Source organism: Rutilus rutilus (assembly GCF_951802725.1).
Source record: "Rutilus rutilus genome assembly, chromosome: 2".
Lineage (NCBI taxonomy): Eukaryota > Metazoa > Chordata > Actinopteri > Cypriniformes > Leuciscidae > Rutilus > Rutilus rutilus.
Window position 1 is genome coordinate 12936404 of NC_140210.1, and position 72089 is coordinate 13008492.

Genomic DNA, 72089 nt, shown 5'->3' on the forward strand with positions numbered 1-72089 from the left:
GCTCGCAGCTGCCTGGGAAAGTATGGCAGTCAATTCTGGATCAGACTCGGGCAGTGCTGGTGTAACCCCTCTCACCGGGTCCTTCACACCCCGCTCCGTGCGGGTCTCGAACCCGGGTCTCCGGCATGAGAGTTAGGCACTCTAACAAGGAGGCTAAAGACTGCAGCCTCTAGCATCTGTCGCTAGAGCGTCTATTGAGATCAGAGGAGTGAGGTTTACTCGCACAGCAACTACTAGCTGGCCTCCGTTACACTGGCACACCCGAAGGAGGCAGCACAGCCGAGTCTTCATCTCCATCTCCATAGACAGGGTGTCATCTTCTGGAGTGCCGAATAAAACGTGATGGAAGATGAAGACGGCCCGCGACCTCATTCGACAACCTCACGGGTTGCAATGTGCAAGAGGGGGGTGTGGTCCGTGGAAGATTCGTCTGGGCTTTGTTCCACACTGTGACCCTCAGATCACTATGGCCACCAGCCAAAGTATCCCCTCTCGTGGAGGAAATAGATTGGGGCCTCTACCTCTACGGAGGTCATTGAGTCTCGATCGCAACATTGCGATGGTCATGTTCCTGCAATGAGAACATGACTCATCCGCAAACGCTGCCTGAGCGTGATTAATGCCCAAACATGCCAGGCAGCAATTGTGCCCATCAAAATACAACACCTGTCTACCGCACCCAGAAATACACGGGCGAGATATCTTTAAAAAGACGTGCCACGTGCAGATCTTTTAGAGAGGAGAGAAAAAAAGCATGACAGTGTGTTGAAGCGCCCAGGGAGAAACACACTCACTGTTGGCAGATCACTGCACAGACCAGCAGCGGGTAATGTGATCTCACTGGAACACGCCGTAACACGCCGTAATGCTCCGTAACACCAACAGCACTGAGGAGTTGCTCGTCTCTAGGGCTGTCAAAATTGCTAAAAAATAACGTTCGAATATTCCCTCTAAAAAACACACGAATATTCGAACTATTCGAACATCTGGTTGCGCATTTTGTCAAGGAATGCATTACGTCAATAACAGGACAAATGAATACAAAGAGACATAACTACTTGTATAGGTAGTTTATTTAAATTTAAACATATTTGACAACGTATTACCTACACAAAAACAAGTAAATCACCTAATGGCCAAGACCGCAGACCTCACTCTCGCTCGCTCGCTCACTCCCACTCGCAGGCACTCTCTCTCTCTCTCGCCCTCACGCTCATGCTGCGTTCACACCAAACGCGAATAGAGCGTCTGGCGCGAGTGATTTCAATGTTAAGTCAATGTAAAGACGCGTTTACGCGCGTCTGGGGGTCTTGCGGCGCGAATGAAGCCTTGTTTATACTTTCGCCCGGCTCCGCAGCGCGAGTCTCCGCAGACTGCGCGCGCACCTCCCCAAACGGACGAGGCGTTTATACTCGACGCGCTCGCCGTTGTACTATTCTTTGAAACGATAGGGGGCGACTCCAGTAATTATCCTCTAACCATCAGGAATCAGCGATGAGAAGAAGAAAGCTATACACACGTGACAATGTTTATTTTAGTACACGGCCACCAATACCACACTACAAAAAGAATCGTGTAAAACCCAGTAAACCCTGAGATTATTGCTAGTGACAATAAAACAAAATATATGGATATGAGAATGTGTATACAACATAACTAAATTAACGATCTCTTACATATTTTCTAATTTCACTAAACATTTCATTAAGTTTCGTGAACATTTTTATTAAACATGGACCTTTATGTTCTTTAAAAATACTTTTTATGCTATTGTATGCTCATTTTTAAAATGTAAGCAACTCATTTAGACGTGCAAACTGGGTGCCAGTGTGGTGAGAAGTTCGAGCTCGGCCAGATTCGGTTCGAAGTCGTTCATGTTCGGATGCGGCGCGGCGCGCGTTGTTACAAAATCTGCCGTGCACACCGCCAGGCGAAATGGGCCCTTGCGCACCCAACGCGCGCGACCGCCCACTCCGCGATGACGTCATTTTTGCCGCGCGCACCTTCGCGCTCGTGCGGACGCGTCGAGTATAAACCAGGCTTGAGGCGTCACGCTCTCCGCGCGCCAATTTCGCTTCAAACTTTTGCTTTTGACGCGCGAATGGATTCAAAATGTTCAAGAGTCCAACTAGATGCGGTAGACGCGAATCCAACATTGAACGCTCCGAGCGAGCTGTGCTGTGGTAAACATAGAACTTTTCCTTGACATGAAACATTTACATTTACATTTAGTCATTTAGCAGACGCTTTTATCCAAAGCGACTTACAAATCAGGACTAAATTAAGCGAGTCATCATGAAGAGGCAAAAGACAACAACAACGCAAGAAGTGTTCAGAATACGAAGTTCATGCATTATTCAGAGTAGCATAAGCATGATAAGTGGGATTTTAAGGGAAAGGTTTTTTTTTGTTGTTGTTTTTTATGAGTTTAGGTGCTCATGGAAGAGATGGGTTTTCAGCTGTTTTTTGAATGTTGTCAGGGATTCTGCATTCCGGATGAGGGTGGGGAGAGTGTTCCACCAGCATGGAACTGTGAATGAGAATGATCTGGAAAGTGATTTTGTGGCTTTCTGTGATGGAACCACGAGACGTCGCTCGTTGATTGATCGTAGGCGTCTGGTGGGGATGTAGGCTCGTAGGAGTGAGTGAAGGTAGGAGGGAGCTGAGCGTGTGATAGATCTGTAAGCAAGCGTCAATGCCTTGAACTTGATGCGAGCAGCGAGAGGTAGCCAGTGCAGAGAGATTAACAGAGGGGTGACGTGGGCCCTCTTGGGCTCGTTGAAGACAAGACGAGCTGCAGCATTCTGGATCATCTGAAGAGGTTTGGTAGCACATGCTGGAAGTCCGGCCAGAAGAGCATTGCAGTAGTCAAGCCTAGAAATGACCAGGGCCTGGACGAGGAGTTGTGTTGCGTGCTCAGTTAGGAAAGGCCTGATCTTCCTGATGTTGTGCAGCGCAAACCTGCATGATCGAGCTGTCTTTGAAATGTGATCTGTGAAGGTCAGCTGGTCATCAAACGTTACTCCCAGATTTCTGACCGACCTTGATGGGGTGATTGATGATGAATCAAGCTGGATGGTGAAGTCGTGCTGTAGAGACGGATTGGCAGGGAGGACGAGCAGCTCAGTCTTTGCCAGGTTGAGCTGCAGGTGATGTTCCTTCATCCATGTGGAGATGTCTGCCAGACAGCTCGAGACCCGTGCAGCTACTGTGGGATCATCTGGTCGAAATGAGAGGAAGAGTTGTGTGTCATCAGCATAGCAGTGGTAGGAAAAACCGTGTGCCTGTATGATGTGTCCCAGTGATGTAGTGTAGATGGAGAAGAGGAGGGGACCAAGAACTGAACCCTGGGGAACCCCTGTGGTCAGTTGATGTGCTCTGGATACCTCGCCTCTCCATGCGACTTTGAAGGACCTACCTGTGAGATAGGATTCAAACCAGTCGAGTGAAGTTCCTGTGATGCCCAGTGATGAGAGGCTGGACATAAGGATCTGATGGTTCACGGTGTCGAAGGCAGCAGACAGATCAAGGAGAATGAGGAGTGAAGATTTGGAAGCAGCTTTTGCAATCCGTAGGGCTTCTGTGACCGACAGTAATGCAGTCTCAGTTGAATGCCCTTTCTTGAAGCCAGATTGGTTGACATCCAGCTGGTTGTTTAGAGACAAGAAGGATGTTACTTGGTTGAAAACAGCTCTTTCAAGTGTTTTTGCAATGAATGGTAGGAGAGAGATGGGTCTGTAATTCTCTACAAAAGATGTGTTTAGCGTTGGTTTTTTAAGCAGTGGAGTGACCCGAGCCTGCTTGAATGCTGTAGGGAAGGTGCCAGTATGGAGGGATAAGTTGATGATGTGTGTGAGTGCTGGTAGAAGTGTGGGAGAGATGGCTTGTAGAAGGTGTGAGGGGATGGGGTCTAGAGGGCAGGTGGTAGGGTGACTGGAGAGGAGAAGTGTAGATACTTCTTCCTCTGTTAGCGGCGAAAAGGAGGACAGAGGGGTATTGGCTGTGGAAGGGGTCGGTCTGGGTTCCTGTGTGTGTGGAGCTGAGAATTGACTGCTGATAGTTGTTGTTTTGTTGGTGAAGAAGTTTGCAAAGTCATCGGCAGTTAAGGAGGAGGAGGGTGGTGGTGGAGGTGGACAGAGGAGTGAGTTGAATGTCTTGAAGAGTAGTCGTGCGTTGGAGGAGCTGTTGATCTTGTTGTGGAAATATGAAGATTTTGCAGCATGAACATCAGCAGAAAAGGACGAGAGGAGAGATTTATACATACTCAGGTCAGATGAGTCTTTTGATTTGCGCCATTTCCTCTCCGCTGCCCTGAGTTCGGTCCGGTGTTCACGAAGAACCTCAGATAGCCAGGGGTTAGAAGGAGTAGCGCGTGCTGGCCTGGAGGAGAGAGGGCAGATTTTGTCTAGAGTAGAGGTTAGTGTGGAGCATAGGGTATCCGTTGCAGTATTCACATCCAGAGATGAGAATTGTGAGGGTGGGGGAAGAGAAGATGACACGGCAGAGGAGAGATGGGAGGGGGAAAGTGAGCGTAGGTTTCGCCTGAGGGTGACTGGTGGTGGGGTTGGTGGCGCAGGGGTAGCGAGTTGTAGACTGAAGGTGATGAGGAAATGATCTGAAACATGGAGAGGCCTCACCAAAATGTTGTCTGTGATGCAGTTGCGTGTGTAAACCAGGTCCAGTTGGTTGCCTGATTTGAAACGGTGACCTAATTTATACAGCCTAATAATCATTTAACTGATATGAATAATAGGAATGTATAACTTTCTATGTGTATGCCAGCCAGGTTAAAGAGATGTGTTTTTAGTCTAGATTTAAACGGAAAGAGTGCAGATTACAGATTATATTTATTGAATGTCCCCATAAAATATGGAAATCCAACATGTGTGTATGTGTGTACTTGTACAACTGTCTTTGTGAGGACCAGTTTGAGTTTTAGACCAGAGGAGTGAGAATTATTTTATTTTTTTTGTAAAGTGAGAACATTTTGACTGGTCCTCACTTTCTGAAACCCATTTAAATGCTTGTTTGAGGGTCAAAACTTGGTTTTAAGGATAAGATTATAAGTATTTTAAGGGTAGGTTTAGGTTTAGGGTACTTTTTTTCACTGTTATGCTGATAATACTCAGCTCTATATTTCTTCACGCCTTGATGAAACTTACCAATTCATAAAATGAACGGAATGCATAGCTGATATAACAAAAACTGGATGACTAGTAATTTCCTACAGCTTAATTCTGAAAAAAAAAAAAGGCGGAACAATTAGTTCATGCGTTCATGACATCAAGGCTAGATTATTGTAATGCTATAATGGGTGGTTGCCCTGTACGCTTAATAAACAAACTACAGCTGGTCCAAAACGCAGCAGCTAAAGTTCTTACCAGAACCAGGAAGTATGACCATATTAGCCCGGTTCTGTCAACACTGCATTGACTCCCTATTAAAGCTCCAGTCCTTAACTTTTTTGGGTTAAAAATTTTCCAAAATACATTTTTGAGCAAGTACATAACCAGCCAGTGTTCAAAACTATCTGCTTGCCTTAGCTCGATTCAAAACGGTAAGCTTGTAATAATGTTTTTAATTCCAGTGGTACTGGTGGATTTCCGCAGGAAATTCGAGCATGTCTTTGCGTCATTACGTCACATCTGTACACGGGTCATTGACGAATAAGGTTTTTAAAAGTGGAAAAAAAATGAATGGAGATATAACTATATTTGAAACCATTTTTTAGTTTACCTAGGTGTTAACAATAAGATTTTGTGGTTTGTACAATCAATTAACACTGTTTTTTGTCATTTTTTACAAGATGGAAAAAATTTGTCACCAAAAAAGTCATTCGGTTTAACCACTGATTTGAAAGTTAAAAACTGATTTGACATTGATGTTGAGATAGTATATAGTGTGTACCACAGAAGAAATATTAAATAAAATTATCACTGATCTCATAAATGTAATCATTTATTGGACTACTCTAAACACTCCAACATATTCAAGTAAAACATTGCACAGGGAAAGGAGAAAAGGGGAAATGTAAAAAAAAGAGCCTTATCTGCTTTATATTTGTATTATTGTAGTTCCTTTAGTTATTAAAAACAATATTATTCCATTTAAATATTTACTATATCGGTTTTACCGAATGACCTTTTGACACTTCAAAATATTTAAAATACCTTTATATGTAGTAAAATATAATTAAAACCTTTTGGATTCAGTAAAAGAGATCAAGTTGTACTACCTTACATACTTTGGATGTTATATATTTGTTTTTTTTATTATTATTAAGGCCTTTGGACAAAAAAATGACCCGTCACGCCATTGACCCACACATAAAGAAGGTGTCTCGGCTTGTAGGCTATGAGAGTGAGGATGTTGGAGGTGGAGATTTATAGCCTTTTCTCACAGCACTTGATATAATGAAACTTATTAATTTGATGGCGGATCCAGAAAGGTTCAAACGACAATCACCAGTGACAACTGGAGATTGACCCGTTGTAAAATGCAAAAGACTTTGGACTTCGGTGTGGCTACAGAAAAAAAGAGACTGCAACCGGGCCCATACGAAAACAAGGATAAATATCGGAAGGGCATTGAATGTTAGCCTGGTAATACCAGACTCTGCTACTTCACTTTGCTTCGTAGACAGAGTCTGGAATAGCATAATAGAGAAGTGTTTTCTCTCTCGCGGGGGGCGCTTGTCTGAAGTTTAAAATCATTGGTTACCCGTAAGCCAATCACATAACGTTTGGTTATGGCGTGTGTTATGCGCATGCTCAGCCGCATCTAACTTCCACTGTAAATGCATGTATGATGCAAAAACTAAACCATTGAGCGAAATACCGGAGTGAACATGGCTGTGAACGACTTTTGCAGATTATGTGAAGTAAATCTACGCATCCACGGTACAATCAGCGTCTACGTCACGGCTCTCAGCCCGCCCTCTGTTCGTTGATTGGCCCGGCTGTTTTCAGGCCGGTGGAAAACTGAAAGATAGGCTGCAATCTCAGACTGACTACAGGAGCGAAATGAAATTAGCGGAAGTAGGAAGTCTGACGTAGTCAGGCTATTGAATGTAGTCACGCAATGCTGATGTTTTTAAAGGAACACTCCACCGTTTTTTTAAATAGGGCTTATTCACATTCTTTCATACATTTAGATAGGTGGGTAAATGCATTTTTGTCTCAGTGCATGCATTGTTTTAGTTTGACAGGGTCGGCGCTAGCTTAGCTTAGCACAATGAATGGAATCCTTTGTTGCCAGCTAGCATGTCCTGAGTAAAAGTTATAAAAAAAAAAAAAAACCCACGTAATTACTTCTTGTGGCCTGCGTATTCACAACGAGTAGAAATAGCGATGCAGATTAACACTAGGTGATTTCTTAGGCAGATATTGACTTGGGACTATATTATGGGGAAGCACAGGCGAAGCACGGCTACTTAGGCGAAGCACTGCTACTTGGACGCAGAGATATCACGCAACACATGAAATCCCACGACTTCCGTCAACATACCGGTGTGAATAGTAGCTGCCTGGCTATTTTCCCAACAGTACATGAATGGCGATGAACATGGCTGATTTTGTGTGAGCCAGAACCATACCTATATACAAGAGTTTACAGAAAATGAGTGGAAATAGAACGACAGGAGGAGGTTGCGATCGCTCAACAGCCCGAGGACGTGAGGATGAGAGCCAACACGAACTGGTGGTGTGAATGTGGGGGAATATGCCGACTGAAATAGAGTGTCTGTACTGTGGCGAGTGGGACAAGTTTCTGCCATCGATAACCAGGCTCAACGTGTCAGATCAAGATGAGCGTGCCCGCAGTTGTGTCACAGCTACCGCGGATTTCACGGCGTTGATTCATCCGGCAGTACTCGATTTTTTTTTCCGGTGTGATAAAGTGAACTGGAAAAAAACGCCCCACGCCGAATAGACCAAATGGACAGCTGTCCACAGAGTAAGTGATTATTTTAAACATGACACATGTATAGTAAACTGCTTGTAGCCTTCTCCTCTCTAGTAGTTATACTAAAACTCCTGAGTCAAAAGAACCAGGCTAACTCGGTGAGAGAAATATAGCTAAATTAGCCCTCAGTCATTTCATTTTACAGGTAACGATAACAGCGATTTTTATTTTAGTTTGGTTGTTCATGCTAAACAGGTTGAATTCAACATGAGGTTATACTAGAGGAGGCTAACGTTATTTGAACCGTAGTCTATATACAGCTTCTCAGCATCTATCTTATAACCGAATAAAGACACAGATTAACATAAGGAGGAGTAATAAAAGACAACTTACATGTGCACTTTGTTCTGCCTGTGCTTTGAAAATAGATGGGATGGGACAGCCGTATGTTTCAGACGTAGTACCGTCTTTCTGGGCCCATATTAAATTTTTTCAAAGTAACTTAGTCCTCCGGTGCAAAATGCTCTTTGCAAACACGATACTGTTTGATTTTGTAGAGAGGCGTTGAAGTACAGATCTCCAGAGCAGCTAGCCATTTATTTCTCAGTTCCACATTCGATGGAATTCTGTGAAACATTACATTCGTGTATGTCCTTTGCTTGTTCTCACAACCTTTTGCTACGCAGATAATTACCATGTTTGCTGTAACTGTAGCTGTAACTTCTCAAAATAAACAATCCAAAAGCGAAGACACTCGGTGCAGGTCACGCGTGTTGTTCTTCTGTGTTTTGACTCGTTGCACACCGGTATGTTGACAGAAGTCGTGGGATTTCATGTGTTGCGTGATATCTCTGCGCCCAAGTAGCAGTGCTTCGCCTAAGTAGCCGTGCTTCGCCTGTGCTTCCCCCTAATATAGTCCCAAGTCAATATCTGCCTAAGAAATCACCTAGTGTTAATCTGCATCGCTATTTCTACTCGTTGTGAATACGCAGGCCACAAGAAGTAATTACGTGGGTTTTTTAAAAACTTTTTTTAGCACTTTTACTTAGGACATGCTAGCTGGCAACAAAGGATTCCATTCATTGTGCTAAGCTAAGCTAGCGCCGACCCTGTCAAACTAAAACAATGCATGCACTGAGACAAAAATGCATTTACCCACCTATCTAAATTTATGAAAGAATATGAATAAGCCCTATTTCAAAAAACGGTGGAGTGTTCCTTTAAAAGCACGATATAAATGAAGGTGACTTGACTTGACTTGACTTAGTTTTGATGGGTAGGGTTAGGGTAAGGAGCTAGAGATAGCTTTGTGTCAATGAATGTCCTCACAAAGATAGATGTACAAGAATATGTGTGTGTGTGTGTTTTCTTGTGTTTTAGGTACTTGAATGGTTAATTTCCTATATTGTAAATGAAATCCTTATTTTGAAAAAAACATTTTTTATTTATTTATTAAATATGGTCGCAAATGTATTCATCATTTTTTTAAATGAATATCTGGAATATCAATGGAGAAAATGAATGGGAAATGAATAGGACACATATGCTACTGGGAGTACACTGTTCCTGCTCGAATATCTATGGTAATAACAGGACTTCTCTGATTGGTGGATTGTGCTTCAGGATTTTAGGAAGTGTAGTTTGTCACCAGGAATTCACCAAGAGCTTTTAAATTGTTTTCCTTTTAAATTAATAATTGTAATGAATTGCATTCTTTCTTGTGGACCTACTTTTAAGCTTTTAGTACAGGCATGTTAATACACATTCAGTAATGTGAGTGTAGTTATATACAATGTATGCACAAAATTCATATTAAACTAGCACAAATATTAAATTAGCATTTGTTTTGGTTAACATTGCAAAATAAAGATGTACAAATCCACAGCCAATGCAAAATTAAGTCCACTCCAGTCTTTTTGTTTTAAACACACATTAATCAATGACAATAAAATTATATTTGACAAATTCAAAACCCCAGGTGAATAGGGTAAAAAACTAATAAATATCACTATACTTCACCAGTTGATTGATTGCATTAATAATTGCAAACATTTGTTGTATTACAAGTTTTCTAAAATGCTATGTTTAAATATACAAATTAGGCGTTATCTAATCTGAACATTGGAAGAAGTCAGATTTAAAATTCTTGTTTCATTTTTTGGAGTGAATATTAATACATATTAGTGCATATTAGAGTCAAAGGTTTTTACAGAGGGGATTTTGGATATCTCTTTTTAACACTACACAAATCAGAAAATACTATCAAACAGCCAAAAATAAAATAAAAAATTCGCCTTTTTTGGGGAATAAAATGTTGTGTAAAAACCTTCAGAATATAGATAAGAATAAAACTGTAAAGTTTGGAGTATGTAAGTGTTACTGAAGTGGATATTTCTGGCTCAAGAGGAAAAACTCATTTTGAGAAAACGGCTTTTAAAGATATATACTGTAATTGAAATCTACAGACGCAAATAGATAAAGTGCTCTATACAGTTAAAAGTGTATTTGGGATGTTTTCTGTCCACTAGTCTAAAATACACTATGAAAAGCCAAAAAGCCCGAAATCTCAAAATTGATAGATGCATGAAAATCACTGTTTTTGCCTGTAGTGTCTCACCGTGCCCCCAATTTTATTTCAGTTGTCTACATGTTATCATAGATGTCTTCAGATAGAAGGCACTTTGACACCTCATCAAGAAACTAAATAGAAAAGACTACACTGTCTATTGTAATTACTCTAGAAATTACTAAGTACAAAATAACCTAGCATGTAAAGTACACAATTAGCGATAGTGTGCATTTGTTACCTTAAAGAGATAGTTTACCCATGTTGTTTCCAAACCTGCATTATTTATTCGGTGGAACATAAAATATATTCATAAAATATTCACCTTCATTTTTTAGGACCCTGATTTTCTTCATAATAGCTTCTGTGAATGTTCCCTTGTATGGTACTGTTTCTAATCTTACATTTAAAATGACTTTTGTTAGTGTAAATAAATGTAGCTTATTTCATTGAAGTCAAGAAAATTTAATTATAATTTTGACTTGAATAAAACCAGTTTGTTTATGTTTTTGTCACATGAAGCTCATTAGTGTACCAGACATATCGTTTTAACCAGTGTACTTTGGCTAATTGTTGTGTCACACAACCTAGTGAGCTGACTGCCTTTTTGACAGTGTTATGAACCAGGGTGTCTATGAAAATATTTTGTGTAACTGCTTTTAAATACACTTAATATTGTAATTCATTAATATCTGATACTGTAATGTAAAGAGTTACCAAACAGATAGCGAGAGAAAGCACGCTGTTTCCCGGTGGCGATTGATGAGCATCCCCCTCCCCAGAGCTCCTGGTGTTTCTATAGTAATTTCCAGCCAATGATCAGTTGGTGTCCACATCCCCATCCTCCTCACCTCAGCACCAATCAGCCACACACAGCGACAGGAGACACCTCACCTCCAGTCATCGCTCCACGGACAACAGCCTCAACCCGGACGCCATCACGAACATATACCTTTCCTTCTACTTTTCTTCGCATGAACAATGGCGTTTTGTGCGTAAAGATGGTGTTTGTGTAGTGATCACTCGGCGCGTGTTGTGTATTGTGTATTCATCGCAGTAATGTGCTGCTCTAGTGTCTGGATTGTCTGGTAGGTGATGCTCTTTCATTTTTTTTCTGGCTTAGCGATAGTGGCGCATGCTTTCTGAATGTCCACTTTTTTATTATTTATTTCGGGTGGTTTTGTTGGCACCAGAGTGATTAAATCCCATTATGCAATTTGATATGTGTCTCGGGCTGTAATCGAAGGCACAGTTGTCTACTCTCGACCTCTTTCTGTCTCCTCTGAGTATCGGATATTTCGTATTCTCTGAACTTTGTTTACAGCTTGAACATCGACGTTTTAAAAGCAACTTTTACTTAAAACAAGCGATGATAACAATAGTAAACAAATAATTTGCATCATCAATACAGTGTGGATTGTTTCTCAGAACAGATAAAACTTATTGCGCTTGCTAGTGTAAAGTCATATTTGTTACTCAGTTTTGTTCTTTTTGCCTTTAATAAGGAAGTTATAAAAGAGCATGAGCCTCTTTAACAAACTTAATAAAGAAACATTACTTGCTTCATGTGAGGTCTCAAATGATTAATGACAGGGTCTTAGATGGGTTTCCAGTATTGTCTCTCAGGTGGAAATGTACGATTAAATTTAGATTCAGATGTTCACAGTGCTTTGAATTGCTGTTGTCTTCTTGCTGTGTAGTATAGACAGTCAGTGAGAGATTCTGTAGTAAGGTAATGCAAGAAGAGGAAGATGTGTCTAATGGGCTTTTATCTGTGGCAACAAAACCCAGCCAGACTGGGAGATCGGAAATGGATCCCCCTACACACTACAGTTGTCAAGGTCTGAGACTTGGTTGGAGAGAGCCCAACAAAGCATCTTTGTATCATTGGGTGAATCTTGACAATGTGATTCATTTTTCTACATATTTTCATAAGAACTTGCTTGATGCATGATTACATATATGATTTTGTACGAGACTTCTATAGGTTGAGGCTGCTTATATTTAAGATATTATCGAAAAAAACTTTTTTTTTACGTAAAATGTGCATGAATGTTTTTTTTTTCTCTATTATGATGCTACTTATTTGTAGTGGTCCTATCCTAAAATTACTGTAATTTTACTGTACTAATCTTATGATTTTCACATATGCAAATGTCTGTTTTCTGTTGTTATGCAACATTAAAGTTTCATAGCTACTCTGGTAAGTCACAAGATTAGAATCCCAATTTTATGACTAAAGCAATCAGTAATTCACAATTTTGACGTGTGAATTAAAAAGCTTTCACTAGATTTGAGTGATTTGGAAGTGCCAGATGATGACCAGTAAATGTTTGTCACTTGTATCCGTAATTGTTGTTCTCTTGTTTTAGTGGAGAGGATAAACCAGGATGGTAACGTCTTGTGTCTAACAAGCTTCACCTTGACAAAAACCAACTGCTATCCTCCCCCAAATATTTCTTGTGAGCGCTTGAAACTTAGCAGTCATGTCTAATCTTAACAACGCACTTTGCATTGAAAGTGGCCAAAGCACAGACGTGTCACTCTTGCAAAAGGATAATCTTCAGGACGGTGGATTAAGCCAGCTGTTGGATTACAATGCCGAAATGGAAAGGTACAGGTCGTTTGCAAACTTTTACAAAACTAATGGGGCATTTCCACAGACTGCTAAGATTGCCCGCATAACGACACCAATTTTTCCCAGTGCCAGAATCGGTGTGTCCCCTTGGAACTGTGATAACAGCATGCTCTGGGGAAGGAAATCAGCAGCAATAAACCCTAATAGGACCAGCATGCATAGAAATGACTCCCAAAGGCCGGGGAAACCTGGCGTGCCGCCAGAGACGCTGCAAATGGCAAATAATAATTTCCTCTCTAGCTTATCCCCTGAACACTGCAGACCTTTAGCAGGAGAATGCATGAACAAGCTGAAATGCGGTGCTGCTGAAGCAGAGATAATGAATCTCCCGGAACGTGTTGGAACTTTTTCCGCTATTCCGGCTTTAGGGGGCATCTCATTACCTCCCGGGGTCATCGTCATGACAGCCCTTCACTCCCCCGCAGCCTCAGCAGCCGTTACAGACAGTGCGTTTCAAATTGCCAATCTGGCAGACTGCCCACAGAATAATTCCTCTGCATCCAGCGGAAACCCAGCAAAAAAGAAAAGGAAAAGGTGTGGGGTCTGCGCGCCCTGCAGGAGGCTAATCAACTGTGGAGTGTGCAGCAGTTGTCGGAACCGTAAGACGGGCCACCAGATCTGCAAGTTTCGGAAATGCGAGGAGCTAAAAAAGAAGCCTGGCTCATCACTAGAGGTGAGACGACGGCTCAGACACCACACTCCCCCTCCCTCCCTCCCTCCTTCCCTCCCTCCCTCCCTCCCTCCGTGCACTCAAAAGCATTAACCTTTCCTTCTAGTCACGTTTCTAAGCCCTTGAAAATTGTTTCCATGCCCACCCATGCCTGAACATCCCCCCGGCTTCTCAAATCTGCCTACCCGCCTAGCCTAATTGGCAGTAATTAGGGGTGTTTGTGCGGAGCGCAAGCTGAGCTTGGCTCAGACACCCCTAATTGCTGCCAGTCAGGCTGGGGCTGGAACGCATCCGAACAACCCAGGGCTTGGCTCTGCTCCAAGCTGAGCTGGGAAATGGTTTACAGCAGAGAGCCATCCTTCTCTGCTCTTGGTCATTTTAACCAATTATAGAAACTGTCTCCTGACGAGGCTAGTCGATCTCCCCCACAATGAGAGCAATAGGAAAATTCCTGCTACTGTTCTTCTTTCACACTTGGGATGTGGAAAGTCTAGATTCTCTTCCTGATGTCCTTACACACTGAAAAGAAAATAGCAAAAACAATCAAACGGATTAACCACTTTTTATTATTTCTGACATGAAAGTTCTATAAAATGCACAGGCAGTGATTTATCCATAATTTTGGTCCAAGTAAAATACAAATATAACAGTCCAACAAATACCTTAAACAAAGGCTCTGTTTACACAGGGCATGACCATTTCGTCTTGTGTGAGGTGATGTGGACAGTGCAAAACACAAGTGTAAACAGGTTGCAATGCACCATTATCTGATCTTACACAATTACACATTGGGACACATATGGCCTCGTTTACACTGTCAGTGAAATGTGACCCAATTCCGATTTTTTGCTCATATTTGACACAGATCGGATGTGTTCTATGACAGTGTAATCAGGAAAAAAAAAACGCATGCATTCGGATATTTCGAGATCGGTTTCAGGCCTCATTCATATGTGGAAATAAATCAGATATAAATCGGATATGTGCCAATGCGACTGTCATGTAAACAGGCAGATCGGATTTTCTGAGGCTATCTCCGTGGTTTAATGACGAGAGAAACCCAGACGCGCTTCTGCAAAGGGACGGATGGCCCGACGAAACGTTGTGTCGTCGTAGGAGAGGAATGTAGACAAACATTGACACAACATATCAAAGGTTGACTTGCTCATCCCAAAATTTCGGACCCACTGCTTCTCGTTAAAGCCCGCCACAATAAGCTCCCACCAGTCCTGAGATCTCTCACACACAATAACTGAAGCATATGCACAGGCTGCAATGATGGCACTTTTCGTCCTCCGCCTAATAATCATGGTGATGTTTGGCGAACTTCGCATATATCGCAGAGCTAGCATCAATCATATTTTGCGTTTGTCCATCTGTGCCAGATAATTTAACCCTTTAAGCATGCGCAATGTTTCAGATAGTATGGCAAGTGTAAACACATGAATCGGATATGGGTCACAATTGAAAGAACGTGTAAACGGACTGTCAACAAAATCGGATATAGGCAACAAATCAGAATTGGGCATCAAGACCTGCAGTGTAAACGAGGCCTAAAGGCACATACATTTGTAGTGTAAACGCTAATCATCATCGAATGACTGCCTACTCACCTAATATGCAATCAATGCACAAAAACAAAGGATTAAAAATTGCACATTGACTTGTATGTCTGATGCCAACATTCAGTTTCTTTCCATTCAATAAAATACAATCACAAGTGATACCTAAAGTAATTCTCCACCTGCTAATTAAGTGCATGGAAAGATTTTTTAATAAAGGTTTCTTAAAGTGGTCATATAATTCCATTTTTGTACAAGCTAATATGATTCTTTAGGGTCTAAATTAAAAGTTTGTAATATACTTTAATTAAAAATTCTCATTAGTATTGTAAGAAAACACTAATTTTACCTGGTCAAAAACAGCTCTGTTTTCAGCACGCCGTTTAAGTGCATGTGTCTTTAAATGATAATGAGCTTTGCTCACCCCGCCCCTCTGTTCTGTGCGTACACCGTTTGTAATAACCATAACACAATAACCATAACGCGTTGTTCATTATAAATGTGGGATTATGAATTATATTGAGAACGTCGTACATAGAAAACATGCCGTAATGTACCCTGAGTGTAAACAGCCGCATTCATCGTGAAGCGTGCAAGCGATTTGCAAAGATTAATATAAATATGAATATAAAGGTTAATAAAACGTTACACTCACTTCAGTTATTCTGGAGGTGCAGCAGGAACACGAATAGTTGGTACTGATCCTTTTTTCAGGAGCAGCTTCTTAGCAAAACCAGCTTTATAACGTTACTGACCCTCGTTCGTAAAGCAGTCTGGTGTGTGAAATGATTCGCGCAAACATGAAAGCATTGACGTTGATCGTGGGGAATATTCCCTTCGAAAACAAACTCAGCCACTGCGTCTTCAGCGGTTCGGATTTAGGAACATCAAAATGACTGATGTGTTCGTTATTGCACCCATGAACAGAACACCAAAATCGCTTAGACGCCATTCTGCTCATAGACAGTGCTCCAGTGTATCAACAATGACCGCGCTGGTCCGCGCGGTCTGTGTTGAAACGCTGCTGTCAATCAACAATCATGGGAGGGGCTTAATTTGAGATGGGGGAAAACATATAAGAAGATTAAAAAAAAAACACTGGATGGATTTGTATCATTTTATGATGGTTGTGTACAGGCACTGCCAACACACATTTCAGTACAATCAACTTGTAAAAGTGCATGTACCATTATATGACCCCTTTAAATGTGACCCTGGATCACAAAACCAGTCACAAGTCGCACGGGTAAATTTTTGGCAATGACCAACAATACATTGTATGGGTAAAACTTATCGAATATCCAAAAATCATTAGGATATCAAGTAAAGATCATGTTCCGTGAAGATATTTAGTAAATTTCCTACCATAAATATATAAAACATTTATTTTTGTGAGTGAATGCAGCACAATCACGAGCATAAATGGACAACTTTAAAGGCGATTTTCTCAATGTTTAGATTTTTTTGCACCCTCAGATTCCAGATTTTCAAATAGTTGTATCTCGACCAAACATTGTCCTGTCCTAACAAACCATACATCAACGGAAAGCTTATTTATTCAGCTTTCAGATGATGTATACATCTTTAACTTAATTAAAAAAAATATTTACCCAAGTGACTGGTTTTGTGGTCCAGGATCACAAATGTGTTGACTTGTGTGCAGGTTAAGGTTGCATGTGAATACAGTTTGTTACATGTGTTTGGTGTTGTAACAGCAAGGATAATGTTGTTCTACTTTCTTCTCATTACTTTACCATGAATGTACAGGCCAAGTTGCTAATATTTCCAATTAAAATTTAAGCAGTGCTCCTCTATGGCACTTTTCAAAATATTCAGTCTTTAAATATCCTGTCAGTTTGGCTGACCATGCAGTGGCAGACGTGTTCTGGTATGAAAACCTGATTGAAAACTTTTTTTGCTTTTCCATTTGGTGCCTCTTATGGAACAGAGGTTACAGACTTCACCTTAAGTGTATTCATATGTCTTAAATGAAGAAATTATGGCAGTTTTAATTTTTTTTGTATGGGATTCTGGGTTGTGGAATACTGTTCTGTCCTGTAGAATACAGTTTTGAGTTCTGTAGCACAAACGTCCTTGGTGGAAGTTTTAATGACCATGTTACTTTAGGTGTAGATGGACTGATACAGAGATGAATCTATCTAGATCTAGAAGGGTACAAAGGTGTAGATATCATGTTCAGTGACCATTATTAGAAATATAGATTGGGGAGCTGTGGAAGACAAAGACAAAAAACTATAATAACTGTATATATGTTCATATTTTAAGTAAATCCTTCAAATGCTAATCATTTGATCAAAAATGATAGTCAAGACTTTTACATTCTTATAAAGAAATATTTTTTTTAAATTAAGGACAACTGTTTTCAAAATTGACAATAAGCATATTTGAATGAGTTCTGAAGAATCATGTGACACTGAAGACAAGTAATGACTGTTGAAAATTTTGCTTTGCCATCACAGGAATAAATTACATAATATGTTCAAATAAAAAACAGTTATTTTAAATTGTAATAACACTTCATATTATTACTGTTTTTACTGTATTTTTGATCAATTAAATATAGGAGAAACCTGATCACATTTATTTATAATGCTGAGGTTATGTTTTTTTTTTCTCCGTCCGTGATAGGTCTTTATAGACTCTTTGTTGTTGTATTCAATGTGTGAGGTATGATCAGAGTTTGCTGTAAGACTGATTTGCATCCTCTGCCCACACACAGTTCCTTCATTAATTTATATTGAGCCAACATGTGTAATGACCAGTATAGGAGAACCATGTGTCTTTACACAAGCATCTGCAGACACATTCAAACTAAGATACACTCTTTTTTTTATTTATAATTGACTTGCTCCCAATAAGCCTATACGAACAGATACATAACCCACAAACACACATATGTAGAACCAGCTGATTGGACCTTTTGCTGCTAACAAATGATAAACTCACAGTAAGCAGCTGGATGTTGCTGTCAGTGTTTTGCACCTGGGAATCACCCTGAACTAATTATATCTTAAGCGGCAGTGGAAAATGCAAATTAGAATTTTACTTACACCCCTGAAATCGGAGAGCCAATTTAATCTAATACCGCCTTTAATTTAGCACGCTAATGCAAGACCCCGGAGGATTACCCTGTGTCACTGCTCTGCTGTTTCTCTCTCTCTCTCTCTCTCTCTCTCTCTCTCTCTCTCTCTGCCACCAGAATGGATTAGTCTAGCAGAGTCATCTTATCTTTTCTAACATTTCCTGAGCTTCCTTTGGGTCCAGTAATGCTCCAGGTTAGTCAGACAGTTTGAGCATAGGTTTTGTGTTGGAATTTTTTTTAAAGATGTTGATCAAGAGGCTGTGTGCTTACATAAACCAGGATCTATATTGGAAATTGATTGGTTTTACTTTTATTTACAGTAATATGTCACATGTAATGTCTGTTTAGGACATGAAGCAACTGATAATTTTCTGTCATCGTGAAAACATGAACACTTCTGTATAGTGTGTAAGGCAAGCAAAAATTGCTGCTTTTTATGGTAATGCGTGAGGAGAGATTTAGTAATACAACAGGGCTTTTCATCTTAGTGATTATGAGAGGTACCACAGCTTAAATGCTGCATAAATTATAGATTATTTTTGCTTGAGGAAATTAAAGAATTTTGTTTGTTCTATGAATTGGACCATTTTTGTATCATTTATTCACAAACATGTCATTAAAAACCAAACATATAGTATGCACAGTACATAACACGTTCAAAATATCACAAAAAACAGAAACAGACTAAAATTGAAAGTGATGGTTCACCCAAAAATCGGGGTCGCTATAATCGCTATAAACCTGAATGATTCTTTCTTCTGTGGAAAATAATAGAAGATATTTTGAGAAAGGCCTCAGTGTTTTTTAAATGATCACCAAACCAATATTCTTGTGTTCTGCAGAAGTATGAATAAGAATGCATACAGGTTTGGAATGACATGAAGATGAGTAAATTATGACACTGAAATATGTACTATATTCAAACCAATGTGATTGATCTAGAGTACCAATGGCGTTTAGCATCACTGACAATACTTCCTGGCATGGTACTTTTGAAGCAGTAGATTTGGAAGATAGCGCAAAATGAAGTAAAATGTAAAGCTGGAAATGTTCCCCTCCACCACAATTTTCAAATCTTACAAATACAAATTGTAATTTGTGGAGAGGTTTGCAGTGGTGGATACAAATCAAGTAGGCCCTACATGAAAAGGGTAAAAGTACAGATACCCCAATAAAATTGCCAGTCTCTTGCTCAAAATCCTTAGTTCATCTCTCAAAAGTAAATATATGTGTCAATGAACATGTCAGTGCCATCAGAATGACAAGTCCTTGTGTCATTGTGTACGGATAAGACAGTCAAATCGCTCAGTCATGTTGTCAATAAAACACTGCACTCTGTTAGTATTACCTGATGTAAACTATGGCAACAGTTTGGATGACAGTTACTGTATTGAAATGTACAAAGCTGCATTTCTTCTGTATGCCATATATCCATTTCAAAAGTACAAATTTACATACTACTGTATGTGAGTTATTGATTGAAAGAGACTGGATAGGATTCACACTTACACTTTTACTAGTGGTCTAATAAAAAAATTCTCATTGGTTGATCTATATTCTCTTCATTAGTGAAAGTATACGATGAACTAATGACTAGATGTTTTGAGGGGTAAGACTATTGCACAGAGAACTATTTAATACATTTTGAGCAACATGGCATTAGCAACTGATAATGTAGGAAACCGCAGACAATTGTACATAATCAACTGCAATAATGTACCAAAGCAATCACAGCTTGTTCAAAAGAATGAGAAACTGCTTTTATGATGTCCACAAGTGACTAGATGATGTGGAGGTTGAACAAGTAGTTTTGAGAATTTCATTTCTGATCTGAGAAATGCACCAAAGCGACTGAGAAAAACTGTAATTTGGATTTTTTGGATGGGCATAAAATTCGGCATTAGTAACTTGCTTTTCACGCCATCACTCAAGCCAAATGTTCAGTGCGATTTGTGAACCGATTCAACAGATTAACTGAAAAGAATCAGGTCATTCAAGAATCGGACACCACTATCAAGTCGCAGAGCGGGTGGCGATTTCTTCAGTTTCAAATAAATGTTATTATTAAATTTAGTGGAGTAAAAAGTACGATATTATGCACTGGAATGAAGTGAAGTAAAGGTTTATAAAAAAAAAAATACTTTGGTACTGTCTACCACTGGGTTTCTGTTTTTATTTTCGGCAAATATTTTCCACCAGTTCTGTCGCCCAAAATCCCAGCGCTCTACACAATGTGCTACAACATTGTTGCTGAATGTATTGTTTTTGCTTGTGCTACCAATTAAGACCGAAACGTAATCGGACATGCCTGGCCTGTGCCCTTACCGTGACGCCTGCCATCTCCTCTGACCTGGCTTGATTTAACATCTCCAGTTCACTGGCGAAAGCAACTCATTATCATTGGCCGTTTCTAGGATGGGGAGGGGTGGCGGATCATTGGAGGATGGTCAGGGTGAAAGTGTAGGTGCTGGGAACGTTAATGTGTGGCACTTTAAATTTTAAACAGGTGACTGTAAATAATTGATAGCTAGCTCTGGCTGAGAAGTTAAATGGTTCCCCCATCATTGCAGTGACCTGTTTGTGAGGAAAGTCAACGCATTTACATTAAGGGCATAGATAATATGCCAACATTTCATATATTTTGTTCCACATTTCAGTAACATTTACTGATTCAGTTATTGGTACACTTAAAAAACCCTAATGACAGAAAAAATACTTTTGACAAATTTGAAAAATTGTGTCACGTGAGATCAAGGCTCATAATACCCTTGTGAAAAAAAAAAGTACACTTTAGAACACTTTAAAAAAGAGTACTTGAGACAGAAATTATATACTTTAAAAGTATATACTTAAATGCAAACTGAATGTTATGTTTTTGGACATATTAATCGCAATTAAATGAAAATTTATTATAGTTTAAATTGATCTTAAATGCAATTCGTATTTAAGAATGTTAGAAGATTAGAATGTTTTTTTGAACAATTAAAGTAGGACGTAAGTATATATTTATGTAATTTCATTATTACTTCTTTTGTCTTTGAAACATGGTTAAAGTGTACTGCTGAATGTACTGATAAGCATTTATGGTAAACTAAAATGACATAAAATGCCAGTTTTAGACAGTCTCATTCTGAGCTGAAATCTTTTGCATTACTTGATGCTGAATCCAACACTACTGTTGCTCAATAACCATTTACTCATTTTATCATTTTAATCACACTATATCTCAGCACACTATACAGCATGGAAGACTGTGATATGGTCAAATACTTGAGTCTCCTCTGAATTTCCGTATTACATATTTGGGTATGAACAATGCACTTAAAAATAGGATGTGCAGGATTTACTTTGAAACAGTTTTCACTCAGAAAATACTAGTAACTTTCACAAATAATTACAAAGAAATGGCAAGTAAGACATTTTTAAGTAGAAAGACTGAAATAGTATTTTCTTTTTAAACGTACAAAATTTTTTACATTATGGGGACAAATTAAAAGAATATTGCTTTGGGGTATTTCCGATTGAAACAAGAAGTCTGGGCAAGGCATATTGAAGAGCTCGTCCCTTTTTTTAAATAGCCAGTCGCATTTCGTTTGCATTACAGACCAGCAAATATGCATTTGACAGCTTGTAACAGCCACAATTGTATTAAAAATTAAGTTGTATTTAATATGAAACTGATATTTAGTAATAGTTATGATGTGCAGTTTGAAAATCTTAAAATTCAGGCTGGTGGGTGGCACCAGTGTTGTTTAATCTGCTCATTAGCGCTGTTTGTAATGGCTGTCTAACCATTTCTCCTTATATTCACCTCCATAACTTAATAAAATACAGCACTCTGTGTAGAATTCAAATGGGTCCGATAAGTTTTGTGGTCTGCACCAACTCTTGCATATGACCTGTTTTGAGTTATCATGTCTCTGGACCGGAACACACTGTGTGTGCACTGTGCACATTCACTAGTACATATACATAGTAAATGTGACAGATTTCATAAGCAGCTTTAGTGTCTTGTGTAATGCAGGGGGCTGGAGGCTTCAGATTCTAGAGACCATTTGATTGGACAAAAAATCCGATGACAAGTTGAAGTGCAGAATGATGTCATTAAAATTGTCGATCTGTACTGCTGTTTGAGAGAAACTGTACATTTTTAGTTCATATATCTTGTAAATGATAGTGTTGTCATTGTTTTGGAGCAAACCAGTTTATGGTTAATCTTAAGGCTAACATACTAATAATAAAAGCACCAAAACATCCATTTCATGGTGTCTTTAACTGATTTTTTGGTTGTCTTTTATTTGTCCTAGTGGTCTATCCTCCTGAGACCCAGACATTTTTTTTGTTTTTTTTCACGTCATCACATCAGAAACAAATGGTAAAAAAAACATTCTTTGAAAGATTATATTTTATTCATATGTTATGCTATGTCCTCTGTAATGGACACCAGGACTCAGTTGTTTAAAAAATAAAATGACATGAAATTATATGTATAGGCAAAACCAATGGGATTTTTTTTTATTTTTTTTTTATCACCAATACATTTTGGGGTTTCAGGATTTATCTGAACTAAAATTTGTATAAAGATGATTCTCAACTATGTCATGAAAGATATAATGGAATGAATTGATACACCATTTGTGGGTAAAATGGCCATAAACTAATATTCCCATTCAATGCAATGTATCACTGTATAATGTGCACATTAATGTGTTCTTGGAGCAACATTTAATGAAAAAATAAGTGTAATAATTGGAGTAATAATTAGCAACATTTTAATAATAATATCTAATATTTCATAGGAATATTGATGTATAATTTATTTCCATATTCACTTGTTGTGTCTCCCAAAATACCTGATAAACATGATTTACGTCCTGATGTCCTCTTCAGTGGACATGTATGAAATCAATGCCCTGTTCTGTAACAGAGAGTCATTTTTTTAGTTGAAACCCCATAACGTTTTCCTGAGATGTTGGTTTATGAAATACAATTTGAAAAGTAGTCCGATTTAAATTATGATTACAATATATTATCATATTTCCATAAGAAGGCTACATTGGATCACTAAATTAATGTCAGACATTTTTAAAGACCAAGGAGAAGTTGTTTTCACGGTGAAACCACCAAACATTTGGTGTCTCTGAAAAGCCCTGAATGTGCTCTTTACAGGACACCCAGGTTGTGACATGTGACATGTTTGGTGTCAGAGAAATTCTCTAAAATATAATGTCTACTACAGTGGACAAAAGTCTATTCCTGGGTCCCAGGAGGCTATACTGAAATATACTGGTGTATATATATTTTTTGTTCCTTTTTGTCAAATGAGTGGAAAAAAGTGTAATTCTACTTGTGTTGTTGTGTCATGTCTTATCTTTATTTCTGAGTGTCTGTTAAATACAGTATAAGGTTATGATTGCATGTGCTGATTCTGTAAAACTTCATTGAATGGGACAGTGATGGGACTATACAAAGGATGTTTGGGTCTTTAATGTTTATGTATTGTGTTTTTGTTGATATTGCTTAGACTACTGTATGTAAGGAATCCCCTATTTGTATTCTTAGTCTTCTTGATTCTGTAAGAGGTCAAATAAATAAATGTCAATTTTTTGTGGCTTTTTAGCGCATCATTGTCTATGTTTTTTTCCTGGTCTCTAAAAACATACATAAATTAAAATGACATTCTTGGATTCAATCCCAACAAACCCTTGAATGATGTTAGTGGTTCATGCTGGACTGTTACTGGCTGGCTCAAGAAATGTATCTTCTTCCGTGTATGGTTGCTCTGTCTTTAACAGAAACATTTAGTGGTGTGATGTCTGTGGTTGTTATGTATATATATATATATATATATATATATATATATATATATATATATATATATATATGAAGAGTTCAGATGCAAAAGCCTCTAAGTGCCATCTAAAAAATGTATTATAGAATGATAATTTTTATCAAGCTCGTATATTTAAGTTCAATAATTTCACTTAAATGGCAATGCAAATTACCTATTAATTGTCATTTAAGTGAAATTACTTAAAGGGATACTCCACTTTTTTGGGAAATAGGCTCATTTTACAACTCCCCCAGAGTTAAACAGTTGAGTTTTACCGTTTTCGAATCCATTCAGCCGATCTCCGGGTCTGGCGGTACCACTTTTAGCATAGCTTAGCATAGATCATTGAATCGGACAGGGCCATTAGCATCTCTCTCAGAAAAATGACCAAAGAGTTTCAATATTTTTCCTATTTAAAACTTGACTCTTCTGTAGTTACATCGTGTACTAAGACCTAAGACCGACGGAAAATGTAAAGTTGCGATTTTCTAGGCTGATATGGCTAGGAACTATACTCTCATTCCTGCGTAATAATCAAGAAACGTTTCTGCCGTACCATGAGTCCAGCAGGCGTAATGATATGACGCAGCGCCTGAAAATAGGTCTAATAGGTTAGACAAACTTAGTCCCAGTCACGTTGGAAGTTACCGAGCTGGGGATTATTTTCAGGCGCTGCGTATCCCTTTAACTTAAATATACAAGCTTTATAAAAATGATCATTCAAGAAAAAAAATTCAGATGGCACTTAGAGGCTTTTGCATCTGAACTCTTCATATATATATATATATATATATATATATATATATATATATATAGGATAGGATAGGATAGGATAGTATAGGATAGATTTTATTGTCCCGAAGGAAATTTGTCTTGAGCCCTATTCGGACGGGATTAACTTTACAAGGGTAGATGGAGTAATGTAATTTTACCACAGGACGTCTGTAATATTAATGGCCAATTCACAGGGGATAATATATCTCAGTAAAACTAGCAGAAGTGGGAGGGCTAACTCGATTTGCGCATCGCCGTCACCCTCCTGTCGTCATGTGCGTATTACGTTGCTTCCTGATATCACGTGCGCAAACACATATAACCTATATTTATATATATAAAACAGTTAAGTTTCGGTCGAACAATGTATTAATTAACTTCAGATTGGATTGTGTTGATAATAGGCACTTACCTAACGCTAAAAGATGTTTCGTGCCTCTAACAAGTGCTTTAGATCTTCTTTCTAATCTGAATGGTATGTGGAAAACACTTGAGTTTTGCCACAGACTTGTCCCAGCGTCTAGAACGCAACTGAATACTTTTTCAAGCATCTCCATACTTGATAAACTGCGGAAAACTCCTTTTAAACGGGAAATGACAAAATATTTACGTACAAATTTACAGCGGTCTATTCGCACGGGATTAGTTTACCTGAGGTAATTTTTACGGACCTTTTTACTGAAGGTAAAAGTCGCCGTAATCTTTACTGACATTGTCCGTAATGATTACTGAGATGACACATCACAGGACTAAAATCACAGAGAAGCTCTGGTAATTATTACTTTACCCCACCTCTCACCCTCTTGTCCCATCCGAATAGGGCTCTAGACACATACAATACAGTGTCTGCTTTTGTACAAGTAATATAATACATACACACAGTACATACACAGGCTGTCACCTATACACACACATGTACACACACACACAATACTTACAGTACATACACAGACTACCATCAACCAACCAATTGCACACTGCCCGTCGTAAAACACACCTGTAATCATCATAATGGTCAAAATTAAAGTTCCCGGGGAAAGGAGACTGCACCCTGAGGTGGTGGAGTCGATCTGGAGGGAATTCGGAGAACACACACTGTCCGTTCTGGTTTTCACTCACGCATCCAGCTCCTCTAGGGCTGGGTGCCATGGTACAGGCGTGGCCGAGGCGGCGTCTGTACGCATTTCCCCCGATCGCTCTGCTCCCAGGGGTTCTAGAGAGGTTCCGTACTGGCCGGCCGAGTTTGGTTTTCAGACATAACATTGCTTCTAGCAGGCCCTCCATGGCAGATTCCAATCAGGAGAGACCTTCTATCTCAGGCCGAGGGCTAAATACATCACCCTCGGCCGGAGCTGTGGAAGCTATGGGTCTGGCCCCTGAGGGGGACCAACTTGTTAGTGCTGGTCTCTCAACTGAGGTTGTTGAGACCATCTTAAACTCTAGAGCTCCATCCACATGGAAACTTTACGCTTTAAAGTGGAATGTGTTCACTTTATGGTGCAGAGAACATCAGCTGGACCCAGTTAACTGCCCAGTGGCTTCAGTGCTGGAGTTCCTCCAAGGTCGTTCCTCCAAGGTCGTTTCTCTGATGGGCTCTCCCCATTCACACTTAAGGTCTATGTGGCGGCCATAGCTGCCTTCCACACGCCTTTAAGTGAGGGCCCTATGGGGAGGCACCAACTAATCATTTGTTTCCTTCGTGGTGCTCAGAGGATGAGGCCTGTCGTCCTGTTTGGGACCTGGTAGTGGTTCTCAAAGGGTTATCCCTGGCACCCTTCGAACCCATTGACGAGGTGTCAGAAAGTGGCCTTCCTGCTAGCTATCACATCCCTCAAAATAGTTGGGGACTTGCAGGCGCTATCTGTTGCTCCCTCTTGCCTTGAGTTCACTCCTGGAAGAGTAAAGGCCATTCTCCACCTTAGGCTGGGCTACATGCCTAAGGTGCCATCTAATGTGGCATGGTCTGTGATTCTGCAGGCTTTTCATCCTCCACCACATGTGTCGACTGATCAAGAGAGGCTACATTTACTATGCCCTGTCTGAGCCTTGGAGGCCTATGTACATAGGTCCTCGGGCTGGAGGAAGTTGGAACAGCTGCTTGTGTGGTTTCACATAAAAAGGGTTCCCCTGCCTCTAAACATACCATTAGCAGGTGGATTATGGAGGTTATTTCTTAAGCGCATGAGATGCACGATTTTCCTTCGCAGATTGGCATCTTCTAAAGCCCTGCTATCAGGGGTTTCCCTTCAAGAGGTCTGCAATGCTGCTGGCTGTGCCTCCCCACACACTTTTATATTATAGCCTGTATCTGCCCTCCACGCCATGTTCTCATGTATTTCGTTCCTCAACGCAGCGTGAGAAGGGAACGAGATGTTCCGTCCCTTTGCCACACCTCCTGAGTGCCTGAGAACGACTTGCTTTGACCAATCAGAAGCTGACGCTGTTATGAGCCGGCGTCCCTTTATAGCTTCCGCTCCGACGTCACATGTAACGTCATGAGCAACACCAATCGAGATTGGACTAGTTCCATACGTGCTTCAGACGCTATCATGTTGGAGGCGTTCCCCAAAGTGTCGTCTTCGCTGCAGCGTCTCGTTCCCTTCTCAGGGACCGAGGGTTACAGTAACCCAAGACCTTTTTTGACCTTTTTTTTTTTAATAGGTGTTTTTCACATAACACCTAAACACCTAAACTTCACATAACACCAAAAACCCTGAAAAATCACGAATGAAAGAAACTAACACTTTAAAGTTGAAAAATTACCTATAATACATATATACAAGTCTTTTTTTGTGACATGGGGTTGCAAAGTTTTCATTTAGGACACTTTTTTTCATACACACACTCACATACAAATGCATGCATACATAGGCATGCAAACATACACATGCACACACCACATGCTAAGATACGTGAAAGAGTAACGGCCAATCGCCTCCCAAGTTTCATTAAAAATCATCCCAATCCCCTCTTCTGCTGTATACCACTTTTTGCCATGTATTTGTTTGTTTCTTTTATTATTTTATGCAATCCAAAACACTCTAACCTGCCTCGCTTCGTATCTTTCTGTTCAAATCCTTCCTTCCCGCTCTACCAGAAAGCTGCTGTCATTTGCTGACGGAAAGCATGAAATTACCGTAATAAGCCATATATTGCCGAAAAGCGCATGTTGTCTACTGTCAGGGGCAATTTGAATGGTTTTGATAATGCAAACGGTTAAAGAGTTACGGTAAAATGAATACAGCTTGCTGGTATGTGTGGGCGACACATCCGGTTGAAAAGGGTTAAGTATTCACTTTGTTACAATAAATACAAGTCTTGCTCAAACAGGTTTGCAGTGTCAAATATACTTTCCCACATGTAAGTGGCTACAAACGAAAGGAAGCCACCACAATATAGTATATGTGACCTGTGGTGGGAAAATTAGTCAGAATGCGCACAGACTAATTACGAGCTACAGGCAAAACAAGTGAAATATGTCAGTTTTGGTCGAATTTAAAATTTTCACAAAAATTTGTTCATTAAGCCCTATATTAGCGATCCCAATGTTCCAAATAGTAATTAAACATCTTTTTATCTTTATTTGTATGTTTTTTGAGAGTTGTACCTTTCTAAATCTTTATAATCCATGAAAAATTGCAGTTTTCTCTGCTACTGGTGCTTCTCCTCAGCACAAGTTTGGCATCATTGTACAGCGCAGCATTCCAACTTTGTGAATATTCGTAGCGAATTCTCGATAGCATGAGAACCAATGAATTGTGATTTTCAAATCCATGCTTATGTAAACAGCTTGTTCCAATAACACCTTCAAAACCCCCTGTGCGGTAGCGCATTGTGGTATCATGGAAGTGCGAAACACAAAAAGTAAACACGGCAGAAATGTAAAATTTTCAAGCTTTAAATTTAATATTTCGTCGATATATGCCTGTTTTGTGGAGTAAGAGTCAGTGGCTAATGCTTTAAATGGACTGTGGTTTGCGAATCTTGTTTGCAATTGACATGGCACATTTTGCACAACTTATTAATGACTAGTCAAGTCAAGTCACCTTCATTTATATAGCGTTTTTAACAAAATGAATTGTTTCAAATCAGCTTTACAGTGATAATAGGAAATAACAGTAACAGAGATTGTTTTGGCTTTAGTTAGTTTTGATTGATTGATTCACTTCCGTTGCGAAGATCATTAGTTATTAACTTTGGGGCCGCTAACACAACACCGTTTTAACAGAAAACCTTCAATGCGCTCCAGCCGCCCATCCGCACAAAACAGTGCCTGGTGGCTCGAGAACTTGGAATAGGTTCCAAGGTGCAAACAATTATCAGTTATCTCTGCGCAAACCTACGCAACCTCAGCGCAAACCTCTATCACGTGTTCAGTCCATATCAACCCTCAACAAACTACTTGTCTGGCCTTAAAAATGTATAATACAGAATTATTTATCGTGTCCGCGTAGCCACGTGGTGACTCTGTACAGATAAAATGACAGCATTACTTTCTGGTATGTCTGAGTTTTTTGGGTTACTATTGTGCTGAAGAGTAGAGCCTATGGTTAGGTTGACAATTGGTCGAACACCATTAAGACTATAATTACTTTATTTAAAAAGTAATGGATATGCCCTCTTCAGCACAGTGATAGTTTCTTTGCTAAATTCTACTATTGTTAACTAGCTATATATCTATTTGTTATGAAGTGTATTACTGAATATGAAATTATATACACTTAGATATATAAGTATAATATATGAAATAATATGAAAGCAAATATATGAAAGCGGCAATTCACAATTTACACAATATATTATTCTGTATATTTTCTAGTATACAGTAAAATCATTTAATATATTGATTATTCATATACAGTGGTGGTCAGAATTAATGGCACCCCTGTACGGTGTACATTTTAGGACATCCTCAGACCTCAGACATATGAAGACAGGGCATCATGCCTCAGACTAAAAGGCCTTTTAGTCTGAGTCCATTTCGTCTGATGCCTTTTAGTCTGAGTCCGTTTCGTCTGATGCCTTTTAGTCTGAGTCCGTTTCGTCTGATGCCTTTTAGTCTGAGTCCGTTTCGTCCGATGCCTTTTAGTCTGATGCCTTTTTGTCTGAGGCTGTTTCATCTGATGCCTAATTGTACGAGACCTGACACCTGACATTGTTTTTCCTGAGACCTGAAGCTTTTCAGTCTGAGGCGCGATGCCGTTTTGTCCAATGACTGAAGCCTTTTAGTCTGAGGCATGATGCCTTGTCTTCATACTGTATGTCTGAGGTCTGAGGATGTCCTAAAATGTACACCGTACCCCTGGTAAATATGATAAAAAATAAGTCTCCGCCATGGCTGCCCGAAGGGTCATCTCCGCCCTGGCTGCCTGCTCAGCCTGATCCGCCATGACCTTCTGTCCGGCCGGTTCCGTCCCTCCCTCCCTGTCATCGTCATCGTCATCGTCATCATCGTTCATCAGTGTCTGTATTTAGTTCCCTATGTTCAGTCAGTCTTGGTCCGTTCTCGTCTGAGTCATGTAGTCATCGTCTAGATTACGTCGTGTTTGGTGTATTTAAACCTTCTGCCTGTATGTGCCTATCAGAGTGAGTTAGTAAAACGTATGTATTGGAGCCATTGGCCTCTTTGTCTTCAACCTACACCACACCCTGACAGTAAAAAAATTAATCTGCATTGTTTATCCTTTGATCTTTCATTCAAAAAAATAGCAAAAATCTAACCTTTCATTGAAGTAAAAGAATGGAAAGTGGGGGTTAAATCACATTATAAAATAAATGCTTTTCTCCAAAACACGCTGGTCACAATTATTGGCTCCCTGTTATTAAATACTTTTTGCAACCTCCTTTTGCCAAGATAACATATCTGAGTTTTCTTGTATAATGCCTGATGAGTTTGGAGAATAACTGATGAGATCAGAGACCATTCCTCCATACAGAATCTCTCCAGATCCTTCAGATTCACAAGTTCATGTTGGTGCTTCTTCTGTTCAGTTCACCCCTCTCATTTTCTATAGGGTTCAGTTTAGGGGACTGGGACGGTCATGGCAGAAGCTTCATTTTTGTGTTGATTTTGATGTTTGTTTTGGACCGTTGTCCTGATGGAAGATCCAACCATGGCCCATTATAAGATTTCTAGCAGAAGGCGTCAGGTTTTGATTTTTGATCTGTTGGTATTTGCTAGAATCCATAATACCATGTATCTGAACAAGATGTCCAGGACCTCCAGCAAAAAAATAGGCCCACAACATATAAGATCCAGCAGTATATTTAACTGTAGGCATGGGGTACTTTTTATCCCTGTTTGCATCAAACACATCTGGTGGGTTTGCTGCCAAAAAGCCCTTTTTTGTTTCATCTGACCATAGAATCCAGTCCCTTTTGAAGTTCCAGTCGTGTCTGACCACTGAATATGCTGAAGTTTATTTTTGGAGGAGCAGGGAGGATTTTTCTTGAAACATGTGGTAGACTCCCCAAGACTCAAGAAATCTCTGCAATCTCTGCAATTCTCCATCTGTGATCCTTGGAGAGTCTTTGGCCACTCAAACTTTCCTCCTCACCGTGCATTAAGACAGTATAGACACACGTCACCTTCCTGGCAGATTCGTAACATCTTTAGTTGATTGGAACTTCTTAATTATTGCCCTGATGGTCAAAATGGGGATTTTCAATTCTTTAGCTATTTTCTTACAGCCACTTTCTATTTTGTGATGCCCAAAAATCTTTTGATGCACATCAGAACTATATTCCTTGGTTTTACTCATTGTGATGGATGATTAAAATTTGGCCTTTGTGTATTCGTCATATTTAAACTCCTGTGAAACAAGAAGTCATAGCTAGACAATTTCATGTTCTTAGTCACCCTGGTGTGCTAAATAAAGGTAAATATTAATGGGAATATACTTCAGAGATATTTTACTTGTAAAAAATTCTAGGGGTGCCAATAATTGTGGCCGACGTGTTTTGGAGAAAAACATTTATTTCGTAATGTGATTTCCTTCCCACTTTCAATTCTTTTACTTCAATGAAAGGTTAGATTTTTGCGAATTTTTTGAATGAAAGATCAGAAGGATGAACAATGTAGATTTATATTTTTACAGCCATTTTTGATCATATTTACCAGGGGTGCCATTAATTCTGACCACCACTGTATTAGGAAATATATTTTCTTACATTACATTATTCATCCTAGATGAGTACGTTTGGTCAAAATGTATTTAAGGCCGTAATTTCACAAGTACAGTACAAAAGGTTTAGATCACTCAAATATGGAAATTCTTGAAAATTTCATTTTCACACCCTCATGTCGTTCCCAACATGTACTGTATAACTTTTGTATAAACTTTTTGATTATCTCAAAAAAGGATTTTCCCATGTGTATGTTTAAACTTTTGGGCTTTTACCCAAGGTCATTTTGTACAGTCTGACAAACACCAATCGTAAACAGAAGAAAATCACAGTGTATACACCTGGTGTTACAGACAGTGTGAATTTCAAAATACATAGATATTTCTGCTAAATTAGATTATCTCTATCAACCAAATTAGTTTTTTTCAGAATATATCTTATAATCAAAATTATGGTTAAGATAGAGAAGAACTTAAATACAGAATTGGCTTGACTTAGAGATAATTATTATACTAAGTACAAAATAGCACAGACCTATTCTTCTGTCCTGAAGATGGCTAAAATAACATTGCAAACAGAGAAGACTGAGGGCTTCTCATGCAGTTGGAGGTTCAGCTTAATTACCTTAAATATTAGTGATCCACAAGAAGCTGTCCACACATATGCTGGTGAATCTGTTAAGAGAGGAAGACCGGTCAACTCCTGTTTTGCATTTTGATTTAACATTTCAGAGAACAGGCAATCTGTTCAGATCGCTTAGCCCTCGTACTGATACACCCACATGACTCATCGCTATGCTGCACTCACTCACTCTCCTGTGCTGATGCCAGTGACTGACGTCCCGCTGCCATTCTTTAAAAGCCTGCGGGCCGCCACAGGGAGGGAAGCCACAAAATGTCCCCTGAGAGCCCTTAGAAAGCACCCTGCTGCCACTGTGTTCCTCTCACTCTTTCACCATCCTCTTTTGAACCTTCTCTACTTGTGTCACTTCTCCTTCTAAAAATCTTAATTTTCTTGATGTAGATCAACAGCTTACAGTGACATCAACCCCATTTCCCAGTTTCTCGCTTGCCTATCCCTGTATTATCTCTTTTTATGGGGTTGTGGTCTGTAAGAAATGATAATATCTTAGAAATATCTTAGAAGTGCTCTTACAGAAAGCTTGCTTACATGGAGGATGGCCTTCTTCAGGGAAGACTGTGTTTAGAGACACTGAATGCTGTGCAACTTAAAATTATAATAGAGATGTATTCATCAGAAAACTGAAATTTTGGTTGGAAGATATTGAAAATATTAATGGGTTTTTATAAAATGTGGTGCCACTTTGGAATGCAGTGTTTATTATTTTTTATATTAATTAAATTCTATTTTATCTTATTTCCACTTTTAATAGAGAGGATGAGATGGACGGGAATGCTTAAGAGATGACATAAACCAGAATTGATATTGTGTCACTAGCATGATAGCAAGCACTTAACACTTGGCCAACACTTTTTTTTTCTGGACGCATTTATTGTAAGAAACAATTTGATTGTGCCCCTTTAGGCACATGTGCAGTGTGCATTCATTGCAAATAAAGATCAACAAATAAATACATTAAAACTAAAACTAAAAAGTTTTTGTTATTATGTATTTGCTTTGTGCTAATTGCATAGGTCATGTACCTACCCAGTCTGTGTAAAATTAAACTGGTAAACGCATTTAATGAATTCTCCAGTTTGATTGTAACAGTTCTCCTTGATTTCTATCTTTGTAGAGTATTGTGTGAGGGAAACATGGTCCATGACCTCCAGATGTACTTTATTTTCCTTACAAGGTCAAATATGTACTCAGAAGACGGCATGGATATTGAATTTCCTAACTGCTCTCTTCAACATTTCTTTCTCTGTCCTTGTCTGAAGACATGTTTTCTTGCAGTAAATAAGTAATTCCAATTTTCTTTCATTGCTCTGTGGTCTGATAACTGTGGTAAACTCCTAAAGCTATCAACCATTATGTATTATAAGTAAATATTCCTACTACTTGACAGTTATCACTGACATAGGTGTGCTGTCTCTGTGACAAGCCCAGGCTCTGTAAACAGAAGATGATAGATAGATAGATAGATAGATAGATAGATAGATAGATAGATAGATAGATAGATAGATAGATAGATAGATAGATAGATAGATAGATAGATAGATAGATAGATAGATAGAGTGTTTCTTTTGCTTCCTCTGCTGAAAGTATAACTGTATATTCTATAATCAAATTATATAAAAAGTATAATTTTTTAATTGTTTAGCTATGATTACATTATTAATCTATGTCACTGGTAAACTGTGGAAAAACATTTCAAAGCATCAAATGAATTGTCTCCTGTTTCAAAAGATCTGTACACAAATCAGTTAAGATCAGTTTAAAAGAGTTTGTGTAATTGCAAAACATATGAAAACCAAGACAAATGCTTAATAAAAGCATAATCATAAGCAGTTTGTTCACACTAAGAAAAGTGATATTTAACACATAAGCAAGTTTTGTTGTGGTCTTGCTGAGATCATACCAGCACCCAAAAGACAACATATGCTGGTCCACCAGCATCCAAACCTGGTCCCAGCATGCAAAACACACCTTATGCTGATCCACTAGCACACCAGCATCCGATGCTGGGGACCCGCAACCCAGCAACCAGCATCCCATGCTGGTCCCAGCATGCAAAACATACCTTATGCTGGTGACCAGCAATGTTGGATTTTTCAGCAGGGATGAGATAAAAAAAGAAGAAGTTATTTTAGTACAATCAATGTTTTCGAATACGATTGCCTTTATTTTTAATCATTCATTCTGTTTGTATGAAGCCGTTGCAATGTAAGGCTAAAGCAATCAACTGCAGAATGTGGAAGGTATAGATGAGCGGTGTTTGAAACAGCCTTGAACCGGGTCCCTATTATGTGGCATTCAAGCGGCTGGGATATTGGCTACCAAGACTGAGATGAGATCTCCTCCTGTGAATGTTGGTGATGGATTGCTGTACCTTCCAGGTTTGAGCTAGGCAACGCCCCAATATTCCTGTAGAATAGAGTGACAGGCAATATATAACACATCAGTTTGGGCTGACTGCACCAGAAAAACTTTATTTTTCTCTGTCTGGAGAGCAGCCCTGAACTGCTTGAATCTGTTGAATTTTTCCTCTCTTTCTGTGATTATGTCATCCTCTGTTCTTTTTTGCCTGCAATAAAGAATCAGGGTTACTTGCTGGGAGTGTTTAATTTGAACACAGATATCTTGAAGAGATTGATGAATCTTTCTGCAGTTTTGACTAACAGTAAGACAACAATGCGACGTTAGAGTGTGATTGAGTAGCGATATTTAGAGAGCAGGGTGGTTGATGGACAGCTTAATAATGATAAAAATACAGTTTGAAAAATAAAATACATTATAAATACATACTAATATAATACAGTTTAATGATAGGCTGGGCAGTATGACATATATGACATATACATACCTTTGCATAGTACTGTATATACGATCATACTGGAGATTTTGCAACTTTTTATCCCATAATAGATAGTAATGCAGATCTGCATATCAGAGAGAAGGACTGCTTTACGTTATTAATACATGGATTAGTATGAAAATACAGAGCATTTAACATTTAACAACCCGTTGATACACTAATTGTTATATGTAAGATCTGTGTTTCCCCCTTCATTGTGTTTTTGGTTCAGTCCTGTGACCTAGTGTCCCATGATTGTTCTAATTAGTCATGTCTTTCACCTGTGCATTGTCAATCACCTCATTAGTTATCTTGTTAGTCCCTGTGTATTTATACCTTGTGTTCTCCTTCAGTCTTTGTCCGTTATGGTCAATGTAAGTGTGAGTGTTTGGTGTTTCCCCTGAGAATTTGATTATTAAAGGAACACTTTGACTTTTTGGCACTTTAGCTTATTCACCGTATCCCCCAGAGTTAGATAAGTCCATACATACCTTTTTCATCTCCGTGCGTGCTGTAAGTCTGTAAGTCCACCGCTAGCCTAGCTTAGCACAAAGACTGGATGTAAATGGCTACAGCTAGCATACTGATCCCAATAAGTGACAAAATAACGCCAACATTTTCCTATTTACATGTTGTGATTTGTATAGTCACAGTGTGTACAAATAACAAGGTCATATGAGACGCAGCCATTTTTTAAACGTTTAAATACTGGGAACTACAGTGAGGAAAATAAGTATTTGAACACCCTGCTATTTTGCAAGTTCTCCCACTTGGAAATCATGGAGGGGTCTGAAATTGTCATCGTAGGTGCATGTCTACTGTGAGAGACATAATCTAAAAAAAAAAATCCAGAAATCACAATATATGATTTTTTAACTATTTGTGATGCGATCTGGGAAAACCCACCACATGGTGAAATTTTACCTATTACAGGTTTTGATATCATATGGAAGCTGGTATCAAGCCCTTTCCAAATCTGTTTTTATTTTTATCATAGCTTGTTGGTAGCAAAAGTTATGTTTATCTGAATTCGGCCGATCGCTATGATTTTCTGGAACGGAATTTTGAGAAAAACAGGTTTAAATAACTGTCACCGTCGGGACGCGATTGTTATAAAACTGCGTGACGTTATAGTTTAAACAGGCTTGGCGCGAAATGCGCACTAATACACATTCACTGTACATGTTATGTGGTTTATTTTATAGGTAAACTATCTTTGTAGTGTTAAGAGACGGAGGTGTATGGGATATACGGCGATTGTTTTTTTTTTTCACCTCTGCGTTAGAGAAAATGGTCGCATAGAATGCATTAGAGAAAGAGAGTATTTTCAGCTTGACACTATAAATCGCTGTTTTTCTGCACTAAACAAGGGAATTTTGCCACGATATTTTCAGAGATAAGAGAAAAGATGTTATAGAATAATAATTTAATGAAAAAAAAAATTTGACAAAAAAACTGACATTCAAACTATTTTTGAATTTACTGAAAACGGCCCAGCGCGACATCCGACGGGTTTTCCTAGATCGCATCACATTTATTTGTATGATACAGCTGCAAATAAGTATTTGAACACCTGTCTATCAGCTAGAATTCTGACCCTCAAAGACCTGTTAGTCTGCCTTTAAAATGTCCACCTCCACTCCATTTATTATCCTAAATTAGATGCACCTGTTTGAGGTCGTTAGCTGCATAAAGACACCTGTCCACCCCATACAATCAGTAAGAATCCAACTACTAACATGGCCAAGACCAAAGAGCTGTCCAAAGACACTAGAGTCCACTGTTGGAGCAATCATTAGAAAATGGAAGAAGCTAAACATGACTGTCAATCTCCCTCAGACTGGGGCTCCATGCAAGATCTCACCTCGTGGGGTCTCAATGATCCTAAGAAAGGTGAGAAATCAGCCCAGAACTACATGAGAGGAGCTGGTCAATGACCTGAAAAGAGCTGGGACCACCGTTTCCAAGGCTACTGTTGGTAATACACTAAGACGTCATGGTTTGAAATCATGCATGGCACAGAAGATTCCCCTGCTTAAACCAGCACATGTCAAGGCCCGTCTTAAGTTTGCCAATGACCATTTGGATGATCCAGAGGAGTCATGGGAGAAAGTCATGTGGTCAGATGAGACCAAAATAGAACTTTGAGGTCATAATTCCACTAAACGTGTTTGGAGGAAGAAGAGTGATGAGTACCATCCCAAGAACACCATCCCTACTGTGAAGCATGGGGGTGGTAGCATCATGCTTTGGGGGTGTTTTTCTGCACATGGGACAGGGCGACTGCACTGTATTAAGGAGAGGATGACCGGGGCCATGTATTGCGAGATTTTGGGGAACAACCTCCTTCCCTCAGTTAGAGCATTGAAGATGGGTCGAGGCTGGGTCTTCCAACATGACAATGACCCGAAGCACACAGCCAGGATAACCAAGGAGTGGCTCTGTAAGAAGCATATCAAGGTTCTGGCGTGGCCTAGCCAGTCTCCAGACCTAAACCCAATAGAGAATCTTTGGAGGGAGCTCAAACTCCGTGTTTCTCAGCGATAGCCCAGAAACCTGACTGATCTAGAGAAGATCTGTGTGGAGGAGTGGGCCAAAATCCATCCTGCAGTGTGTGCAAACCTGGTGAAAAACTACAGGAAACGTTTGACCTCTGTAACTGCAAACAAAGGCTACTGTACCAAATATTAACATTGATTTTCTCAGGTGTTCAAATACTTATTTGCAGCTGTATCATACAAATAAATAGTTAAAAAATCATACATTGTGATTTCTGGATTTTTTTTTTTTGATTATGTCTCTCACAGTGGACATGCACCTACAATGACAATTTCAGACCCCTCCATGATTTCTAAGTGGGAGAACTTGCAAAATAGCAGGGTGTTCAAATACTTATTTTCCTCACTGTATTTTCTCAGAAGGTGAAGCACTGCTACTTGGGCGGAGTGATTAGCGCAGCACCCGAGAAGTGCCGTTCCGTCAACAAAACCAACGTGACTAACTAGCTAGTAGCGAACGTGATTCGTGATCATGGCTGACTTTGAGGAATTGTCAGAGGATTTTTATTTGGTATCAAACCAAGATCCAGAACCATATCGTTTTGAGCCAGAATACACAGACGAGGAGTTACAAACTTTGGAAGCTGATAGACAAGATGCCGAACAGACTGAGGTCGAGGGGAGAATCAGAACGGGAGTAGCCTACTATTTCACAAACAAGGTCACTGTTTCTCAAAAATGAAAACGTTGGAAAATGTTGGCGTTATTTTGTCACTTATTGGGATTAGTATGCTAGCTGTAGCCATTTACATCCAGTCTTTGTGCTAAGCTAGGCTAGCGGTGGGTGCGTCAAACAGACTTACAGCACGCACGGAGATGAAAAAGGTATGTATGGACTTATCTAACTCAGGGGGATACGTGAATAAGCTAAAGTCCCAAAAAGTCGGAGTGTTCCTTTAAATGTTATTTCTACGTATTCCTCGTCTCCATGAGCTTTGTCCTACGCGTAATGTGACACTAATATGTGACCCTGGATCAATCACATGTTGCACAGGTATATTTGTGGCAATAGCCAACAATACATTGTATTGGACAAAATTATCGATTTTTCTTTAATGCCAAAAATCATTATAGTCCAGTCATTTTAAGCCAAAATGGGGGTCAACCTTGAACAAATTGCAACAGAAGCAAACTCAACTGATTTTGTATTCTCAATATGTCCTGAGTAAGGAAAAAAAGCCCAGAAGAATCCCATTAGGGGAAAGTTTTGAAAAAGACCCAAATATAGCCTATTCATTCTTTTTCTCACGTGAATAGGGTAAAAATTTTAACCTTTAGATATCACCATGAAAATTACAAGTTTTTTTAAATTGTTTGTTAACATGGACAAACGGAGCATAATCTAATTATGTATGTGCTAATTTGCATAAATACCACAGCAGATCTAAACATTGGGTATAGCCAGGTGAAAATGTCTTGTTGAATCTTGTTGACATATAACAGTAAAATACTTAATGTTAAGGTCTGAATGGAACCCATTTTGGCTACCCATGAGCATTAATAGCATTAAGCATTAGCCTTTATTAATTATTATTGCAGAGATGGGGTTTGGGGCTTGGTCCGTTGGACTGTTTCTGGGGATTCACTTTTTATTTTACCTACCTTTTGTCTTCTGCATTCTCCTTACCCTTGTCTCCTGTTCTTCGCACATAAACAGTCCCACAGACCCAGACCCAAACCCCAGCTCTACAATAATAATTAATAAAGGCTGGTTTAAAGTACTTCTTCCTGCCTCTATGTATTAATGCTCATGTTGCTGTTATGGTAGCTATGCACAAAATGTATCATGATTATATGATTAGTTGCATCTTATTATTTGCATTTTACATCGTTTGTAATCCTAGTGTCAGAACACACCTGCAATATTTTTTTGGGTCACAACCCACCATTTGAGAATGAATAGTATATATTTTTTTCAACTATTTTCTAGAATTTACAGTATAAATAACTGTAGCATCGTAAATATAGTTACCATAATAAAATACTGAAGCGTAAAAAATACTTACCATGCTTTGTTTAATAATTGCATGTGAGATGTACACAAATCTGCTGAAATAAACAACATTTATTATGCATGATATTTATTCAAAATATGAGTTGGATTAATCGGCCTGGACAGTATAACGGTCTGTCACAATTCTAGGGTTTTTATGTTGAGCAGTGAATGCATGTGAAATATGTTTACAGGTTCCGTGGCAGAAACAGTCTGAGCATATGAGCTATTCTTGTGTTGGGCACATAAGCCATGAAGGAAGGAAGAAGTGAAGGATTATTTATTTATTTCTGAAAGAACCTGTCAGAATTGCCTCCAAAGGATTGCAGTCATGAATGGTGGCCTGGTTCCCTAGTCCATACGTTAATAAATAATGGATATGTCAGGGCAACGTATGGGCTGTGCGTTATAATGAGCGTTCTGGAGCACATCAGCACACTGCCTGGACTGGTATTCATCTCGTGAAGAGACAAGGGTCTCAGCCACTGTCAGTGAACCCCCAACCCCCATTGTTTCCCCGTCAGCCTTCTGTTTCTTAAACTTTACCCTCTTTTTTTAACCCACAGAAAACTTTTTAGCAATGTAGAGGACATTCCTGCATATTTTTTGAAAATATACAAAGAAAAAAGAGAAAATATACAGCACTGGTCAAATGTTTGGAAACATTGTGTTTTTGAAATTAGTTTTTAATTTCACCTTGGCATTTTTTGCATTTATTTGCAAAAAAATACAGTAAAAACAGTAATACTGTGAAATATTATAAAATTAACTGGTTTCTGTTGTAATATATTTTAAAATGTAATTTATTCCTCTGATGGCAAAGCTGAATTTTAAGCAGCCATTATTCCAGTCTTCAGTGTCACATGATCTTTCAGAAATAATTCTAATATGCTGATTTTGTGCTAAAGAAACATTTCTTATTATTATTAATGTTAAACACAGTTGTGCTGCTTATTTTTGTGGAAAATTTTGTATTTTTTGATCAATGCTAAATAAACGTTTATATATATATATATATATATATAAAAAAAATTTTAATGGCAGGGTGTCATGATTAGGCAAACTGTCCCTTTCATCCAAGGCTGTTTTTGTTTTACTTCAGCTGATGTGTCTTTAATGTATGTCAGCGAGCGTGTTTCACTCTTAAACTCATCAACGTTGACAGCCCACTGCTGATTGAATTTGAGTCTAAGCATCATCTGCCATTATCATCCTCATGGTCTTGAGTAGTTTATCTGCGGCCTCCACGAATCACCATATCAGGGCTGCTGGGGGTGGGGGAGAAGGGATGGGATTGGATAGGATGCGTGTATGTCTGTTTGTGTGCGTGAGACAGAGAAAAAATCTGTGTGCATGTTTTTGCGAGAAAAATTTGCATGTGTTTCAGTGCATATATATGTCTGTGTGTGTTTTTTTGCCATTTGATTAGGGTTTGATTATGAGTCAGCACTCATCTCTCCTCTCTTTCCTTCTACTCTCTCTCTACCTCAATCAGAGCAGGACATACTTGTTGTCCATGTCATTAACTGCACCTGCCATCCCCAATCAGTGTCAATGGCTGTTAGGACCCCCACTGCATCCAGAACTCTCTTTCATTCAGCCTGCCTGATTTTGGCTCTGATGTGTCTTCCTTTTGTGAGCAGGACATAGGACTGTGTTCTTTATTCAGTACATCTCAATCACATAAATACATCCATGCTGATTATTGAAGGCTTTAGGTAAGAATAGAGGATTAATAAAATTAAAGTGATTTTACAGTGTAACTTTCGGTAATTATAGTGTACCTATAAAGTACTTACATGTAAGTATAAGGGAACAATATGCTAAATTTGGGGAATAAAGGGGTAACAACCAGGATAATAAAAAATTATCTATACTGTTAGTATTATAGAAGGGGTACTTATTCTACTATTATGATACAACAATCTGACATTTGGGAGCAATTTAGCAAGAACATAAACTGCGTACCTTTTTGTAATAATGATGTACCAATACATACTATATTGGCTTTTTAAAAAGTACAGGTTACATATCTATGCATTTATACAGTAATCTTTTTAACTTTAATCTTAAGTGCACTGAAAACTAAAACTATTGCAACTTTTGCTTAAATATTGGGTAGCTTGTTATAATAACTGTAGTAATCCATACGACCCCAGTGGATGGATCAGTGTCTTCTGAAGTGAAACTATGGGTGTTTGTAAGAAAAATTATAATATTTTTAACTTTTTAAACTGTAGACTATTGCTTCAGACCAACTGTAATAAGTTGTTTTTCAAATAAAGGTTTCCGAATCAGTGATATTAGATGTGTGCATGTATTTTTATTGTACTTAACCTGTAACTTCATGGAACAAGATGGTAACAAGCACCACTTTAATTTATGGCCCCGCAATGTCACACTTACCCTGTAACTACATGGAACAAGAGTATATTTCCCAGTATATAAAAAAAAATGCAATAGTTTTAGCTTTACTTGCCTTGAAACATGTAAGCCCAAACTTAAACATCCACATTTTTGCTATTAAAAAAAAAAAAAAAAAAAAAAAACAGCTGTATAAATGCATAGATATGTGCCCCGTAATTTTTAAAAAGCCTATACAGTATGAATTGGAACACAATTATTACAAAAAGGTCATAATAGTAGAATAAGTACCCCTTAGTTCTATAATACTTGCAGTATACATTTTTTTTTTTATTCTCCTGGTGGTTACACCTTTATTCCCCAAACTTTACATATTGTTCCCTTATACTTACATGCAAGTACTTTATATGTGCTCTATAATTACCGAAAGTTACACTGTAAATTTGTCTTAATTACGCAGTACTTTCCGGGCTGTAATCTAAAGCGTTACTCAAATCCTTAATATAATAAATATATTCATATAGTTATATATTTAGCATTTTAAATATATATTTTAGATCCTTTTTAACTGTATCCCCAAACCCCCAAACACAGCCACTTTTCTTTATAATGTAAAAGTTTTTTATTGTGTGTGTGTGTGTGTGTGTGTGTGTGTGTGTGTGTGTGTGTGTGTGTGTGTCGTCCTGGTAATAAAAGAAAAGATGGCAATATCCAAAATCTATGTGCTCGAATATACAGATTGTTCAGTATAAAAATCATTATGTCCATGGAAATGTCCTCATAAAACATACACACACACACACACACACACACATTATAAAGAAAAATGGTAACACTTTACAATAAGGTCTCATTAGTTAGCATCAGTGGTTAACATCAGTTATCAGTGGCTACATTAGTTAACATGAACTAATAATGAACTGCACTTCCCTTTCGTGGTCACTACGAGTTACGTCGTCGTCGTCTCGACGTAATGTCTCCGTTCCCTACTCAGGGAACGAGGGTTACATACGTAACCGAGACGTTCTACAGAATTCATTAGTCTTTGTTAATGTTAATTTTAACATTGACTAATACATTATTAAAATCAAAAGTTGTATTTGTTAACATTAGTTCTTGCACTAAAGTAACATGAAGAAACTGAGAACAGCTGTATTTTTAACTAACACTAACAAAAACAAATGCAGTAACAAATGCATTGCTCATGGTTAATACATTAACTAATGTAACAAATGAAACCTTGTTGGGTAACACTTTATAATAATGGTCAGGTGTAAGTCATTTATAAGTGATTAGTTAATGATGAACTAATCATTTACAAAACATTCATAAATGATAAGCAAGGGATATACTAACATTTTATGTATGTTTTGTAAATTCTGTTACAAGTCATTTACAAGTGATTAGTAAATGAATAACTAATTATTTACGAAACATGACTATGAGGTCATAAATGATTAATAAGTGATATGTTAATTATTTTATGTATGTTTTGTATATTCAGTTATAAGTCATTTACAATTGATTTAGTTAATGATTAACTAATCATTTACAAACCATGAATATGCTTTTCATAAATGTTCATAAACTTTTTTTTTTTTTGTATGTGTGTAGCAATTAGAGGGTGCATAAAGTGTTGTAAATGCTTTGAATACACGTACAGACCATTTGTAACAGTTAAGAAAGGTCTACCAATGATATGTAACACATTTATAAGTGATGAATAGTTTACACTTTAGATTAGGGGATGCAGAAAGTGCTGTAAATTATTTATTAATGCGTTTACACATCATCTATAACAGGTGTTGAACACTGTAGTGTGTACTGTGGTGAGGGTATAGACCGCTGTCTTCTCTGAAACAGATGGAGTCTTTAACCACTCTGCACCTGATGTGAGCAAAACATACAAACAATTTTAACATAATTTATTAAACATTTATTAAATTATTAGTTAATCATTAACTAACCACTTATAAATGACTTACAACTGAACGTTATTATAAAGTGTTACCAGCTGACTAATCTCTGTATTCTTGACAAAGGCTAAGCTTGGAATGCAGGATTATATACATGTATACCCATGTATTTGTCCTGACATCTTTTGATTGGAAATAAAACCTCAAAGTTACTTGCATGTCCCCGTTGTATCACTACCCCCCAATCTCCTGTTCTCTTCTCCCTCCCTCTCTCTGGGTGGCTTGATGGAGTGATTTTGATGGAGTGCGCAGGCGGGAGAGAGCCGTCATCGAGCTGTGCTAATTGAGCTCTCTTTGTGCCTGGTCACAGCAGTGAGGCGAGGAGAGACGGCTGGAAGTGAATTTGAGCAGCACTCAGGAAGCCTCAACCAGATCAATAGTGCGAGACTTAACAAAACGCAGACATGCCGGCCACGCACATCAGGGTCATTACTGTCTACAGCGAGCCACATTTCCACCAGGGACTGATCAATGGGGGAATATAAGCCACAACTTATTTCAGTGGTTTCTCATTCAAATTATTATTATTATTATTTTTTTTTATTTTTTTTTAGAAAAATCTCAACACTGGGATTTTTTTTTTTTTTTTTTTTTTTTTTGTGGTTGGCAGCTATACAACATAGTATATGTATATGTATATGTATAACATTCTTCATAAGAAGAAAATTACTCTACTTTGTCCCTGTCTCTTTCTGTTTCTATCATCGTCCTGCACTCTTGGGCTAGGATTTTGGATGATTTTTTGCTTTACCCCCTATGATTCAGAACATTCATTAAAATACTTTTTTGCTGCTCAGCCATTACTCTTAAAGTATGAGGTCAAAAGTTTAAATGTCATTTTTCATTAAGCACAACAAAGACTCAAATAACCACGGAGTACTTTTTTTATTATTATTATTTTTTTTTTTTATTATTGAGTGCAAACTGGAATGTCAAGTGTGAACATGAATGTTGAGTGCAAACATAAGCAGTTTTTAGGAAAGTGTGGAGTTTCAATAATTCTGGAATGCCTTCAGTGATAGATGCAGTTCTCAATTTCCCAGCAATGCACCCAGGTGTAGGTTACTTTATTATTTTACTGTTTACTGATTTTATTTATATTATTGATGTTCTTGTGTTTCTTGTCATTTTAATTTATTTGTGATTATTGTGATTATTATTGATTTAGATGACATAGATCTATATATATGCTGTTTGAAAAAAGGTTCTTTTGACACTCATACCTATTTTGATTTATGTTACATTATTTTGCCTATTAAAATCTGTTGAATGCTCCATTGCTTTGAGCTTTTAAGCTTATATGTCCATTATCCTAGACCACTGGCTCAAATTTTGTCTCAAAGGCTTTCTTATTTATTTATTTATTTATTTATTTATTTATTTATTTATTTATGTAGTTAGGTAATTAGACACATCATACAGTAGATTACGAAAGAACCAAACAGTACTCTCTGGACATGAAATAGAAAAAAAAAAATAAAAAAAAAAAACATGTGTGATATACTGTAAATTACATAATTACTACACTGAACATGTGCTTTACTTTAACACAGAAAAAAAATTGAAATCGTTGTTTCTGTCACATGCTCTATTTTCTGTATGGTTCACCTAAAAACAAGAAAATCTTTACCCTTTACTCTTTCTACCCTGTGGTCTTCCCTACCCAGTACAATTGGGAAGTATGGTTAATTGTGCAGTTGTGGAGGGAATCTAAAAATAATTTTGAAATGTATTTGTTACTTTACTGTATGCCCTGTTTTGAGGAAGAAATGTATTTGTTCATATGAATATTCAAGCAGGAGACATCAGGACAAAAACCTAATAAGATGCAGGATTTATTGTCTTCTTTTATGTCAGTTGCAGATTGAATAAATTAATAAGCAAAGAGACTTATTTGACTTTTGACTTTCTGGTAAACATTTGGATTAATGTAGCGATAGGGTGAAATGTAGCAACGTTTAATGCATTAACTAATGTGGGGCTGATTCTCTATACTTTCCTTTTGTGTTTTCTCTAGAGAACACCGGTAAACAACGGGGAAGCATTTCGATGGTTCTTTTAGAACTCTGAACCAAGTGACATCATATGCAGTGGTCACAGACTTACTACAAAAGGAACTTGCAGGGCAACAGGGACCCAAAATGAAACCCAGACTGTGGATGACAGAGCATGAGAGAGGGTGGGACAAAAAACAAAAAAACACCTTTGTAATTTTATTTCCTGTGTAATTAATATTGTAATTTTGGCAGCATCATAATGTATATTTTTCAGTGTCTATCAATGTGTTTCAGTGTCTTGGCTGTGCAAGTTGCAACCATTCTTGTGAAGAACTGAGTAGACAATCATTACAAACAGGAGAAAATAATGTGGCCAAAGGTATAACAAACCTCTTTCAAACACAACATAAATCTTTAGATCTGGAGCAATAATCATAAAGGTAATTGTTCTCTGCCATCATATTCCATATTTCTCTGGAATGATCTTAAGAATACCTCTTTTCACCTAAACCAGTTTGAGAGGACACGTTGTGACCTCTGTTATTAATGTGATATTTTGTAATTGACACGCTATACGAAGAGTAAACAAAAGCCAGTTTCTTTATTTTCAGCTGTGTTGATTTTGTGTGGCATATTGCAGTGCAGGGCACATTATCTTGTTGCCATGGCATACTTTTAAAAGTCTGGTAAGACTGAGAGAAGGTGTTTTAAGGTTGTTTGTATAGTCTCACAAAGTTCAATTGAATTCCACTTAATTTTGGTTGAAACTGTTTAAAAAGCTGCCTAAAGGTTGGTAGAGAACCAGTAAATAACTTTTGTGAACATCACAGTAAGATTTGTGACTTGCATTTTTAATTCTCACAACACAGTAAACGACACATTCCGAATGAATTATCCAATAAGTTGCTCATTGTCTTTACCCTAATGTTGCATGTGTAAATGTGTTTTTAATTAAAAAATTTGTATATTGTTGTTGTGATGCTTTTATGTGTTAAAACAATAAAGAAAAAAAAAAGTGTGATAAACGTAATTTGATGCCAGGAAACATTAACATTTTTTATTATATTTTAATCACACATGTGCAGTTAAATGTCATTTGTATATATTTCTTGTCTTTCTCTTATCCTATTACAAGCATACATTTCCTGTGTCTCTGTGTACATAATTGTAATGCAAACCCTCACAGGTGATAAAAAGTGGGAAGAAAATACAGGGGGGAAAACAGGCATTGTCATTGCCATCTTCCCCTGGAATGCAAAAATGTCACATGGAAAAGAGAGTGGCTCCCAGAGGCGTTAAGCTTTAAAGAGAGACTGAAATCCCATGTGGTTTGTAATGCTTGCAAAGGCTGGGCTTTGGGGGGATGGTTTGGGTGGATGGAATACTGAAGTTTGATGGCTAGACGAGTGTTTTGGTAAATCAAGCTTTGGATATTGTGAGGATGGAATCATATTTCAATGGTTTAAAAAAAAAAAAAAAAATTGTATTTTTTTTTTGCTGGGGAGATTGAAGGGAAACAATTTATGGCAAATATAACATTATCAATAAATATACACTAACACCTGGTTTAGCTAGCCTCTACTGGGCGACAGCATAGGTTAAAATGCAAACTACAACTACAACTGGCAAAAATATAGGCTACAACAACTATTTATATACAAGCTGAATAAACCAAATCAACCCATGGAAAAACGTGCATGTGACGTAATTTATGCAATATAATATTACGGTGCTTCTTGCAAATTTCATGACACTTTCAAAGTGAAATGTCCAGTGAGTGTCACTAAAAGCATGTTCAGTTTCATCTGAAATAGATGAATGTAAATTTGGCAATGTTTTGTTACATTGGTTGTTGTACATATTGTGACAGTTCGGAAAGGAAATGTCCAGTGAATGGCAGGTTAATGTTCTATTGCGTTTGGAATTAACGTACACCTCCACTAAGCTCTACCTTAAGCCTAATCGATAGTGTTACCAAAAGCAAATGTGAGATAACAAATAATTTTTTCTGTAAGTAACCATGCCAATTTAGTTAGTTCTACAGGTCTTGAGAGCTCTTTTATTGTGACTCATGTTTCACAGGATTCATACCCAAACACTAAGAATCACAAATGCAATGCTGTACCAGTTGAGCTGCAGAGCAACCGAACAAGTTTACTACATCAGAAAAATGAACACATATTGATCTATATGTGATGCAAACGTCAAAATGTATAAGTTTGAAAATCATGCACAAAGTGTTTTGAGGTCATAGAATTGACGAGAGACGAGGTCCAGGTAGTAAAGCCTCCCAAATGTATGCGGTGAGGACTAGCCTGCCGCATCACAAACATCTTGGAGGGAAACTCCTGACAGTAATGCTTTGGAAGCAGCCATACTCCTGGTGGAGTGGGCCCATACTGCCAAAGGTGAAGGCTGACTGGCCAACTCATAAGCTAGTGAGATGGCCTCGACCACCCACTTGCTCATCCTCTGCTTAGATGCCGGGCACCCCTTTGTGGGTACCCCAAAGCAAACAAACAGTGTTCAGACTTTCTCCACAGTTCTGTGGATATAAGCATATAAGGCCCTAACTGGGCAGAGCAGATAAAGTTACTCTAGGTCTGACGTCCAGAGGAGGTACAGTATTAGTAGGAACCTTAGGAACGTAACCTGGTCTTAGGGTGAAGAAAACCCTTTACCATACCAGGAGCAAATTCCATGCACGAGGGAGATACCGAAAGTGCTTGATTGTCTCCAATTCTCTTGAGAGACGAAAATAGTTAGGAGAAAGACGGTCTTTAGAGAGATATTCTCAGAAACGTCCTCAGTGGGCTCAAATGGAGCTAGGGAGAGGCCTTCTAGTACAACAGCCAAGTCCCATGTCGGCACCCTCGTGCGGACTGCTGGCCACAGCCTCAAAGTGACACAAAGGAAACGAGTCATTAGTGGGTGTCTCCCCGTAGATACTCCACTCAAAGGGACGTGGTAAGCGGTCACAGACCCCTGAGGGCACTGAGGGTAGACGGGCACCGTAAAAAGAGGTGGAAACCATCTTCCCCACGGAGGGGTGCACCCTCAGAAGCCTGACACCACTGGCGTCAGGGCTTCTTGGCCTACTTAGAGATAATAACGGTCCTCAGAACCATTTTACCATAAGTACGGATTTTAGAAAGGGCACGAAGCACTCGGCGCGTGCCCTTACCATAAGCATGGATTTTAGAAAGGGCACGAAGCATTCGGCGCATGCCTTTACCATAAACATGGATTTAGAAAGTGCATAGTATTTTATGCAGCTAAAAAGCCAGAAAGATATTTAATTTCATTTTTCAAAATTAAATAAAACCATAAACATGGATTTTAGAAAGGGCATGAAGCACTCAGCGCGTGCCCTTACCATAAACATGGATTTTAGAAAGTGCATTTATGCAGCAAAAAGGCCATACATATATTTCGTTTAATTTCTCAAATTTAAATGCAGCCAATAACAATCAGACAAGTATTTCATAGTCTGAATTACAGGCTGAATATTCATATTTGAATACAAAAAAAAATCATAGCTTGCAAACACACATTTTAGTTGTGATAATAGGAAAAAGAGAGAAAGGGGAACTCCTTGAGCTCAGTTTCCTCTGTATTATAAATATATTGCGGACCCATAATCTACGCGAAACTGTCAGCCCCATAGACATCAGATAGACGCCCTATCGACCGCTACTGCCTACTGGCGCGGTCGAGCCGTGGGGCCGCCATCTTAGACCGGTCACCCGCTCCACTCAGTGTAATCTGAATGGCAGGTGCAATGAGCTGTCAGCGCATTTAATTAATCATACCTCACTAAATACCGAACTGATTTTCACGCGGGTTTTTTTGCTGCAAAGGTCATTCATGTAGCTATGATACAGGACACATGGTTCTGCGTATTTTAATATTCATAGTAGGCTTAACAGTAATATAACATTCAGATATAAGATATAAAGTGGCCAGACGTCCAAAATCAAATATGTGATGTAGGATATAAGGTATTTTATAAATCACACACTATAAATATGATAAAGAAGCAGAAACAGATAGTTGCAGTAAAGTAAGATATTTTAATAAGTTGAGGAAACGTGTGTGTATTACATTGCTTCCTGATATCACGTGTCACATATACACACACACACATATATACAGTGAGGAAAATAAGTATTTGAACACCCTGCTATTTTGCAAGTTCTCCCACTTGGAAACCATGGAGGGGTCTGAAATTGTCATTGTAGGTGCATGTCCTCTGTGAGAGACATAATCTAAAAAAGAAAATCCAGAAATCACAATATATGATTTTTTAACTATTTATTTGTATGATACAGCTGCAAATAAGTATTTGAACACCTGTCTATCAGCTAGAATTCTGACCCTCAAAGACCTGTTAGTCTGCCTTTAAAATGTCCACCTCCACTCCATTTATTATCCTAAATTAGATGCACCTGTTTGAGGTCGTTAGCTGCATAAAGACACCTGTCCACCCCATACAATCAGTAAGAATCCAACTACTAACATGGCCAAGACCAAAGAGCTGTCCAAAGACACTAGAGACAAAATTGTACAGCTCCACAAGGCTGGAAAGGGCTACAGGGAAATTGCCAAGCAGCTTGGTGAAAAAAAAGGTCCACTGTTGGAGCAATCATTAGAAAATGGAAGAAGCTAAACATGACTGTCAATCTCCCTCGGACTGGGGCTCCATGCAAGATCTCACCTCGTGGGGTCTCAATGATCCTAAGAAAGGTGAGAAATCAGGCCAGAACTACACGGGAGGAGCTGGTCAATGACCTGAAAAGAGCTGGGACCACCGTTTCCAAGGTTACTGTTGGTAATACACTAAGACGTCATGGTTTGAAATCATGCATGGCACGGAAGGTTCCCCTGCTTAAACCAGCACATGTCAAGGCCCGCCAATGACCATTTGGATGATCCAGAGGAGTCATGGGAGAAAGTCATGTGGTCAGATGAGACCAAAATAGAACTTTTTGGTCATAATTCCACTAAACGTGTTTGGAGGAAGAAGAATGATGAGTACCATCCCAAGAACACCATCCCTACTGTGAAGCATGGGGGTGGTAGCATCATGCTTTGGGGGTGTTTTTCTGCACATGGGACAGGGCGACTGCACTGTATTAAGGAGAGGATGACCGGGGCCATGTATTGCGAGATTTTGGGGAACAACCTCCCTCCCTCAGTTAGAGCATTGAAGATGGGTCGAGGCTGGGTCTTCCAACATGACAATGACCCGAAGCACACAGCCAGGATAACCAAGGAGTGGCTCTGTAAGAAGCATATCAAGGTTCTGGCGTGGCCTAGCCAGTCTCCAGACCTAAACCCAATAGAGAATCTTTGGAGGGAGCTCAAACTCCGTGTTTCTCAGCGACAGCCCAGAAACCTGACTGATCTAGAGAAGATCTGTGTGGAGGAGTGGGCCAAAATCCCTCCTGCAGTGTGTGCAAACCTGGTGAAAAACTACAGGAAACGTTTGACCTCTGTAATTGCAAACAAAGGCTACTGTACCAAATATTAACATTGATTTTCTCAGGTGTTCAAATACTTATTTGCAGCTGTATCATACAAATAAATAGTTACAAAATCATACATTGTGATTTCTGGATTTTTTTTTTTTAGATTATGTCTCTCACAGTGGACATGCACCTACGATGACAATTTCAGACCCCTCCATGATTTCTAAGTGGGAGAACTTGCAAAATAGCAGGGTGTTCAAATGCTTATTTTCCTCACTGTATATATATATATATATATGGGATATTTGTGTAAAACAGTTATGTCCGGTAGAACAATGTATGAATTAACTTCAGATGATTGGATTGTGTTGGTAATCGGCACTTAAGTTACCTAACCTAACGCACTTCTCCCAGTGTCTAGAACGCAACTGAATGCCTTTTCAAGCGTCTCAATAAGTTACTTGAAAAACCACAGGAAACTACTTTTAAACACAAAATTACTTGATTTACAGTGGGTCTATTCGCACCTCTATTAAAACGTTACCTGAGGTAATTTTCCAGGACCTTTTTACAGAAGGTAAAAGTCGCCGTAATCTTTACTGACTTTGTCCGTAATGATTACTGATAGCACATTCGGACGGGACTAAAATAACCGAGAAGCTCTTGTAATTATTACTTTACCCCACCTCTCCATGCCGGGTGAACACCAGCTGGTGCAGTAAACATAGCCTAGCTAACGTTAGCTAGCTACGATTTCAGTACAGTAATATCAAAGATCCTTGCTCCTTCTCAATTATCTGGTAATATTCTATTCACAAAATACAACCAATAGTACGGTAATGTTAAAAGTAATCCCCCGGGCACTATTTGCGATGGTCCGCCGATTAAAACAGGAAAATAGTCCACAGTGCTCTGGCATCTTTAACTGCTGCCACGCAACGAAACTAGGAGTACGACCGGTTTAAGATGGCGGACGCATTTCTCAGTGCCCAGCGGCCAATAGGGCATCTAGTCTCTATATAATATCTATGGTCAGCCCACACTGACGTGCATGCACCGCCCCCAAACAAACACTTTAACCGTGTGTATTACCACTCGTAATGTAGTAAGGGCCGGGAGGGACACAATTCAAAAGGCTGTTTGCTTCACATGAAGTGGTGAGTCTGTTTCGATAACTACATCATCCGGCTCCTCAGAACTGGATAATTGCAGCACCGGTGCCTCATTAGGGGTGGATGTAACCATAAAGCGTGCTTCCGACCCCGAGATGAGACACTGGACCTGGCAGGTGAAGGCAGAGAAAGGGCGAAGCCCGTCTCTAACCCCTCTGCCAGATCCATTTGTGAACCCCACGACTCGAGCCACGAGCGCAACGTGAGCCGAGTCGCCCTCCTTAAAGAGCGATCAGCGGGAGCACAGCGTTCTCAACTGTCTCAGTCTCACAACAATGCTCATATTCAGCACCCTCGAGGGCTGACTGAGTGTGCTGTGCTCCCAAACGAACAACACACAATACATGTGTATCCCCACCCGTGATGTAGATTGGGTAGGTATGAACACACTATTGTAATGTTGTTCGCTCGCCATTATAAAGTTTTATATATATATATATATATACTGTATATATATATATATATATATATATATAATATATATAGAGGCGTTCCCACAGCGTTTCGACACAGCTCGAGTTCCTTTGAAAGGGAACTGTTGTCTTTGCACTCACACAGTCCCTGTCCTTGGAAGTGGTCATTTATATGCTTTTATTTTATTTTATTTTTTTGCTTAGTTTACAGTGAGGCGAGCCTGTTATCAACAACAGATCACCACCGGTTGCTATCAGTTTATTTATAGCCTAGAAAAAAACACAATGTTTTTGTCTCAAAGTTTAGTAACTTTCTTGCGTGTAAGTTAACAGAAAATGTTGCGCTCTTGTAATATTTTGTTTTACCTCCTGAGGTTGACGATCAACATTCTCTGTAAATTTAGCACCTCTTTCGATGAGTGTGTTGAAAGTGCCAAATGTATGTGTTAATAATTGTTAATAAATCTTCACAGGCTTCTCTGCTATTCAGGAAAGTATGTTGGTCAGAAAATATGAAGCATTTGAACAGCTGGCAGTGCAGGGTCTAAATAATTACTAATGTTGGCTGCAGCTTCATCTATGCCAAATCCCCTCAGTTAGTAATCACAAGGTGATAAGGGCCATCAAGAACAAGAACATCAGGGGTGTATTCCAGAAAGCAAGGTTATCTTACCATCAAACATACCCTGAACTCTTGGTTGATTAAACCAAACCTTGCTTACTCGAGCTATGCTGGTTCCAAAAACGCGTCAGGGAGAAAGTTCATCCAACTCAGAGTATGTTCATGGTTAACACACAAGATATTCTCAACAGAGTGACGAATCGACGAGTCATCATGGAAACGGACGCTGAGAAAAAACACACCATACTACTTCTTTCTATGCTGATTTACATACTTGTGCATATCACCCCCTCTTTGGTGGTTGTGCAATCATTTTTCAATATTTTCGTTTAATAATCTTTAAAGGTGCAATGTGTAATATTTCTGAGGATCTATTGACAGAAATGCAATATAAGATCCATAACTATGTTTTCAGTGGTGTATAAAGACCTTACTTAATGAACCGTTATGTTTTTATTACCTTAGAATGAGTAATTTATATCTACATAACCACGGGCACCCCCCTTCTATGAAGGTCGATATATTGTGACGTCATGTTTCTACCGTAGCTGACAGCGAACAAACAGCGCTACAGAGCGTTTTTCGTCACTAACTTGAATGAGAAGCAGCAGAAAAAGACGCAGCAGAATACTCAGGTTGTCCCTGACTCTGCAAACGTGGAGAAAAACATGCTGTCTGAACGACGCCTCGGACATCGTAACGTTAGCTATTTCCACCTTACCTAGCTGCTTTGATGCTCTTATCCATAGCTCTTATCTTATACTAACTAGCATGGAAACAAGCTATGGTAAAGTCAGTGAATAAAAGACAAACACAATGATGAACAAGTAAAAATAACAATCGCAAAAACATGTGGTTTTACTGAATAATTAAGTAAATATAATTTAATTTAATATAAAATAAAAGGAAAAACCTAGTCTAAAGTCAGTGGCGCGTTGCGCATGTTATTCCTATGCTATTTTAAGGGCGCATGCTTGGCCATAATCAATGTAGCGTGTGCAGATGCACTTTGCTTATCTCATCTACACACAGACGCAGCAGTTCTCATTTTTAGAAAACCATACATTATTACAAGGAAAAATATTAACACACGAGGAAAATCATTGTTGTGTCCATGAAGATGTGAAAAAATAGACATAAATCTAGCTTACACATTTACACAAATTTTTATACGCCTGTTTAACCGAAGCTAATTTGGGTGGGTTTCTCCCATCCCCATACAATGTCACTTCTCTGTGTTTTACGGCCCTGACGAGAACGTTGGTCTCCTCGGCTGTGAACCGCTCCTGGCGTGCGCCTGGCAAATCTGCCGTTATGATAGCAATCCGCCATGGAACAAGCGCGCCTGCTCTTAAAGAGAATGTGAGATGTCGCTCTGATTGGTTTATTTCACGTTACGCCCAAACCACACCTATGAATAATGAAACTACTTCAGACCAACCCATTTTAGATTTGCGTCAGACGCAAGAGTCATTTATCCCGCCGGTATAATAGCAACAGCGCCCAAGACCCGCCCACAAAGTTACTTGCGTTTCGCGCTTGATACTTGCGTTTCAGATCGTTAAAATAGGGCCCCTGGTGTTTTAATTCATCTCTTTTGTCCACTGATTTTTCGAGGGAATGGTTTATGGTGGGCAAATGTATGTTTTTTTCCAGATCTTTCAATCTAATGGACAACATAAGCTGAAATATAAAAATAGCTCTGAAAGTGGTCGAAAGTGGACTAGCTCAAAATGTAATGTGATCTGATCGACCAAAATGCATCTTAATACCAGGTTTAAACAGGGCCAGAGAGAGCTCTTATTCTCCTCTGTTCCTAAACCCATTCACACACTTTGATTTGAAGTAGTATGTTCTAGAATCCTCTATTGCATAAGTAAATGAATACAAAAACATACAGACTGTGATCATGCTTAGGGTTCTCTGTTTTTTTAGTAAAAAGCTACTGTTCATAGAAATTCTTCTTTGAATTCGCAGTAGATGATATTAAAATCAAATCATATAACATCTTAGTATGTTCCACAGATGTATATATTATTTACTATTTTATGTTGTAAAATCAAGCGTAATTAATGCGACCACCTAGTCCAATGAGCAACAAAAAGTAGAAAGATATTCCTCACTTTTGCAGTGGTATGCTGGGCCTGAACCTTGTGTCTCCCCCAGGCATGGCCACCCCAGGGATGGTGCAGTCGTCTAAATAATCCCTCAGGTATTCTGCAGGGAATGCTCATGCTGTGCTGTACACTGCTGTGCTAGGAATACTGGTAATTCATTGGTGTACACAACTTCCAGGGAAGTTTTGAGAATAAAAAATGACAGGTGGATCTAACATGGGAGAGGAGTATTGTGTTCATAAGTAGAATTGTGCTGGGACTACTATTTTGAAAGAGTGTAAGGAAGTGTTGTGTTCTGATGTAATGTGTGTGAGAACAGAAGTAATGAGTAAACAAGATGGATGAAGTTTGCTACTTCTGTCTCGTGTGCTTAATTGCTGCTTACTAACTCCTGATACAACAAATTGACGAGGATTAGACATTTCTTTCACTATCGTTGGTCACGAAGATGGCTGTTGCTAAAGAACCTTGTCCAAGTTTTTTCCTGCCTAACCCCAGTGAGCCTGCTGTGCCATTCAATACATGGCTGTAGATATTTATACGATGTATGAGGATGCATTGAAAGTCGACTTTGTGCCAAAAGCTAACATAGTAGCTGAATGCCACTCCTTCTGTAAATGCTGTCAGGTGCCTCATGAGAGTTTTACAGTACATTGCTGCTTTGCGAGAGCTTGTTGTTTCACGTGATTTCTGTGTCAGCACTGACAAAATGAATCGTGATCAGTTAGCAGAGAATGTGCTTAGCCCACAAATACATAAGTATTTTACTAGAAACTGATCTTATACTGGACAGAGCTGTTACGATGGCAAGCCAAATTTAATTTGCTACCAATCAGGCTAAATCCATTTCAAATTCTTGCCAAGTTACCACCCCCGTACAAGCGGTTCAGCACACAGTAAAAGCAGAATAAAGGGGGAACCGTCACATGCACCTCTTAATTCTGCTCACATGGGGAAGAGGAAGTCATGCTTTCACTCTGGATCGGCGGCACACTTAGCTAATGCTGCAAACTGCCTGTCTGCAACTGCAACAGGATGTTTTACAGGAAGTGTAAAAGATGGACATTACGCTAAACTGTGCCAATCAGCATGAGGTCCGTGAAATTTAAATTATGTTTTATTAACAAAGTTTGGGAGGAGCATGTTCAGATAATCAACATAATTAGCACAAGAGAAGGTATATATATATAAACTGACAACCTACCTCTATCCCACAACAGTTTTTTAGCATTTGGCCCTACCTGATTGCTATCATGTCCAAGATCTAAATCTTTTCCTCCGATGACGAGTCTCACTTCTCTCTGGATCTTCCGCCACAACCCGCCATCCCCCGGATTACTCCCTCTCCGCCTGGTTCAGCCACCGTGCCCCAGGCTTCATGTGGGCTCTGGCCCGGGCGCCTTCCTATACTTCGGCCATTCCAACAATACCTCCAATTGAAAAGTGGACAGTATTAGGATTGAGGCAAACACTGATCAACTCAGATGTGCAGTTCTCACAGAGAATTAATAAAGCCCATCTTTATGAATTGTACGTCTCCTTGCAATCAGCCAGCCTCAACGGCACAAGATCCGGCCCTCCTTGAACATTGGGACACAGAGGCAGAAAGCCTGGCCCACACCCCACATTCCACCGCTGAAAAACCTCACTCATCTCCCTCTTCTGCTCAGCCATTAATCGCGGCTCTTCCTGTCGTGGTGCCGTATGTAGCAATCCCTGCCGGCCTCACCTCAGCCTCCCTCCTGCTAGTGGTGCAGGCTCAGGTGATTTAGCATTTTCCCTCGACTGTCTTCTACTCCTACCCTTTCCCGTGGCCTACAGCTTCCGCAGCAGAAGCTGGCATTAGGCTGCCTCCTCTAATGACACAGGCTCATACATTTAATTTTTATTCTCCATTTCCCTCTTGCGGCACTATTTATGTTCCTCACCAAGCTCCAGGGGCCAATCCAAGTGTGAGGCTGCTTCCGCAAACAATCACAGCCCCAGCTCCTCTCCCTCCTAACTATCTTCTCCTTAATCACAGTACACTCTTTTCACCGCAACACTGCTTCCTGTCCCACCGAACACCGTTGGCTCGGAGCCACCCCCAGTGTCTCAAAACATTAGAGTGCAGATTCTCGCAGGTGCGGATGTCGAACCAATTCTCCCTTCTATCTCTGCTTCCCCTTACTGAATGTAATCGCCAAATAGACTGCAGGGATTTTTTATGCAGTAGTGTTGGGTTCGAGTTGAGTACGAGTCTTTAACTAATCGAGTCCGAGTCCAAAAGGGGCAGAGTCTGAGTCCAACTAAACAATAACTCTCAAATGTTGGCTTTCTATATATGTTGGTTATGTGTCTATTCAGAATGAATTTGGAGCAGCAACCTTTTTATTTTGGGTATGTCATTTATGCCCCACTTGCCAAAATGTGGGGTGTGCAGTAAGGGGAGTTAGATTCCATACATTTCCAGGCCTCTCTTCCCAAGGAAAAAAATCGATAGAATAATTCTCGTTGCATCTACCCTCGTAGACAGCCAAAATTGTTCTAAACGCGAACTCCTATCCCTGCTCTGACACTTAAACTTGTGATGCACATAATTCCACAAGGCCATCCTTTTTATTGTGTCTTCTGTCCACAAGTTAGAAGACATAATCCCCCCCCAACTCAGGCATGCCGAGATGAGCTTGGTTTATGGATTACCTTCCTAAATTAGAGGAACGGGTCCTTTTCCTACAACAACCTCTTTTCCATCCCAGTCGACATTCAACTGTTCATGGACAGAGCCCCCTTTGCTGATTTCTATCAAGGATCCTATCAAGGTCGCTGGCTCACGTCTTCATGGCCCTCCCAGCTTTCAGACACACCACAGTCCTCAGCGCTGTTCAAGCTTTACCCTCTTGTTGTTGCAGCCTTTTTGTGGGGGAAAAAATGGATGGCCAACAGTATTCTAGTTCAGCAACCGTTCAGTGCATTAATAAAAGCCGTTCTCACTCCGCTCTGAAGCCATTCTTAAGACGTCTTATCTGGATACCAGCGTGTGTACAATTTATCCTAACTGTGATTAGAATACCATTCCATGAAGACTCATCAATTCCACCAGTACTCATGACATTATGTTTATTTTAGCTTTTTTGGCTTTCTTGGATGCTTAGATGCTCTGCATTACTTCCAACTTCAACCCTAAAATCCACCCTACCGTCGCAGATTTATCAGTGCTTGACAGCGAATCTATTTCCTATTTTATCAAACAAAGTAAGACAGACTAAGCTAAAAAAGGCCACTTCCACAAATGTACATCTTCAACCTCCCGTAACCTATGCAGCCGTACCATTCCATTCTACCTTACCTTCAATTCAGAAACTCTCAGGCTAAACCTCCATCCAATCCTCTCTTCATAGATCACCCTGTTACACGTTTTCCGTTCCAAAAATACCTCAAATCAATTATCTTTCAATTAGGCATCCCAGCTGAAAATTATTCCAGTCACTCATTCATCATGGGGGCAGCAACTACATCAACCCAAAAAGGCCTCTCCCAGCAACAGATCCAAACTCTCGGTCGATGGTCATCAGATGCTTTCAAAAGCTATATCAGGTCTAATCGGTTATATATATATATAAAAAAAGTTCATCAAGCCCTCATCAGCTAAACAGTCCATGTTTTATGAAACTTCAAATCCACCGTATCCGCCCTCTTTAAACTCAAACATACTCAGTACACCAAACTCAAAAAACAACAGCAACCGCAGGCTCCCCCGTTCGAACACTGTGGGGGCTTCCTGTTCACAGGTTCCCTTAATTACACCCCCAAAGCGCCAGTCGAGCCCTCCTGTTTGATTGCAATGAGAGCTCATCCCTTTTCGCGTTGCCGTGTGGGCTCCCTGTTCTGAGGCAGTGATGGGGTTAATTCATTAAAGTTTTGCCCTGCACTTTGGAACCGCCCCCCTGTCACCAGCAGCATCAGAGCACAGATCTTCACAGAAGAGGCAGACCTATTCCCAACCCCAGTACTCACTATTCAGAGCTGATATTCTCATGTCAACCATTGAAACCTTTCCTTGATGCCTCTCTCAATTCCATTTTCAAGCCGTTTCCCCTAGAACCTTCTAATCCTACCAAACTGCATGGAAGTATTTTAGACGTTCCACTCCACACACACAACCTGCTTTTTCAAGTCAGGTCAAGTCATCTTCATTTATATAGCGCTTTTAACAATGTAGATTGTTCCAAAGCAGCTTTACATTGATAATAGGAAATTAAAGTAAAGTGTTTTGGCTTTATAGCAGCTCTAGAATAAAGTTATTGTTCAGCTAAAGTTAGTTTAATTGATTCACTTCTGTCGCAACGATCATTAGTTATTAACTTAGGGGCCACTAACACAACACCGTTTTAACAGAAAACTCAAAAACGCGAACCAGTGAGAACGCAGATGGCGTGCACATGCGTATTACGAGTTCAGTCTATAGGTATGTGTGTTTGAATATATGTGCGCAGGCGTATAGTCCTTCCATACAAATCAACCCTCAACATACTACTTGTCTGGCCTTAAAATTAATAATACCGAATTTTTATCGCTTCCACGTAGCCACGCCAACCGGAATTATCCCGACAACGCTTTATCTGTAGATAGGTAAAAGGAGGAGAGGGAGCCCTTCACATTTGGATACAGGCTGGATCCGGTGGACTGCGGTAAACCTCGGGATAAACAGAGAGACTAATATTAGCGTAGACACCATTCTTCTTATGATGTAACGAGTACATCAGGATGTATGGGAAGTGTTCCCGGGTCCGGCTGACCTAATCTATGCAGCCTAACATTGAAATCAACATCTTTTCTGGCTGTTGTTCTGCATTGGTTTGCTACTTTTTTGGGGGAGTACTCTGGGTTCTGGACAAACACAGAGCTCGGAGCCCTCTCCTGGGACAGCACACCAAATATGCATACCATTTTAAATACCAGTCATCTGACTTATTTGTAAGTGCGAACTCGAGAAATTATATTTCACAAACAAAGTTTGAGAGAAGCACGTTCAAATGATCTATCCAATCAACATGTCATCAGCAATTAACACATCTATCCTATCAGCATGAGAGGAGGTCTATACACACAGTCGACTCAACTACATTCCTTGACAGTTTTTCAGCATCCCTCCACTACCCCGACTCCTCACTCTTGGCTGGTTCCTACCACAGCCAGGAATACAGGGTGAGTACTCTGGGTTCGGGCCAAATACAGAGCTTGGAGCCATCTCCTCGGACAGCACACCAAATATACATATTTACACTATCTGACTTATTTGTAAGTGCAAAATCTCATATCTGCTCCCTGTAATTCTCTGTCTGCTACTGATGTTGATGCTGCAAGTGGTTCTTGTCCTGCACTAACCAAACTTTGTACACATATTTCAAATGGTTGGCATCTTTCACCCAATGGCCTGGATGTTGAGTTGCTGCGCTACTGTAAACTGCGACTGGAACCGTCTGTCAATGACAACATCGTCTTCCAAGGCTCACGGTTGATTGCACCTGCTTCTCTTCGATCTGTGCTGGTCTCTACAGTGCAAGAAGTACATCAGGGAGAGGTGAGAACCAAACAATGCCTTTGTGATCTCTTGGTGGCCAGGAATGGATGCTCAGGTTCATGATGCTGTCCGGTTCTGCCACGTGTGACAGTTCAAGGACAAAACTGTCAAGTCACACGATTCTGTGGTTTCGTTTCTGTCTTCAGTCTTCAGCCACCATGAAGTATAGTTACTGATAACGGTGTTCAGTTTACGTCTGCTGATTTCTCTGTTTTTCTGTAAGGAAGGAATATTCGCCACCATCGGTCTCTGCTCTCTCTACTAACCGGCATCTGATGAACCTGTAAAGAGGGTCAACCGTCTGCTCAAGAAAAAGACAAACACTTTTCCTCAAAGATTGCCTTCATTTTGAGACACAAATATTATTTTATTTTTTTACCATAGAAAGTGGTAAGGTGACAGAAGGAAAAAGTGAAAGAGAGTCTAAGGAAAAGCCAACCCAGAGGAAAGAAAAATCAGAAATGAGATCTCTTATACATTTAAAATGTTTCTCCTAGAAAGAAATTAGGTTACTTTAACATCAAATGAAGACTTTTGATTGAGTCTCCTGTTTCTTACACTCTAACACTCTCACACTCTAACACTCTCACAATGGTCTTCCACTGTGCTAAAATTTTACTCCTAACCTAAAGACTCCGGTGGTGTTATATTTGTCTCCTAAGTTTCAGAAGAGATCTCAACAACTTTCCCATGTTTCAGTTGTGTCAAATTTTTTTCTCCTACGGAATTTTAGGACATAAATCTGAAACATTGTTGAAACTAAAATGAGAGATATATGAGAATCACAACTAAGTCTCCTGAGCTTAGAAAGAGCAATAAAATATTCCTACTGTATAATGGAGTCTTGAAAGGGATTACAGCAAGACAATAAAAACGTTCTATGTTTCATCCAGCACATTCTCAGTTTTCACTCCTTTTCTCTCAGATATTTCTCATGTCTCATTTGTGTCTACTTTTATTTCTATTATTTTAGAAGAATCATCTGAAATATTATTGTTGATACTAAAATGAGAGATATAGGAGTCTCCTGAGAATAGGAAAAGCAACCACTGAGCAATACATTTTTCCTCTTGGAAAACATGGCTCAAAAGCAAGAGGGAGAGAGAGTGTAAAGTTGTATCATGCCCTACTTTTTATTATTTATTTTCTTTCTACATTTTTTTTTTTCACAGCACACATATTGATGTGGAGAAACCAGGGTGTGAGTGTACGCCAGAATCATTTCCTGATGAAGGTGACAAAGTGGAAGTAATCAGTAGAGCTCTGATCCAGTATGACAGCCCTAGCAGTGGCGCTCTATGCTCACAAGCAGGTAGGGCAAAGAAAATGAATTTTAAAAAAAGTCTCTCTTCACACTTGAATGACAGACATCTTCATAAGGTAAAAAGGGTAATGGTTTTGTCTCAAGCATTGTGCAACCCAAACTCAAATTACTCAGACTGAAAATGTTTCTAAGTTTCAGACCTATCCAACTCAAAAAAATTATACTGACTAGTAGTCACATCTAAATTTTTCAATTAGCCTAATTGAATTTCTGTGAATTGAACATTATACATTTTTGCAACAGTCTGTTAATATGGGCTCAACCAGAAATAATATGTTGAGCTAATGGAAAATTGTAGTTTACCAAACTGTGTTGTTGGTCCAATTAAATATTTTTAATTACAGTAGCAATTGTTTGTTTCTCACTGTTCCAAAATATAAAAATGTATGAAAAACAAATACATCAAGCAAAATACAGAACACAGACAACAGGGTTGACATTTTATCACATCACTTTATTAACAAATCAATTCCAACACAGGGTTTTTGGTAAAAATACCTTATTTTAAATAAGAAAAAACTGAATACATTCAAGAAGTCTTCTGTGTAACAGGATGTCTTGATGTGAAACATTAATGACAAAGTTCCCCTGCATCACATATGGCAAGTGACAGAACAGAAGTTACTTAAAGGGTTCATATAATGCCATTTTTGTACAAGTTAATATGATTCTTTAGGGTCTAAATGAAAAGTTTGTAATATACTTTAATTAAAAATTCTCATTAGTATTGTAAGAAAACACTAATTTTACCTGGTCAAAAACAGCTCTGTTTGCAGCGGGAGTCTCTGAGGACACATCTGTGCAACCGTATCAATTTGAACCCAAGTCGGACCCGGAACAAGATGACGGCACCAAAGAAGTTCGACAATTAAGGCTCGAACAGGACGTTTCTGAATGGTTGGTTAACGTAATGTCACTGTGATCTATCTTTGTATGTACTGGCAGGGTAGAGTAGTGGGATACAAAAGCTATGTGTTTACTGATGTATACGTTAGTTCATTGACCGATTGATGTTACAGCTAATGGTCATGAAAAACTTTTTTTCGGTAAATGTAGGCTTGTCAGTGATGCGTAACGTTATCTATGCAGTGTTAGGAATAACTGTCAGGGCTGAAGCACTTTTTCAGGAGCAGCTTCTTAGCAAAAACAGCTTTATACTGACCCTCGTTTATAAAGCAGTCTGGTAAGAAATGATTTGCGCAAACATGAAAGCATTGACGTTGATCGTTGGGAATATTCCCTTCGCAAACAAAACTCAGCCACTGCGTCTTCAGCGGTTCGGATTTAGGAACATCAAAATGACTGCTGTGTTCGTTACACCCACGAACAGAACACCACAATCGCTTAGACGCCATTCTGCTCCAGCATATCAACAATGGCGGACTATGATGACAGCTCGCTCAGGGCGGGTCTGTGTTGAAACGCTGCTGTCAATTAACAATCATGGGAGGGGCGTCCGACCGTGTGGCGTCACACGGTCAGACGGCTCAATTTGAGACAGGGGAAAACATATAAGGAGATAAAAAAAAAACACTGGATGGATTTTTATCATTATATGATGGTTGTGTACAGGCACTGCCAACACACATTTCAGTACAATCAACTTGTAAAAGTGCATGTACCATTATATGACCCCTTTAAATATGTATAATGAGCATGAGACTTGTGTCTGTTGATATGGATTTTTCTTTATTGTTTATTTTGCATTATGTAAATATGCAGCTTTTCAGGACTGCTTAAAGTTACTGACACGATCAAGAAAAAGATGAATGGACGAATAAGAAAATCATGAGCTTGATTGATATGAAAAGTCAATAAGTCCCCAAAGAGGCTGAGGTCAACTTTAATCTAACCCATACGGTAACGATTACCGATATGATTTCCAAATATTTTCACATATATTTCAAAATATACAAAAAAATATATTTGCTAAAATATATTTACATAAATATATTTTCTAGCAATATATTTTTTGCCCATTTTTGTGTTCAGCGGTCGCATGGCACAAACATCACACATAACATCTCAGAAGCCAATCAAACAGTATTTTAGACATATATGGCATGAGGAAAATAAAACTATTGGCTACCATCAGATAATAATGTGGAAACCACGAAAACATTATCATGAAACCAATGAATGCATGAACTTGCGATTCTACAAAATGCCATTTAAACTTTATACCGGGTCTTAAAGCAAAACTTTAAATAATTTCAGTGCTCAATACTCACCATAACGTTTTGAAACTTGTGACGATGAATATTTGTATTCTCTTGGGAATATTTGTTTCGGTTGTGTTTCAGTTGTTGGTGTGACGGCGCGAGTGGCTGCGAGCTCAAAGCTCAACAACTGCTGTTATCACAGCAAGAGCAATGTGTCGGTTCGGTGGGCATTTCCCATAGTGTACATAGTACACAGCGGCCATTCCCTGGGTGCCTCAGCACTGTGTGAGAGTCACAGAGAGTATTTCTTCTTTTTTGTTTTTACATTCACATAAGAGCAACACAGGTGTGACACTGCATCCTCTTCAGGATGTCATTCAGCCTGTGCGTTTCTGGATGCATTTGTTCCCTGGCGCCAGCAGATGGCCACAATAGCTGCCTCTCGTGTTTGGGCATTCAGCACGCTGAGGCTGCTTTTGTGAATACTTCATGTTCTCACTGTGGGAACATGACTATGGCTGCGTTAAGATCGAGACTCGCTTACCTCAAGAGAGGTGCAGTCCCCTCGCCTATTCCCCGTTCTAGTGTCTATTCTGGTCCCCAGAATAAAGCTACTTCGTGTGTAGTCAGGGTATTCTGATGTTTACTGTGAGGGCTTCCCCGCCAAGCCAGTCTCTGTGGGCCCCTCACGCCTCTCAAACGCAGCAGCTGGTGGAGCCTTCAAAGGAGCGCGCTGGTCCTTCGCATGGACGACCAGTTGTTTCCTTTGGGGCTCCAGCTGATGACCAGATGTCAGTCGCAGCATCGGAGGGGGAGCTTCAGTCCTCTGGAGATGAAGATTCGGCTGCGTTACCCCCTTGGGGGAGCGTAACGTTGTCCGAGTCTGATCCAGAATGGGCGTCTATGCTTTCCCGGGCCGCTGAGAAGGTTTCTGCTTGTGTGGAACCCTCCACCACCGGTCTAACAGCGAAGGCTTACAGTGCCTGTGGACAGGCTGCTTCCGCCCTCCATGCCATGGTGCTCCTGCAGGTCCACCAGGCCCAGGTGCTCATCGGCAACCAACCGATGAAGGAAACTGCACGTTCCGTTGGTCAGGCGATGTCCACCTTGGTGGTCCAGGAATGCCACCTTTAGCTCAACCTGGCAGACATGAGGGAGACCGATAAATATCGGTTCCTGGACTCCCCCCTCTCCCAGGCTGGGTTATTCGGTGACGCAGTCAAGAGCTTGGCCCAACAGTTCTTGGCTGCCCAGAAGCAGATGGAGGCCATCCGACACATCCTGCGCCAGCGGACCGCTGCTGCCCCCACCCGTCCGCCGGCTGCAGACCCTCCTTCCGCTCGTCGCCGAGGTCGAACTCCTGCGGCGTCCTCCGCTCCTGTTAAGCCGCCACAGCAGCCTCCCGCCAGGCCACAGCATGGAGCCAGCCGTAGGAAGTCGACCCCGCCCGTCCAGTCCGCTGCCAAACCAGGTGGCAAGCGGAGGTGCAAACGATCCTGAGACGGGCAGCCCAGAGGTGGATCAGACTGCTCTTCAGGAGATTGTGAACGCGCCGCTCTTTCCCCCAGTGGAGGGCAGGGCGGAGAATCTGTTGTTTCCTTTTCTTTTTGTTCCCCCTACTGGTGAAGGACGCGATCGAGCCGGTCCCTCCAGCCGATATGAAGACCGGCTTCTACAGCCCGTACTTCATTGTTCCCAAGAAAGTCAGTGGGTTACGGCCAATCTTGGACATTTTCAATTGCACCCCCCCCCCCAAGATTGGTTTGCAGCGATCGACCTCATGTCTCGATTCTCCTTCGACACAGACCGTTTCTTCGCTTTGTGTTCGAGTGGCGGGCATATCAGTACAAAGTCTTACCCTTCAGGCTGACCCTGTCGCCCCGTGTCTTCACGAAAGTCGCGGAGGCAGCCATTGCTCACATGTGCGAGCGTGGTGTTCGCATTCTTAACTACCTCGACGACTGGCCAGGAGACTCACGGAGGCCAGTGTCCAGTCAGTGTTGGACTGCGTGAGCTCGCTCAGACGCAGGACAGCGGCACCACTGAAACTATTTCAGAGGCTCCTGAGGCATATGGCATCTGCAGCCGCGGTGACGCCACTCAGATTGCTTCATATGAGGCCGATTCAACACTGGCTCAACGGTCGAGTCCCGAGATGGGCGTGGCAGCGCGGCTCGTGCCGGGTTTCTATCACCCCGCACTGTCGCTAAACTCTCAGCCCGTGGTCGGGCCCTTCGTTTCCTCAGGCAGGCGTTCCCCTAAAACAAGTGTCCAGGCATGTTGTGGTCACCACGGATGCCTCTGCCACCGGTTGGGGGGCCACGGTCTGTGGACGGGGCCTCAACTGCATTGGCACATCAACTGCCTCGAGTTGTTAGCAGCACACCTTGGGCAGCTTCAAAACGCTGCTACTAGGCAAGCATGTACTGGTCCATACGGACAGCACTTCGGCCGTTGCGTACATCAACCGCCAGGGTGGTCTACGCTCCCGCTGCATGTCACAACTTGCCCACCATCTCCTCTTTTGGAGTCAGAAGCATCTGAGGTCGCTTCGTGCCATTCATATTCCGGGCCTGCTCAACCATGCAGCCAACGAGCTCTCACGGCAGCAGGTGCTACCGGGAGAGTGGAGACTCCATCCCCAGGTGGTCCAGCTGATTTGGAGGCACTTCGGGACCACACAAGTAGATCTGTTTGCTGCCCCAGACACGTCCCACTGCCAGTTGTTCTACTCCCTGACCGAGGGCACCCTCGGCACCGACGCACCGGGGCCAAAGCAATATGCGTTTCCCCCAGTGAGCCTTCTTGCACAGACTCTATGCAAAGTCAGGGAGGATGAGGAGCAGGTCTTGTTAGTTGCGCCGCATTGGCCCAACCGGACCTAGTTCCCTGAACTAGTGCTCCTCGCGACAGCCCCCTCTACGAGGCACCACTATGCGTTGAAGTGGAACTTGTTCCTTGAGTGGTGTTCTTCTCACCAGGAGAACCCCCAAACTTGCTCGATCAGAGCTGTGCTTTCCTTCCTGCAAGAAGGGTTGGAGCGAAGGCTGTCTCCCTCCACCCTTAAAGTGTATGTTGCCGCTAGTTGAGGGTAAATCGCTGGGAAAGCACAACCTGATCGTCAGGTTCCTGAGGGGGGCGAGGAGACTAAATCCACCTCGCTTGCTCTCGATACCCTCTTGGGATTTGTCTCTGGTCCTTTCGGCACTTCAGAGACCACTCTTTGAGCCTTTGCAATGAGCAGAGTAAATAATTCTGTCCTGTAAGACAGTACTTCTAGTTGCATTGGCCTCCATCAAGAGGGTAGGGGACCTGCATGCATTTTCGATCGACAAATCGTGCCTAGAATTCGGCCCGGCTAACTCTCACGTGATCCTGAGACGTGATCCTACGGCCACTCCCTTCCGGGACCAGGTGGTGAACCTGCAAGCGCTGCCACCGGAGGAGGCAGACCCAGCCCTGGCTTTTCTGTGTCTCGTTCGTGCTCTGTGCCTTTATGGGCAGCATCCCTCTCCCCTGAAAAGGCACGCTTTCCCAGTGTTATCCAAGAGTTCCACTGTGTGGGTTAACAGAGCAGCAGTTTGAACTCCCTCTACGCAGGCCTTCCGCCCCAGTCAGCTGGGGGTCTGAGAGTCTTGCGTAGGGCGCTGGATGTGGCAGCAAGCTTGGCGTTTTCCATAGGGATCCCAATTACGTCGTCACGTCGACATAACATCGAACGTGAGCGACTGAAAGGGAACGTCTCGGTTAAGTAAGTAACCCTTGTTCCCTGAGGGAGGGAATGGGAGACGTTATGTCCCTTCGCCACTGTTGCTGACCATCGCTGTACGGCCGTCACGATCTCGGCTCCTCAGCGAAAAATAGAGGTGCGATAGATGATGATAGGGCTCCCTGAAGTGATCCCAATTACATCATTACATCATCACGTCGACGTAACGTCTCCCGTTCCCTCCTTCAGGGAACGAGGGTTACATACATAACCAAGACGTTTTCCAATGTTTGACCAAATGACCAACATAATTGTATTGTGTAAATATAAACATTTTTTGATTTTGATGGCTACAACACTACAAAAAAGGCAAAATAAATAAAAAGATTATAGAATATCCAAGTTAATCTCTTCTGAAACTGTCCAGAATTAGCAGGTGAATTGGTAATAGGTGAGGGTATTGTGATTGGGTGTAAAAGGAACTTCTCTGTCTTTGCAAGCAAAGATGGGTCATGGCTCATCACTTTGTGACAAATTTCATGAGATAATTGTCAAACAACTCAAAAATCACATTTCTCAATGCAAGATTGAAAAGAATGTATGTCTTTCACCATCTATCATACATAATATTGTGAAATAATTCAGGGAATCCAGAGAAATCTCAGTACAAGTAGGGAAAGGCAGGAAACCTCTGTTGAATATGCATGACCTTTGAGCCCTCAGATGGCATTGTATGAAAAACCATCACGCTACTGTTTAAATATAGCCACGTGCTCAGGAGTACTTTGGAAAAAACGTTTTCACTGAATTCTGGCGCTGCAGCAAGAAATGCAACTCAAATCTCTGTTACACAAGGAGAGAACTATACATCTGTTCAAAGCAGAGATGCTGCTGAGTTCTCTGGGCCCGAGCTCATCTCAGATGGTCTAAAAGACAGTGGAAATGTGTGCTGTGGTCAGATGAGTGTGTTTCAGCTTGTTTTTGGAACAAAAAACAGACATTTCGTTCTCAGTCCCAAAGATGAGAAGGACCATCCAGACTTCCATCGGCAACAGGTCCAAAAGCAAATATCTGTCATGGTATGGGGTGCATCTGTGACTTGCATATGTGTGAGTGTACCATTGACATGGAGGCATATATTTGGATTTTACAGCGACATAAACTGCCATCAGGATGGCATTTAATCTGGGAAGCAAGACAATGCCATGCCTCATTCTGCACGTGCAACAACAGAGTGGTTTTGAGACACTCTGCACCATAGAGTGGATGTACCTGACTGCCTGCCTGCAGTCCAGATCTGCCTCTTACTCATGAAACTCATGAAAATGTTTGGTCCATAATGAAAAGGAGAATCAGACAACGACGACCACGGACTGTTGAGCAGCTGTCTTGTATCAAGCGAGAATGTGTAAAAATGTTTGAGTATCCTCAATTCCCAAATGATTAAAAAGTGTAATTAAAAGGAAAGGTGATGTGACAGTGGTAAACATGCCTCTGTCCCAACTTTGTTTGTAGTGTGTTGCAGCCATCAAAATCAAAATTTGTTTATATTTGCAAAATACAATTAAGTTGGTCAGTGAAAACATAGGAAATATTTTCTTTGTACATTTGTCAGTTAAATAAAGATCAAGATAATTAACAAATTACAGATTCTTGATATTATTGCATTTTACAAAATGTCCCAACTTTTCTGGAACTGGGATTGCAGAAAAACATGGGGCCCATTCACTTTTTTGTTGGACTGTAAACAAACCTGTCGCTACTACAACTATGAAACTAAAAGCTTAGCAAATACAAATGGCACAGCTTAATAATATTAGGCCTACTACATAAAACAAAAAGGAAATTCACCTAGGCCAACAAATACGAAAAAGTCGACTCATCAATATCCATGAAATAAACACATTTTAGACCACCAGATATAAATACATCAATGGTACACAATGTCAGCCTTTTTACCATAAATACAGACAAGGTACCACACTGTAAAAAATGTCATCTTTAAAAAACGGTCAATGACTGTTAGCTACCGTGGCTGCCAAACAAAAACCGTAAAAATAAAGTAAAATATCCTCATTTCAATAAAGTGCAAAAAAAAATTGCAGAAATTTTCCTTAAATGTTTTACAGAAAAACAATGTTATTTTACAGCTATTTCCTGAATTATTATGATCAAACACCTTCACTGTAAAAAATTTATAAAAAAACATAAAAAACGGTCAAATGAATGGCAACAGACTTTTACAGATATCTTCTTCAAACATTTTAACAGAAATGAAAGCTTTAGCATAAGTTCTGCCAGGAAGACTCAATTACTATGTCACTCATTACCTTCACATCTATCCAATCATATTCTAATACTTGCTGTATAAAAGATCGGTATTTCTTCGAGTCATTTTACCTTTTTTTACGATTTTTTTTTTTTTTTTTGGTTTATTTAAATTTGAATATTTTACGTTAATTTTAAGTTTTTTTGTTTGGCAGCCATAGCTGCCAGTCATTTGACCATTTTTGTAAGATTTTCTTTTTTTTTACAATGAAGGTATATGATCATGATAATTCAGGACATTTTTCAGTCTATTTAATTTAGGATGTTTTACTTTAAATGTTACAGGGTTTTTTTTGGCTGCCAGTTATTCTACAGTTTTATCATTTAACCCTCTGGGGTCTAAGGTGTTTGGGGTCCTTGAGATGTTCTGACATGCCCTGACATTTGTGCTTTTTTTCAGTTGCTTATAAACATATTAATGGCAAAGGTGTAATTACATAGCCTGACTACGTCAGACTTCGTACTTCCGCTCAATTTCAGTTCGCTTCTGTACTCAGTCTGAGATAGCGGCCAATCTCCCAGTTTTCCTCCGGCCTCAAAACAGTCGGCCAATCAACGAACAGAGGGCGGGCTGAGAGCCGTGACGTAGACGCTGATTGTACCGTGGATGCGTAGATTTACTTCACATAATCTGCAAAAGTCGTTCACAGCCATGTTCACTCCGGTATT

General features: G+C 39.9%; 1 protein-coding gene across 1 annotated transcript; it reads left to right on the plus strand.

Moving 5' to 3' along the window:
* Window positions 1-11336: 11336 nt before the first annotated feature.
* On the plus strand, window positions 11337-46695 carry cxxc4 (CXXC finger 4). Its single transcript, XM_084402925.1, has 3 exons — window positions 11337-11556; window positions 12841-13779; window positions 46560-46695. Exons 2-3 carry the CDS (start codon window positions 12955-12957, stop codon window positions 46602-46604), a joined length of 870 nt encoding a protein of 289 aa, XP_084259051.1. The 5' UTR covers window positions 11337-11556; window positions 12841-12954; the 3' UTR covers window positions 46605-46695.
* Window positions 46696-72089: the final 25394 nt, after the last annotated feature.

Bases quoted from the DNA above. Each gene is read 5' to 3' on its own strand.
- cxxc4 (XM_084402925.1), top strand. From the start codon at position 12,955: ATGTCTAATCTTAACAACGCACTTTGCATTGAAAGTGGCCAAAGCACA. The intron at 13,780-46,559 runs GTGAGACGACGG...TGTTTTCTCTAG, and splicing joins AGCCTGGCTCATCACTAGAG to AGAACACCGGTAAACAACGG.